The 70730-nt window shown below is 33.3% G+C and overlaps 8 protein-coding genes and 1 long non-coding RNA gene across 9 annotated transcripts in view; 3 read left to right on the top strand and 6 right to left on the bottom strand.

Annotated features, from left to right (window-relative positions):
• Nucleotides 1-6278, top strand: part of LOC114721263 (KH domain-containing protein At1g09660/At1g09670) — a 7675-nt gene extending 1397 nt beyond the window's left edge. Inside the window, exons 3-8 of the mRNA XM_028907099.1 lie at nucleotides 299-384; nucleotides 1329-1468; nucleotides 4776-4910; nucleotides 4997-5113; nucleotides 5357-5500; nucleotides 5587-6278. Coding sequence (XP_028762932.1) covers nucleotides 299-384; nucleotides 1329-1468; nucleotides 4776-4910; nucleotides 4997-5113; nucleotides 5357-5500; nucleotides 5587-5745 — 781 coding nt within the window. The 3' untranslated portion in view covers nucleotides 5746-6278. The remainder of the gene's footprint in view (nucleotides 1-298; nucleotides 385-1328; nucleotides 1469-4775; nucleotides 4911-4996; nucleotides 5114-5356; nucleotides 5501-5586) is intronic.
• Nucleotides 6279-10217: 3939 nt separating this feature from the next.
• On the bottom strand, nucleotides 10218-11281 carry LOC114721265 (uncharacterized). Its single transcript, XR_003738049.1, has 2 exons — nucleotides 11132-11281; nucleotides 10218-10254 (listed from the first exon to the last, which is right to left on the bottom strand). It is a non-coding gene; the product is annotated as an uncharacterized LOC114721265 (long non-coding RNA).
• Nucleotides 11282-12691: 1410 nt separating this feature from the next.
• On the bottom strand, nucleotides 12692-16122 carry LOC114721221 (elongation factor 1-gamma-like). Its single transcript, XM_028907047.1, has 8 exons — nucleotides 16019-16122; nucleotides 15728-15778; nucleotides 14909-15061; nucleotides 14759-14819; nucleotides 14612-14664; nucleotides 14350-14451; nucleotides 13423-13936; nucleotides 12692-13281 (listed from the first exon to the last, which is right to left on the bottom strand). Exons 2-8 carry the CDS (start codon nucleotides 15734-15736, stop codon nucleotides 12902-12904), a joined length of 1272 nt encoding a protein of 423 aa, XP_028762880.1. The 5' UTR covers nucleotides 15737-15778; nucleotides 16019-16122; the 3' UTR covers nucleotides 12692-12901.
• Nucleotides 16123-19395: 3273 nt separating this feature from the next.
• On the top strand, nucleotides 19396-21669 carry LOC114721223 (ras-related protein RABA2a). Its single transcript, XM_028907048.1, has 3 exons — nucleotides 19396-19468; nucleotides 19563-19738; nucleotides 21012-21669. The coding sequence occupies exons 2-3, from the start codon at nucleotides 19574-19576 to the stop codon at nucleotides 21489-21491; spliced, it is 645 nt and encodes a 214-aa protein (XP_028762881.1). The 5' UTR covers nucleotides 19396-19468; nucleotides 19563-19573; the 3' UTR covers nucleotides 21492-21669.
• Nucleotides 21670-23324: 1655 nt separating this feature from the next.
• LOC114721224 (ras-related protein RABD1) lies at nucleotides 23325-26629 on the bottom strand. Its single transcript, XM_028907049.1, has 8 exons — nucleotides 26543-26629; nucleotides 26358-26430; nucleotides 26176-26223; nucleotides 26008-26055; nucleotides 25370-25441; nucleotides 25102-25257; nucleotides 24566-24669; nucleotides 23325-23615 (listed from the first exon to the last, which is right to left on the bottom strand). The coding sequence occupies exons 1-8, from the start codon at nucleotides 26554-26556 to the stop codon at nucleotides 23522-23524; spliced, it is 609 nt and encodes a 202-aa protein (XP_028762882.1). The 5' UTR covers nucleotides 26557-26629; the 3' UTR covers nucleotides 23325-23521.
• A 1452-nt stretch (nucleotides 26630-28081) lies between these two features.
• LOC114721255 (glucuronoxylan 4-O-methyltransferase 1-like) lies at nucleotides 28082-29428 on the bottom strand. The gene has a single exon (XM_028907088.1). It carries the CDS (start codon nucleotides 29252-29254, stop codon nucleotides 28358-28360), a length of 897 nt encoding a protein of 298 aa, XP_028762921.1. The 5' UTR covers nucleotides 29255-29428; the 3' UTR covers nucleotides 28082-28357.
• A 2750-nt stretch (nucleotides 29429-32178) lies between these two features.
• On the bottom strand, nucleotides 32179-38795 carry LOC114721180 (probable serine/threonine-protein kinase At1g09600). The gene is made up of 11 exons (XM_028907000.1): nucleotides 38708-38795; nucleotides 38373-38543; nucleotides 36652-36697; nucleotides 35643-36024; nucleotides 35270-35554; nucleotides 34469-34777; nucleotides 34078-34305; nucleotides 33677-33777; nucleotides 33025-33136; nucleotides 32432-32848; nucleotides 32179-32328 (listed from the first exon to the last, which is right to left on the bottom strand). Exons 1-11 carry the CDS (start codon nucleotides 38793-38795, stop codon nucleotides 32179-32181), a joined length of 2289 nt encoding a protein of 762 aa, XP_028762833.1.
• Nucleotides 38605-41423, top strand: LOC114721268 (uncharacterized). The gene is made up of 2 exons (XM_028907101.1): nucleotides 38605-38753; nucleotides 39748-41423. The coding sequence occupies exon 2, from the start codon at nucleotides 40008-40010 to the stop codon at nucleotides 41205-41207; it is 1200 nt and encodes a 399-aa protein (XP_028762934.1). The 5' UTR covers nucleotides 38605-38753; nucleotides 39748-40007; the 3' UTR covers nucleotides 41208-41423.
• Nucleotides 41424-44309: 2886 nt separating this feature from the next.
• On the bottom strand, nucleotides 44310-49376 carry LOC114721254 (ABC transporter F family member 4). The gene is made up of 3 exons (XM_028907087.1): nucleotides 49159-49376; nucleotides 45128-46733; nucleotides 44310-45096 (listed from the first exon to the last, which is right to left on the bottom strand). The coding sequence occupies exons 2-3, from the start codon at nucleotides 46722-46724 to the stop codon at nucleotides 44540-44542; spliced, it is 2154 nt and encodes a 717-aa protein (XP_028762920.1). The 5' UTR covers nucleotides 46725-46733; nucleotides 49159-49376; the 3' UTR covers nucleotides 44310-44539.
• Between the last annotated feature and the right edge of the window lie 21354 nt (nucleotides 49377-70730).

The raw sequence follows: 70730 nt of genomic DNA, 5'->3' as shown, positions 1-70730 counted from the left end.
TTTGGAAGGATTCTATGGTGTGTATCTAGAACTTGACTGTCAGTTTTATGGTCCTTAGGTTTATTTTTGACAATGAGGCTTACGTAGTTATGTTAATTGAAAGAAGGCCAGCAGCAATTATCACTTCGTTGCGAATGTCTCTAATACATTTAAGACTGATAAGTTAAGTGTAGCAGCACTAATTCATCTTGCTGATGCTATTGCTGAAAGATTCTATTTTTTGTCAAGTATAATGCTACTTTCCTGCTGGTGCATGCTGCCAGTTCTGGTGTGTAAATTGACTGTTGATAACTTGCAGATATCTTACTGAACTACTGGCAGAGAGGCAAAAATTAGGACCATTTGTGCAAGTCCTGCCACAATGTACCCGGCTTTTAAATCAAGGTTTAAAAATATTCCATTTATTGTAATAGCATAAATATCTTTGATATTTTAATCATAATTTTGCTGTTATTTTGATCTTATATTGCTCTTTTCCTTGTTTATGAATATCACAACTCTTAATAGATTTTTAATTTTTGGAAACAAAGAAGACTATCTTAATGGATAGAAACTTTCAATTTATTGGTACTTACTAGTTAAGATTGCCGGGGACAACCTTTCTGGTTGATGTTTAATGCAAATATCATAACTATTCCCACATGATATTTTGGTATCTGACATTATTAGTAACATTTAATAATTAATACTCCTTTCGTCCTTTTTTATAGAAAACAACTACTATTTCTACCTTGCCCCTATATATGAGAAACATTTACATGATATCTCAAATTTTCTTGACTATTTTCCTATTTTTCCCTCATTAATTACTTATTTTGATACTTAATATATTTATTATCTTATTTTTCAAAGCATCATTCATTCATCTCTTTCCATCACCCATTCTACTTCTTCCATAATTTTTTTATTTTAATAATCTCGTTATTCTCTCACTTATACTCTCTCCCCCTAAGTGGGGGTATTTTTAAGAAAAAACTTACCATTTCTACATATTTATTATCTTTAACCAAATTTAACGAACTTTTTGGTCTACATGATTTGGTCAAATGTTTCTTATAAGAAGGGATGGAGGGAGTAATGAGCAATTAGTGAAATATTTTCTATCAAGAAGATACTAAACGCAGGTGTTGATTATAACTTAGCATTCTGTACTGCCACTGCCCCCCCCCCCTTCTTTTCTTCTGTTTTTTTTTTCCCCCTTCCTGGCCTTTCTTTCTGTAGCCTGGATAACTTCTGTAAGAAGGAGCTGCATCTGCCATGTTTATTTTCTGAAAGTTTTATAGTTCTCTTGGTACACTTTTCTGATTCGTGATTTGAGGTAATGGCAGAAATCAGACGAGTGTCAGGCTTCAATCAAGGTTTTACAGATCATGAGCGTCTTGAGCCAGACAGTCCATTTAGGTCCTTAGGTCAGCATCCCAATGGCAGACCAATGGATTTGGAGGGATGGCCGGCTGTACCAGTAGAGGTAATGATACATCGTATCTGTGAGTGTTTGGTAATTCTTATCCAATGAGTCATGGATTTTTTTTTTTTTTGGTAATAAATTGATATCTGGTGCTCATTGTAAATAGATTTCTCTTTGATCTCTGTTGACTTTTTTCATATTCGTTTGATATGATATCTTCACTTATGGTTAGACATTGATTTGCATGTTGTAAAGAAGCCTCCAGAATATTGAACTGGTTTTATTTCACTGAAGTGAACTCATAGCACGATGGTACCTCTGAAATATGATGTACATGTCACTAACTATGGGCTAGGGCCTAGGTCCGCTAACCTAACGCATATCTTATATTCTAACACACGCAATCGTCTTGGAAAAATTTGGCTGTCATTCAACCATAGTACACTGCAACCTTGGTGGTAGTTGAATTGAAGTCCCTCAGGTCTTAAAGAAGAGCATGTACTTCAAGTGGTGGGGCACATAAGACTTTAAATTCTATTATCATGTAATTGAAGGAAGGTTTTTCTTTTCTTTAGTTTTTAATTATTGTTTCCGATATGACGTGAATGGTGTCTTTTTCTGTCTTCTTTTTACCTGACTCCTGTACCTGTTTTAACGTAGTATATTTTAGCCATCATTAGTTAGTACATGAAATGAAGTTTGCACTCCTTAATCTTCAACCGTGAGCTGATGGGCTATGACTCAGCCTGTTTCCAAATTTCATCTGAAACATCATTTTATTGATTTTGGTTATTATTCAGTTAGCCTTCCACAGAAAGCAATTTCAAAACTTGTTACTGATATCTCATTTGCCCGCTAAATATTTACACCCAAGCATCCTTAGTGAACATTGCTCCAGCCAAGAATGCTGGATGGCTGCAGTTTTTATGCGAATATTAACGGCAAAAATATCTGTGGTGGACTGGCAGCAGCGAATTAACCTTAACAGCATATTGATTACCATGATAGAACTTTCATGTGGGAAATAAATCTAGCCTAAAATTGGATGAGACCATACAGGTGATTGTTGTTTTGGCTCATTCATTCTTGGATATTTACAAATAGCTCTCATTCTTCTTTCATGGAACTTACGAAATATGGCCAGTGGAGACAGCTTGGTTCCAGATTTCAATCCTGCCATCAGTGATGAAGGTTTTCAATTAGTTTGATCTTGTACAAAATTTTCAACAGTCATCATTGCATAGCAGATGTGATGTCACTTATATAGGATTCACCAAATTTACAGAAGGCCATATCTCCCGGGTAACTTTGTATTTCCGAATATTTACAGAAGGCTTTCCAATGAGAATTTTACTGTGAGTATTGAGGCAGAGTTTCTATCATATTTTAAATGAGCAACATCTTGCGTGCATTTAAGTGCACTCATGCAACTTGATTTTGAGAACATATCGTTTAGTTGCTTTACTTTTTTAATGGGGGTTTGTTGCCTAACCCATGGGACTACGAAGTATATTCAAGTGACTCAATTATGTGGCTCACGGTTCTTTTTATAGTTCCAATCCAAAATCTCGAGGGTTAAGTGTTCTGTTTTAAAAGCTTTTATGTCAGTTGCAAGGCAGCAAAAATTAGACAGTTGTGTGGTGGGCAACCAAGTGGTTCATGAGATGAGATGAACGTAGTTTATCTAGTCGTTCATTCTGCTAATTGATGAGGCTGAGACACAGGAACTTGCATATGAAGTTTTATTGGATATATTGATTTCTACTTCTATGATGGTTATATTTTGTTATCATGGGTAAGAGTTTTACTTTTAGTTTGTTTTGTTCTGCTTCCAAGGATCTTGTAATCAAAATTTTCAGTGCTGTACACGGACTTGTTTGAAACCAGAGACCTTGAAAGATGCATGTTGAATTGTTGAATGCTTTGGTGCTAATAATTGAGTTGTGTACTGTGGTGGGTAGTTCAAGTAGTGGAGACATGTTGGGAGAACGTTGAGGCAAATACTCATGGGAAGTACATTGAAAACCTTTTTCTAAAATAAAAAGGTTTTCTTCCACTGATTTTGGGGAGATTCTTTGTTCAACTTTTCCTCAATTTCTCCTTTTCATTGGAAGAAGAGGGAACTATTGGAAGTGTGGTCATGATTAGTGTGAATTGTGGAGATCAAAAGTTCTGAGTTGTGCCTTTATTTGTGCATTCGTTTACTTGCCCTGACGGGGCATTGTCTTCACCATTGTTGACCTTTGTTGGACTGCCGTACTAAGGAGGTTCTACCTCCATCAGAACAAGTTGATGCTGCTGTTGTTGTAAGTTGGCATCCTGCATATTGAAGGCTTGAGAAATATGGAGGGAAAAGGCAGGATTGTGAGAGAGAAGAGGGTTGTGGGGGTTGATGGTAGCCAGAGACAACTTATGAGAGGATGTGATGAAGAGGCAACCAGGGTCTCCTAAATGATAGATATGCTGAAATAATACATACGCACACATACACAATTTTATAAACATATAAAATATAAAATTATATTAAAAAATACTCCTCTAGTCCTTAGTGTAAGACTTATTTAACTAAGTTGATTAGATTAAGGAAGTTAAATAAGTTAGCTAATTATAAAAAATATGACATGTTTTTCTAAAATACCATAGTCATCTTCCTTAATATCTTTCCCTTCTCTTCTACTTGATTATAGTTGAAGGAGTATTTATAGGGATAATCTAGGGAAAATTGATGAATATGAGAAATAAGTCTTATATTTAGAACTGAAATCAACTCAACAATTAGGTCCTATATTAAGGACCAGAGGAGTACTAATAATATTAATTTCACACAGGTCTTGCTTAAAATCCAAAGCAGGCTTGATCATGTCTGCTTTTATCTGTTTTATTGGGGCTAGGCTGACTGGATCAAGCAAGTGTTTTGGCCCTTGATCAGGTCTGCTGAGGAAGATGTTAAGGTGGTTTAGTTTATGTTTTTGACTCAATGTTGTATGTTTTCTTCAAAAAGGATATTGACTTAAGAAACTGTAGGATTTGTATTTGTAAGCTCAAGAGCAAATGGCATGATTTTTAGGAATTTCATAGTCTTTTGCTTTTAGTGCAATGTGTACACCCCTAATAAAGGGTCAATAACTTCTGTGGTCATGGCATAGATGTTAGCTGAGGTAGGGGCTGAAGGTGAATATTGTACATGCCATATTTCCTCTATGCTGTTGCTCTCCGTAGTTTTGCAACAATGCTTATAACTTAGTCATGGACGTAATGAAAATTTTAGTTAAATTGAGGAAACTTGGTGTAATAAGAGTTTCAGATGTGCACACTATTTGTGGCTGTATAAAGGGCATTCTCATTAATGCCAAATGTCGTCATGTAGGACAATGGACATTTCCAAAGAATGGCATCTTTTCAAGCACCCCCAGTGGGTTGGCCTCCTTCTCAAGGGATTCCAACTACCCCTGCAGTGAAAAGAGTCATCCGACTTGATGTACCTGTTGACAAATATCCAAATGTAAGTAAAACTTCTTGCTCTTGGACTGCAGTTGATGTCAAGTTTTCTATTTCAATGTACTGTGGTTTTGACTCAAACCTTGGCAGTATAATTTTGTTGGCCGAATTCTGGGACCTCGTGGGAACTCATTGAAAAGGGTTGAAGCCATGACTGAATGTAGGGTTTACATCAGAGGTTGTGGCTCCGTGAAGGACTCTATCAAGGTGAATAATTATGCAGTATAGACTCCCTGAAGAATTGTGTTCTGACTTGATATATCTTTTTCAATTATGACTTTTTGATTTTAACACTTCCTAATTGTGGTGCTGGTTGAAATGGACTGGTTTATCTCACGGACACGAAAAACAAATCCCCCCCCCCCCCCAAAAAAAAAAAGCCTGAACAAATATGATTTTTTTTTTTTAAATTTCCTAGACTCTCTTATGGAGCTTGAGTTTTCATTGTAGGAAGAGAAGCTTAAGGATAAACCTGGATATGAGCACCTTAAAGAGCCATTGCATGTGTTGGTGGAGGCAGAGTTTCCAGAAGACATTATCAATTCACGATTGGAACATGCCGTGGCAATACTTGAAAATCTTTTGAAGCCTGTGGTATTGATATATCATTTTTCATTTTAGTTTCACATCAATTGGGCATCTTTTTCTGTTCAAGTCATTAGTTTTTGTTAACATGCCAGGATGAATCTCTTGATCACTATAAGAAGCAGCAATTAAGGGAGTTAGCTATGCTGAATGGTACTTTGAGGGAAGAAAGCCCAAGCATGAGCCCAAGTATGAGTCCAAGCATGTCACCCTTTAACAGTACAGGAATGAAACGAGCCAAGACAGGAAGATGACCCTGATACGTTGACAGTGGTTCATATCTATATTAATAGATATATAATTATTCTCAAGCTAAGTTATCTACCTCTGGTCTGTTTAAAAGGCATCATGGCCTTTTCACTGATATAGCTGACCTGAGTCACCGGGGGGCAGAATCTTCACAAGCAGCTAGTTGGGATGCCACGGTTTTGGCACTGATTTGTTCGACATGTCTGATCGGGATGGGTTATTTACTTCATTCATTCTGTCTAGTAGGCTTTGAATGATGTCTATTCTTTGGTGTGTTGGTGACCCCTGGAACATTGACTGTCAGTTCACTTGTTATAGCAGTAACTAGAATTCAGGTGCTACAGAGTAGCATTACTCCTAATGTAATAGAAGATTCTTTACACTTGTCAGAACATTAGATTACATGCATATGTATAGATATGCGTGGTATTGAGCCTAAAATAAATTGAGTAGAATGCTCTTGATTGTAATGTTGCGTGAACATTTTGACAACATTGTTGTTATTTCAAGTTAGCAAGTGGATTTGGTGAGTTCTGTATCTTGGGATTTCAAGTGGAACTATAAAGACAATAAGCCATCAATTGTCAGATGTTTGCCATGCCATAGCTTGTGGTGGTATGAACTGTAAATATCGCATTTATTTTTTGGTGTGCTGGTTTTGTTCGAAGTTTGCAGGTTATCATACTTGTCACTACACTTTCTGAATTGGTGTGGTTGAAAGACGCTTACTTTTAAGCCTTTTTGGCATGCTACTGTAAATTGATGCGGTTCTGTTCTAATACTTGTAATGAATAGATGATTGTGTAGTTGGCTGGAAAAAGGTTTTTAGAGTTGTACCATGTTTATTTTAATTTAGTATTGGTCTGGTAGTGAACATGAGCATGTAAATTTTACGGTGGTAAGTAAAGTTTATTCTAAATGTGATGATTAGCATATATAATAAATCATCAATAAATCCTGTGTAATGAGTCTGTAGAAATCTGTCCACAACTAGTTTCATCTCTGTTTTAACGTTTCTTATAACTATTTCAATTAGGAGGGAACAAACACTGGTAATTAATTAATCAATTCAAATTGCAAAATGATTTTTTTTTTTTTTTGGGTTGCCTTCAGCCAAAATTACGAAGGAGTTGAATAACCCCCGGAAGAAAAAATTTATGTGAATTGTGTCATACATGACATTTAATCGTATTATACATGAATATTTTTGAAAACAGAATGTATTTATTTCTGCGTCCCTGCGTGCATTTGAAGGCAGATCGCTTGTGCATTGCATACCCTTTCGCGTTATCATACGGAGTATCATTTTCAGTTGGCCAAGAAGAACACGAAAAGGGTCGTTGGCAAAAAGAAAAGATAAGATAAGAAAAGGGTCATTGGCCCAAAAAAAAAAAAAAAGAGGAGGAAAAGAAAAGGGTCATTTCCATCCGAGTCACTTCTATGATTAAATTTGCAATCTCACATGTCCATGCATTGAAAAGGAAAGAAACAAAGAAAAATACAAAAGAGGAAGATGTTTGTGGAAGATCTTATAATGAAAACTAGATAAATTGCTTTGCATATTTAAGTATGTTATATTACACTGTAAAAATATTTATTCTATTATGATCTCATTAAGAAGTTTACGTCTCATCAATGAAGCTGGAAGTCTCACAAGAGCTTGCACAGCTTTTTTTCCTGAAATAATAATAATAATAATAATAATAAAGAATTGTGAACATATCAAAATACTAATCAATATTCGCAATGTTAGAAAGCTATCCTACCTATTCGCACGTGGTGAACGTAATTTACTTTGAGTTTCACAAACTGTGTCGTGACCAGCAGTGTGGTGACCGGCAATGGTGGTGATAGGTGGCGGCGATGACACAGGAGAGGAAACGCATTTTCCAGATAGGGGTAAAAAAGTAATTTCACTTTTATTCATAATTATTTCAAGGGAAAATTCCATAAAAAGAACCTAAAATTAGTGTTTTTCAATTTAACACCTAACATTTCAAAATGACAAAAAAAGAAGTAAACCTAAATTAGAATTTTGAAATTCAAGAGAAATAACAAAAATGCCTCTTTTTTAATCCTATTGAAAAAATGTGTTATTAATCCCAAATCAAAACATGTTTTATAATCAGAACTTGTTATTTTCAAATGAATTTTCATTTTTAATTGACTCACATGTTATTTCACATGTTTGCATAGAAAAAAAATGCAATGTTAATCCCAAATCGAGACTTGTAATTTCACAATCTGAACATGTTATTTTTAAATAAATTATTATCATTTTTAATTGATTTATATGTTATTTCACGTTATGTACAAAAAAAAATATGTTATTAATTTCAAATCAAAACTTATTATTTTAAAATTAAAACTTGTTATTTCTAAATAAATTGTCATTCACAAATAATATTTTTGTCACTTCTCTCAAATTTTAAAATTTTAATTTAGATCTACTTCTTTCTCAGTTATTTTGAAGGGTTAAATGCTTAAATCAGAATATCATAATTTCAGTTTTTTTTGGTTGAAATTTTTCCTTATTTTTTCAAATTTTTCAATGAAGTTATTTTTTTTTAAATTTTAAATATCATGCCAAACTGATTCATGACGAGATGATTATTATCACTTTGTTACATTCCATTCAATCCCCTTTCATTTTTTGTGAACCAAAGCAGCCCTTCATCATTACTACGTGGTCATTTGCACAGTAGCGTGTGGAGTAAACATGAATTCTGTCTTCTACTTTTTTTCCAAATGGGAATAATACAATACTGTCTCCATAACCTTCACATACGGGTAGCTGTGAGAGTCGCGATGAAATAATTAAAGGAACAGGAATGGATGATTAAGTGTCAAGTTTCCTTATTGTAAAATCGTTTTTTCTTTGGGCATAGCTTCCAAATTAGATTAGCTTAAAATATAAAGAAACAAGGACGGTGGCAGGCTAGTTTTAAAAATTCTTGGTGCCTCTGTTTAACAAGTCCAAAACAAGCAGGATTTTCAATGAAACATCTCCATTCCCATCCATTATTTCCAGGCAAACATACCCTTAAGTTGGAACTTTTTAAGTGCTATTCAGTGATTGGAAACACAGATGCTGCGCCCACTTTATGAAGATCCTCTTCATTCACTTCACCCAGAATGATAAAGGCTAAAAGGGCTACGGTTGCCCCTAAAATATAACAAATGACAAGATGACATTCATAGAAATCATATACTACTTCTAATCCTAATTATAAGAGTCAGTTGACTAATTTGAGAAGATTAAGAAAGTAAGTTGAGTTAGTTATTTATCATAAATAGGTGTTGTCTTTTCTAAAATATCCTTACTAATCAATTATATTGACTAGAACTCTTATTATTCGAAGGGCTACTTAGAAAAAAAAATATAAAGATGAGACACAAAGTGGATTGGGTCTTATATTTAGAACCAAAATAAAAATCAAACGGGGTTTTATATTAAGGATCGGAGGTAGTATTGCTTTTCAACATGTCAAGACTGAATTTCAATTTAACACATGAACATACCTGAGATGTATCACAAACTCCGAGTAACCATTTCCAATTACGTCTTACAATGTTGGGCTTCCTTACCAAACCGTATAAGAAATTAAATAACATATATCTATCTATGAAAAAATCATTGAATATCATTACAAACTTTTCAAATCCTAACCTCATCATGGAACACACTATCCATCTTGACTACGCAAGAAGCAAAATTTTCAAATGAGCACAACCACCAACACCTGCACGTAAAGAAAATGGAAATTGATATGGCATAATTATCAAATGGATACATCATCCAAAAGAACCCAAAAATTAAAAAAAATCATGATTCAAGTGTTAGCAGATATTGCATCTTTGCGGACTTTATCCTGATTAGAGAATTCAGTGTCAACATGAAGTAAAAGGAGAACATTAATATCATGAAAAGGTAACTTTGTACAGTAGAGGCAATTGATGTTCATTAGTGAAAAGGTTTGTCGGCTGCATAGATTGGTTATGGATAGCAAAAAGCTTGATGTAGGTTCAGAATTTTTTTCTTACGGTCCAACGATGTAATTTTAGAGGTTAGTTAGTTCATCAAATACCAAAGGAAGAATTCCAGGTTTGCATTTTTTTATTTTTTATTTTTAATGATTGGAAGATTTTTCTATCGGTTCGCCAATGGCTAGCCAAGCAATGAAACTAAAGAAAGTACGCATGGTCTTCATGTTCCAGTCAGCAGGGAAAACAAAAAGTTAAACTATGAATGAAGACCAACCTCAAATACAATCATCGCAAGATTTTGAACTTCAGAGGTCACTCCCTGATGCCAAGCTCAAGCTCTAACTCATCATCCTCTTCAAACAATTTCAAAAGGCGAGCATATTGCTCTTCTCTTTTCTTCTTCTGCCACAACTTAAACAGGCAAAAAAAGAACAGCAAAACTACCACAAGTGCGATCACTATAATGGCAACCGTAGAACCCTTTCTTTTAGGCTTATCATTGGCACCAGATGAATCATCAGAAACGCCTGAAGAAAAAAATACCCTAGAAATCAGATGGTGCGGATCTGCACAAGTCTGAGAGAAAGAAAAAGCGCAAAGGATTTGACTGAAGAGCATAACCATAGTTCTCACACCAACTAACGTGAAGGAAAATACAAACTGAAATTTAACATAATCAGTGCAATCTGAAAGTAGTACAAGTTTTCAACCCATGTAGTGGAACATGATCAAGAAATAATAATCACGTCCGCAAATAAGGTCCACCACTGAAGTTATAATCGGGAAAGAGTCAATGTCCTAAAATTATGCCGGGGTGCTTATTGCTAAAGCCTAAAATAATACACATATCAAGCATATCAAGTAGGAGTTCGAGCTTCAGCAGTCATAGAATGATTTAAAGCTTCAAAATTTTGCCTTTTAAGAAGCATGTACTTTGATTACATCGAATACTAAGAAAAACAATTCGTCCAAATAACAGATAAACACAAGACAAACCAAATTCATCCATCAAAATTTTGTACACGGCCAATCAAGTAGCCTATTTTGCACAACCAGAGGTGGGTTATAGATGCCATCATCCAAAAGCACGAAATCACTGTCGACAGTCATCGGCATCATAGTTTCATTTATACATTTCCAGTCTTTCTTAGATATAAGAAAACGGCCAGAAAATTTCTCAAAAAGCAACTGAAAATATTGGCACAGCTTATGCATCTATTAAAAGGAAATTAACTAGCCCTAAGAACTACAGTGAATATGAATTTTGATCAATAAACACGGACATAAAACAGAGAAGCAACATGCCAACCCAAATAAAGCTACAAATCAAATGAATATCGAGTCAAATCAAACGAAAAGCTCAAGAATTGCGATAAAAAAACGAGCAGAGATGGGGGGGCAAACCTAGGATGAATTGTAAGGAGCACGAAAGGAAAAATATGAAGAAATTGAGCGATCTGCTTCGGGAAATTGCACTCATTTCTGCGCGTCTGGAGAGATCGCGGACTTTGAGCAACGCGTCAATGGATTTCTCAAAGCTCTCTCAAATTCGATAAAAATTTATTTTGACAATTTGTTTACTCGTTTTTGATGTTTGGCTCGGTGGACCCCATTCTCTTGTTTTTTGTTTTTGTTTTTTGACCGGAAGACCCCCATTCTCTTGTTTACTAGTCTGGAAAGAAACGCAGAAAAACTTTTACGAGAATTATATTTTATTTTATATCATTCTGTGAGAATTAATTACATAAACTGAAATAGGGTAGAAAATAAATAATTTACATAAAAAAGTATTTTAAAATTATTAGATAAAATTAATACGAAATATTATTATGTATTTTACATTTTAGCTTTTATTTTTTATTTTTTATTAAATCTCTCGGTGGAAAGTCATTAGATCATAAGTATTCAGGTAAAAAAACAATATCCCAATATCAATATCATTAAATACAATTATTAAAAATTGTAAGAAATCCTAACATAAATAAATATTTTTTAAAAAGAAATCGATGCAAATGATTAAATAAACCCGCCAAATCTAGTCTGATTAACTCTTTCTGATCATCAAACTTTTGATATCTTTAGCTTGTTTAACTTTTATTATGTTAAAAACTTATAATCATGTATAATTCTTCCGGGTTGAACAAAAAATAACACTACAAAAACTAATTGTATCCGATTATGAGATTTTAAACTTTTATTAATAAAATTAAATTAAATTTCAGAAACCAAATCCATAAGTAAGGTGGATGGACTAAAATTTATTATTCTTTTTATACCACAAGTTTCATTGTATTCCTTTTTTTGAAAAAAAATTACAAGACAAGCTGATTTAAATATCTTGTTAACGAAACAAAATAAATAGCTTGTCTTAAATATCCTGTTAACAAAACGTCTCAAACTCTATTTTCAAACCGCCAAAAAAGGATTATAATATCATGCGTTACGCAAAATCCCTAAAATAAATCACTATAAATTATAATTATAAATAATGCAATTATTTGCTCGTTTGTGTTTATTGATTGATATGTAATTGCTTTAAAAGCCGTATGTTTGAATAACCATGTAAATAATTTTAAAACTGGCTACAAACGTCCAATCCATGTCATAATAAATTATAAACCTCCCTAAATCTAGTTTTTTTTCATTGAAAAAAAAAACCTTTTTTTTTCGTATCCTTTTATTTTTCTCAATAAAAATGAACCTTTCGATATTATTTAGACGAATTACGAGTCCGTAAAACACGCCACGGTGAACACTAAAAGACGTCGTCGATTTATTTATTTTGGTAACAAATAGGGTGAGAGATGCAATGTGCAAAGCCGCCATGCAGAAGATTCTGCCAGCATGAGCCACTTCCCGAAATTTTCAGGATAGTGACAATAGGTTTTGTACAGCAAAGGCTTTTCTTTTACTTTCCTTTTATAAAAGGGGGAAATTATCTTTACTAACTACAGTGGATTCAGATTTATATTTAGAATTTATAAGTTCTTGTTAACCTCATTGTATCCCTGCAGTCAAAATTGTAGTAATTGCAATATCAAGCAGTTGAATAACACTGTTTCTCAAGCTAAGTACAGCCAAGGATTCGCTTTTAACTGGAAAACGAAATAATTAATTCTACCAAAGTCAAGGAAACATGACAAAAACATACCCTTTCAACAAGGGATTGGTGGTTCACTTGAAGCATTTGGCATCCAGAAGAGGCTGTCCCTCAAAAGGCTCATAATCTTCAATCATCTGATTGACACGCTCCTTTTGAGCTTCATCTGATATGTCAACCTTAGTCCATTCGTAGAGCTCCATGTCATAGCACTCATCAATCACAAATTGGGGGATTTCTTGCCCACGGAATAGCCATAATCCCTTCACCTTGAATGGTGGTTCTGAACCGATCACAAGCATCTTCCCAAATGCATACTTGCGGGCCAGATCCATCCTCTGAAGAAATCCACCAACCTTGTTCATGGTCACAAAGGAAACAGTATTCTCATTGTTGTATTTGTAATCACAGAACCAAAGAGAGTATCCCTCAGGATCATACATGTCCCAAAATCCTGCAACAAGGATAACATTAGATCTTACAAATAATATTGCACCTTAGTGTCTCTAGAACTAGGCAGCTTATATTAGAAATTTTGAAACATAGCTAAACTTGTATGTTTAATAGCATTAAATTTGTTAAATAGAGTTCATACCTTTGATTGCAACCTCACGGAAGTTGGTTTTAGTGTTTGAGTAGAGTCTTTTCCACTCATCCAATATCATCTTACTTGGAGGAAGGAGGTCAAGGGGATTCTTGGGTTTGGGCTTTGGCGCCTCCTCTTCTGCATCTGCAGGTTTTTCTGCTTTTGGAGCCTCTTTCTTGGTCTCTTTCTTTGGTTCATCCTTTCCCTTCTGTTTAGCCGATTCTTTGGTCTGAGAAGGCTTCTTTGCAGATTGAATAGGAGGAACAGCTTCAGTCTGCTTGACCTCGCCTAAAATTTTTTTGAATTTTGGCTGGTTGACCAAGGTCCAGAAGTATCTCTCAACATGAGGAAACTCTGAGGTGAAGCTCTTGGTCATGAGACAATTGAAACCAAAAAACAAATTGCATGTCATGATGATGTCAGCCAGGGTCACAGAATGACCAACCAGGTAAGTATTTGAGGCAAGGTGAGTGTTCAAAGCACCCAATGCTCTTTTCAATGCAGAAATTGCAGCCTCCTCAACCTTCATCCAGAAACGTTAAGAGATTAGGCAAATAAAATACCTGGGCAGCACAAAATTAAAGGAGATAACCCAAAAAGGGGGGGGGGCTTGAAAACACAAACCACCATTTTCATGTCAACAATAAGAATGAACATGAGAATTCATCATTTAGCTGTAACATTTCTACAGCACAGCTAACTATCCCTATAATTTCAACAGCACACTTAACTACACTTGTGTATTCAGTGCTGAGCTGAAGTTCGTTGGTGAATAAATTTTACAAGGATTTTCCACAGGATAACAGGAACTGTTGAAAAGTATAATGACACGTGGATTATATAATGGAATTAAAACCAATTCCTAAGAATACAGACTTCATAACATATTCTGAGGCAAATAAACAGAGCGAAACTATTAACAGTAACACAACCTACCGGGGCAAGGTATGGAGTATATCCCATTCTTGGTATGAACCAAATTCGAAGATTAGCATCAATCTCCAATGAAGAAAAATCAATCCATTGTTCGATGTGACCCTGATTCATTAAGATAAATGATCAGATATAAGCAAAAATGCACTTAGTGATGCATGCAACATCATTCTAGAACTAGAGGTCTTCTGCACACTTCATAAGAGGGTGGGATACAACAGAGACCCCAACAAGTGAATGATGGAAAAGAATTAGAGAAGCTTACATAATCAATGGGAGAGCATCCGAATAGAGGACTGTCAGCCTTCAAGCGAGCAACTGCAGCAAAAAAAAATATATATATATATATATATATAGACATAAACTAACACTATTAAAAAGTTGAAAGAATGTACAGTGAATGAAATCATACCATAGCGTGCAATTGCATTGCTCTCAAATATCGGACCATCTGGGGTTTCCAAAACAGGAACCTGTAAAGATAATGCATCTCAAATTCTCAAATAAGTTCAAGCTAAAGTAAAAAATTTCTTTATTGCAGAGAGAAATACAAGTAGCATGCCTTGCCAATAGGGTTCATCTTCAGAAACTCAGGAGTTTTATTAGAGACACCCATCTCAAAATCTTCGGACACTTTAAGTTGCACACCCACATACTCTGCTGCAATAAGTGCCTTATAACCATTTTTGCTTGTGTTCCTCCCAGGGTACAGGATCTGGGCATAAACAACAAAATAAACAACAGGCAGAGATTCATTAAAAAGTTTAGCCATCAAAGTTCCAAAACAAGCCAATATTAGTTTGCAACGAAGAAAAGTGATACTATGCAACTCCTACAAGAAATTGGTGGCAAAATTATTAAGCATGTGAAGATGAGTAATTCCTCGATTGTTGGATGGAAATGAAGAGTAAGAAATGCAAAAACACCTTATTTACCTCTATCCCCTTTCTTTTATTGTAAATATATTCATGTAGGTGGAGCCAAAAAGGGTCATTTGATAGCTTATCCACATATGAATGCTTACTCTTCTTTGATGAAACTAAGTATTGGAAGGAAAACGCATCCTTTACATTGCGTGACACCAACACGTGAAGGTGTATTGTTTACTTTCCATTATTTTTCCAAACGTTCCCGAGAGATAGAGAACCAAATCAGCGTTAATTCCATAACAGATTGAAATTACAATGCATCACGGTTCACCCGGCTTTAAACAACATAGTAAAGTATATCCCAGAGCACGAATATACAAGCATGCTGATGCACTTATACAAGCATGCAAGAAACCCTCCATATTCCCGACAGAGTTCAATTGATGTAATTTCCCCATGATCATCTCATTGTTTGTGTCCCAGAGAAATTATTAGAATTGAATGAAATTTACCAGCGCCATGGCTTCACGGGAAAACGTACCGCTCCTCCTCTAATTCAAGATCTGATCACCAAAGCCACGAGGAAAAAAAAAAAAAAAAAAACCGATCAATCTACAAAAGCAACTTGGCAACAGAAAAATGACTTTTTTTTTCCAGTCTCATTCAGAAAATAAGCGAAAAGAACAAAATTCAACTCGTATATAGACCTTATTCTTTTTCAATGAAAACGAACACAGTATACACAGCAAGCCAGTCATCAGAAATGAACAGATAGTAAGATTAGGAAACTAGAGAGATCTTACAATGCGAACGTTCTCCTGAAGCACAAGCGCAGCAACTGTGTGAAGGAAGCAAGAGCAAGACAACGCAAGTATAATACGGCAAGCTAGGGTTTTTGATCGTAAAGGGAGTGGGAGAAGGCAGAACGGTGGCCTCACGTGGTTTTATTCCGTTGCTTAGTGGGCGAGTGGGGGAGAAATGATTTTTTACGTTTAAAAACGAAAGCGAAAAAATGGATGTTGAAATTAGAACAAAGAAATTTAATATAGTTTTATTTTACTATTTGTCACAATATGTCTGAAATATTATTTCAGCCAATTTCTATATTTGAAGTTAAAAAAAATATTAAACAAATAAATGTATATAATTTAAAATTCTAAAAATATGACTAGAAATGTTAAAATTTTAACAAACCAAATTTACATTAAATACGGATTGTTTTGTTCCAAACTTCTGACGTAATGATGGTTGGGTCAAAGGAATGAAAGAAAGTTTGTTTTCCGTAATTGTGATTTTAAGGTAAAGGTTAAAAAAAAATATTGATCTTATGAGATTTGTGTGGATTTTAAAAATAGAAAAGAGATTTTTCATAATTAAGTTAAATTGGAGGTGAGATCAGTGCATTTTACTCATTTTAAATTAATAATAAAAAGTATAATACTTAAATTCCTTATATTAATTACGTCAAGTTATTTAATTACACGTAACTGTGAACCTTATTTTTAAAATGTTAGTATTTAATAATATTTAATTATAAATTCACATCAATAAAAAAACACATAGTCATACATAATTGAAGAACATGACATAATGCGTATAAAAAAATTTAATGTAAGTTTTTTCCTAATGAAAATGTCAAATATTACGCAAATTTGCCCAAAAAAAAAACCACATCACATCCAAATAATTCTACTTTCGAAATAATTCCAGTCTTATTTGAATAGAAGGGATCAAGTGATTTTATGATACCAAATGGAAGGTTTGGTTAGAGTGGAAAAAACAATTCGATTTCTTGTCACGAGAGCTTGATTGGCTTTTGTAACCCCAAAATCACATCAAGAGGCAATTTGAGTCCAAAAATTCTGATTGGATAGGCATTAAAGCCAAAAGATTTAGATGGATAATCAAACTAGCTTTTTATAAGAACATGTACAAACATAAATATAGTTGACATAAAAACCACATTTACAAAGGTTTAATCCATGCCAGTGGTTAGCTTTTCTTTGCTGTCTTCATTGAAACTTTGAATTATTTAGATAGCTTTTAATGAGACAAAATAATTTTCATTTTTTAAAAATTATTGAATTTGAATAATCAAGGTGGATCCAATAATTTACAATTGTTGTGGTTTCTCCATTAAATGGGGAAAAGCCATTAAAAAAAGCGAGTTTACATAGGAGTTACGTATTATGATTACACTATTATTTTTTCAAGGTTTAATATAGTTTATGGTACTATAAATTTATCTTCATTTTGATTTTGATTCTTCAAGTTTCAAACTATACGTTTTGGTCCCTCAAGAACAAAATGGTTTAAATTTTTATTAAACTATAGGGATCATGTTTGCAATAGTAAAAAGCTTGATAAACAAAAACCTATTATTTAAAACTTGAAATACTAAAACTAAAATGAGAGTAAATTTAAGGGACCAAAAATTGTATTAACTATTTTTTAATCATATACTACACCTTTTTTTTTCCGCATACTGTTGGCTGGATTTTTAATATCTCTTCAAATGTATAATTACATATGGTGAAATCAAGATTGGCGAAAAAAAAAATGGTGAAATTAAGAGGTGTTTGGTTGGGTTGGATGATTTATAATATGAAACCAAACATGCCAACTTAAAATAGCAAGGGTATGTGTCTTCGCTGGCTTGGGGCGTCAGATGGTTGCTTGATCTTCCTAGGGACGCAATCACTCATACTCCCGTCGAGGGGTCAACTATCCCTTTTTACCGCAATACAAAAGCAAGCATGAGCTTGATTCTTCAAGAAAGAAAAATGAAAACAAAAACCTGGAAATTATGAAATTCTAATTCAGGTAATTAACAATTCAAAACTCAGAGGAGGAAGTGAGGCCTGATCTGATATTTTGAAAATAAAGTTAAATAACTAAAATACTCTTGTTTCAAACTTGTCACTATTAATAAATTTCTTGTCATTTTTTATTCAATATTTGTTATTGTTAATTCACAATTTGTTAGTAAATAACTTGTCATTGTAAGTAAATTTCTTATCATTTATTGTTGAACACTTGTTATTACCAGTTCACTAAACTTTTTTGAAAAAGGACATTTTAATTATTTAACTATATCTGCAAGATACCAAATCAAGTATAACTTCCTCTCCTAATATTTGAAGTGCTAGGTACTTGAATTGGAATTTCAAAATTTCTAGATTCTTTTTTTGTCATTTTCTAAAGAAAAACACTAAGAGAAAGTAAATCATATTTAAAAGACTTCCCCCAATCCTAATTCAAGTTAAGTTAATATTACCTCCGATCCTAATTATAAGAGTTAATTGAATAATTTGACGAAATTAAGAAAAGAAGTTAGTTATTTATAATAAATATATGTTATCTTTCCGAAAATATCTTTGCTAATTAAGTGCATTAATTATAACTATCATTGTTAAAAGGATTATTTTGAAAAAAAATGCATAAATATGAGAGATAAAGGATTGGATCTTATATTTAGAATCAAAATAAATGTTAAATAAGGGTTTATATTAAGGACCGGAGGTAGTATAATTTCTAGTCCCTCAAATTTTAAACTCTAGGTTTTGGTCTCTCAAGTTTCTTTTCATTTAAATCATTAGTTCATATAATTTAATAAAAATCAAAACTTATTGTTTGAAATTTAAAATACTAAAATCAAAATAAGAATAAATTTAAGAAATTAAAAATTAAATTAACCCTTCAAGATACAAATTTTGGGATAAGGGCAAGCAATTGTTTTTATAAGTTAATAAAAAAATTAGGGGTAAAATTATACCATTAAAAAATAAGATCAAAGTAAAATTGTATTTTTACCCAATAAATAAATTTTTTTTTGAAAAATAATTTTTGTTACATATTTATTATCTATATTTAATTAATGTTCGTATTTCCAAGCTAACAACTACAAGACGTTTTTTCACCTACTCGAGTCTTTAATTTTGACCTGGTTTATTAAGATATTCATGTCTGACAAAATTTGTCTTTGCTTGATTCTTGCTTTCGTCGGAGATTTCGACGTGGAAAACAGAATTAGTTAAAATTTTTCTATAAGGGTAATTGCGATTTGCGATTTGCGATGCCAGATCCGTGAAAACTAGAAGGGCATTTTAGTCATAATGCTGCTGTAATACTCTCACTTCCACTCACACTACTCAGGCCAACATTGCATAAATCCAGAGGTTCGTTTTCAATTTCATTGATTTTTCTCTGACTCGCATCTTCTTTCTTCTTCCTCTCGCGTCCGATTTCCCAGGGTACGAGCGCTTTAAGTTTTTATTTTTTTTTCCTTCCATTTTTGTTCGCTTAATTTTCTGAATTTGCTATAAAAAGGCGATTTTTTCCTTATAGGGAGACAGAAAATGGCGAGGAGACCCGACGAAGAATACGATTATTTGTTCAAGGTGGTCTTAATCGGTGATTCGGGTGTTGGGAAGTCCAATCTCCTTTCGCGATTCACCCGCAATGAATTTTGCTTGGAGTCCAAGTCCACCATTGGTGTTGAATTCGCCACTCGTACCCTAGAGGTCTTTCTCTCTGTTCTCTCCTTCTCTATCTCATTCAGGGTGATAGTTATGGCAGTACTAACGGCGACTCTATTTTCCATCTGATCTGTGCTTAAGAATTCAGCATGGAAATGAATGGTTTAAACAGACTGTCTGTGTGTGTTTGATCTCATGCCTGTCAAGTTTTGGCTCTATTCGGAATCGTATCGGATCTAAGTCTGATTTTTTTTTTTTTTAAATAAACTGGGTTTGTCCCAGATCTGTTTTCTTACTTTAACTGTTCGCTTCTTGGATTGTCAATACGAGTGTAACATTTGATTTGGGTCCTGGGAACTGGGTTATGTTCTGAATTTAAAGTGAATGCTTTTCAAATTTTGCTTTGCTACCCGGAGTGATGCTTTTGAATATCATATTTTTCACTGATATCTTGATCGGTCCTTTTCTAATTTTCACTCTTATTGCATCATCTAATACTTGAACCATGAAGTGCTAATTGTTTGTCACTGATAATCGATAAATTCATTTTGCTTCTATAGAAGTTGCAGTGAGATTGGGGCCACCACGTGATACTCATTTCTTATTCTTTGAAATCTTAGTTTATTCCAACAGCCCGTAGGTTAAGGGGCATTGAGGTTTGATGCCCGAGTTTTCATTTTCCTGATGCTTCTCAATATCCACCCCCCCCCCCCCAACCCAAAAAAGAAAGAAAGAAAGAAAGAAAGAAAGAAAAATCTCCGGTCTAAATTTAATCCTTACTTAATTGCCATAGTGTCTTGGTATGGTTTTAACGGATCATACTTGGTCAGTGAAAGAGTAATTCCTATCAAGCTATAGCACATCAATGGCCTGCAGTCAGTTGTGTTTATATTTTATTCCCCAATTTTCTGGAACTATGATTATGATTGTGAGAAATGTATTTACATTTTTGTTTGATGATTGCATTCAACTTGTCTTGGTAGGTGTATTATTGTAGAATAATGAATGAGAATGCATTAATATTTAATACACTCATTATTCATTGAAACAAGATAGCTGAGTAATCTGTTAGAGATGATGCCTTGATGCCAATAGAGGCATCCAGAGAGGAACTGTGGGTAGTCACCAAGTTTTGTGTCTCTTGATTGTAAAAGTCTGCACTTTTGGTTTTCTATTTTTTAATGCCCTTTTAGTCTGATTGCTGGCTACAAAATTGTCTTGAGTGATTTATAGTGAAAGTTTTGTAGAATCAGTTTGTGATATCTTCGTAATTTCTAAAATTTTCCGTGCACTGAAAAGTGCTGACATGGATGTCCAGGTTGAGGGAAGAACCATCAAAGCTCAAATATGGGATACTGCGGGACAGGAACGATACAGAGCAATAACCAGTGCCTACTATCGTGGTGCTCTTGGAGCTCTTCTGGTCTATGACGTAACAAAACCTACAACATTCGAGAACGTTAGCCGTTGGCTAAAGGAGCTTAGGGACCATGCTGATGCTAACATTGTGATCATGTTGATTGGGAACAAGACAGATCTGAAGCATCTTCGAGCTGTTGCCACGGAAGATGCCCAGAGTTACGCCGAGAAAGAAGGCCTTTCGTTCATCGAGACGTCTGCTCTTGAAGCTACCAATGTTGAGAAGGCTTTTCAGACGATTCTTGCAGAGATATACCGCATCATCAGCAAGAAGTCACTGTCTTCTGGTGAGCCTGCGCCTTCTTCTGTTAAAGAAGGGAAGACTATAACAGTTGGGGGAGCTGAGCCAGCAAAGAAGCCTTGCTGTACATCTTCTTGAAGTAATTGTAACTTGCATTAGTTTTCCCTACACCTTTCTCGGTTTTCCAGTATCATACTATCATTATATCACATGTGGGTTGTTAAATTTGCTTGTTTTGTTTATCATTCTTTTGGAACAATATTTTGTTGTTACAAAGTTTTATAATGATTTCTTACGGTTGTTTTGCGCATTGCGATTTGTCTCTGTCTCAAGGACGCGGAATTTAGGTGCAGCTATTTGAACCTGGAGTTTACTTGGACAACATAAAAGAAAAAGGACAAAAGTTTAATACTCCTTTGGTCGTAAGAATCAATTAATTTGACTTGATTAAGAAAGTTCGATAAATTAATTAATTATAACAAATGTGATTTGATTTTTTAAACTACTTTTGTGTCACATTATATTATATATTAATTTATAAGTTATATAAATTGGTTTAGAAGAAAATGATAAATGTGATAAATAAACAAAATGAACAGAGACTTCGTATTTATGATTAAACTATGATTAAAATTAACCATAAACTAGCCTTTGTATCTATTTAGGATAGAAGTGTTATTTTTAAATGTTTGGTACTAGCCAGTCCATAAGAATATAATAAATGGGTTCGTTAAACACCTAACTAAAATTACATTATTAGATTTTTATTACATCTGTTTGTGTAAGAGAATAAGCAAGAGATCTGTTATGACGGGGATGGAAAGAATTAATGAATCAACATATGCAGACCTACACACGTACAGGTATCTATATATTGTATCGTTTGGAGTGGGTTGGCAAATTATTTCTTGGAGAATTAAGGGCGCACTGATATCTTAAATCATATATTTTCTAAGATATTGGATGGTCATGATGATTGCAAATTTCTAAGAAATTATTTCATCATAACGTCAAAATTTCAGAAATATTACATAAAATGGCGTCGCCGTATAAACTATGAATTTGACATTAGATATTTTGAATTTTGGGTACCAAATTATACTCATAACTTTTTTCTCGTATGTTTAGGTTCTCCAAAAATTCATCAACTAAATGACTCATGCAAAGGTCAACGTTACATTTCACCGAAAAAAGAAAGGTCAATGTTATAAAGAATCAGGATTTCAGCTAATTTTAATTTAAAGTTCAAATCACCAGGCATAAAAAATTAAGAAAATATAGTCCATATTCTACTGAGGAGAATTACATTTTTTTATCTTGGTGATCACGCTTTGAGAGATGAAACTCTTGCTTGTTCATTGTCCCATTCACTTTTTGAAGGTGTATACCACTATTTTTTTAACGATATCTAATCGTTACCTTTAATTATATTAATTTCATAATTAAAGATATAGTATTATTTTAAATAACCAGAAGCAAGGACTACCTCGCATTGCTTGGTTAATTCATGGGGGCCAATGGCTCAAACAGACTGTAAAGCAGCAATGCAGATTGTTCATTGTCATGAAAGTTATAACATATAATACATTTTTAAAAATATATATAAAAAGCAAAAAAAAAATTTGGGGAAAAATTTCTCCCATAAAAAAATTGTATTGGTGAAAATGAACTAAGTTAAAGTATTGGTACTCCGTATGTACAACTTTTGCAGAATACTAGTACTTCCTTTAGATAAAAACTTACTAGATTTTTCTCATAAATAAAATTTCAATTGGGACCTTCCCCCAATTTCCCAAAAAAAAAAAACAAAGAAAGAAAGACAGCTGCAGAAGTGAACCCATACGCAACACAATAAGCCTTTTGTGTCAATTTTTTTTTTTTTTGCCCCTTTGGAACGTATAAGGGCATGCTTGTATAAAATATTAAATTCAGTAAAAGATGCCAGTAGATGCAAAGTTAGGTACCAAAAACAAAAGACGCCTGCAGGAAATTGCTGAGATTTAATTCTAAATTTTCAAGGGTTCATCAGAACTACGTTTAAAAGACTATTAAAACAGACCATGGTTCAACGGTTACAGAGAAAATGATCCATATCAAGAGAGCCAACAGGTTATATTATATTAACATAATATGAAAGGAAAGTAGAAAATACACAGATGTTTTGTGATTTAACCACAGCAGTTGCTCTTCTGCTGGATTGGCTGTCCCTTCATCTCAACAGTTCCTGTTGACTTGCCACCTGTTGTTGGTTGGCTTCCCATCCTGCAATCACAAAAAGTACACTAAAGTGGTGTTTGGGTGGAAACCAAACCATAATTTTAAAAATGACTTTACGATATATAAAGTATGTGATAGGAGTCCTGTCTCAACTAACGTTAAAGCACTTTATTAAGTCATGAAAGGACAAAAATTTATGTACATGTTTGATGTCAATCTCTAACAAAAACATGTCGGATTCTTTTCCAATTCAGATCTTTTACATTCACAAAATAAACAAAGCCCATCCAGAGAGATAAAGAAAAAGAGAGTAGATGAGTGTAATAATATAATGTGAAGTCCAAACATAATCCCATTCTCTTGTATTGGTCTCTCTCCAAATGCATAAATTCATGAATGTGGAGGATTCAATTTGGATACTTCTTATGGTTTAAGATTATTACAGAATTGTCACTTGCAAAAAATTTCATCCACTGATTATATATTTATTGAAGAACTTGTTGACCAACTCATCAGACAAAAGGGTACACGAGATAGTTAATTGCTTTTGAAGTAATGAAGTGATCAGAATATAATCACTCTGTACCTAATATGCAGCCAATAAATAAAATCTAGAAACAGCAAGGAGTTATATAAAAAAGTAAACACTTGACTTCAAACATCACAATTACATCATTCAATTTTTCCTCAGTTACATTATATATTACAAAGTGAATTTAATGATTCTAACAACAATAAACTCCCATCACACAGGCAACATGTGAGAATGGCTGCAACATGGGAATGCAGAAATTAAAATTGTCATAAAAAGTAAGGGCTTACACTTGTTATATTATTAAACTTTTCAATTGGAGATAATCTTTAACTTCAACCAAGAGGAAAAGGGCAGGAGGGCAAAACAAATCAAACAAAAACCTAAATCATAGTATTCATTATCTGTGAATTGATCAATATCTAAATCATTGAGAAACAAGGGAAGTGGGAAGAAAAAATACTTCTTCTTAATCTCAGCCGTCATGGTTAAGAAGGCCTGCTCCACATTGATTGAGTCTTTAGCACTTGTCTCGAGGAAAGGGATACCAAGTTCATCAGCAAATGCCTGTAATTAAACCCATAGATATGAAGAAATCATGTTAGATAAGCAACACCTTAATTAATTTCTTTCTCTTTTGGTACGTTCAAAACTAACAAAATTTTATTTGTTGCCTGAGTTTCCACTGCTAATCGCATTTGATCCCTACCATCAAGCAAAAATCAGACAATTTCACTCTATGCCTCGTGTTAGGTAGCCATCAAACTAACCCATTTGCATATATAAACAAATATTACCAAGTTTGAACTTATACATCGCATTGTCAAGATGTTACAATTTATAACAAGATCAACAGGAAACGGCTAGAACAGACAGAAACAGAAAACTAATATAAAACAATGAAAATATAGAAAGCAAACATGTATGAGCAGATGCCTGACGTTAGGTTGAATTTGACATAAAAAAATTGTGAAATTACAATCCAACAGTCACATTTACCTTAGCTGTCTGCGTGTCAACAACCTTGTTATCAACTAGGTCGCATTTGTTACCAACAAGAAGCTTGCAGACACTGTCATTAGCATATCTATCAATTTCATTCAACCACTGCTTGACATTGTTGAAGCTCTCCATCTCAGTAACATCATAGACAATCTGTTGCAATCTCAAACCATATATAATTCAAAAGTTTGATAGATTTTGCTGCTGAGACAAAGTCTTTATTATATTCCTCACAGTTTAATGACGATAGAACAGAGCCACTTACAATTATTCCATGAGCTCCCCTATAATAACTACTTGTTATGGTTCTGAATCTCTCTTGTCCGGCAGTATCCCACTAAAAACGAAAAGGACAGAGTGTCAGATTCATCACTTCTAATTAAAAATTTACTAGATTAGGCTTTGGAATATATTAGGAAGCAAATTAGAAGCCTGTTTTAATAAGGTTACACCAAATGCTTAAACTGAATTACACAACCAAGTTGCTTCTGTGAAACCATGACAATGAAGAGAAAAATGCAGTTGGACAAACCATGAATGGAAAATTATCTCCAGATCCCCTCTGCATATTCTATCAAAATCAGATGATATGGGTGTATATTAAATGAAATTTGCAGCTTTAAATGCAGTATTTTGGGAAATCATAGCCCTAATTTGCATGGTTTTGAAGCATAAATGTTCTAAACAGTGAAGTAAAATACACGCTACTTTTCATATTTTATTAGACAGGATTAAAAGTTACATCACTTCCTTAAACTTGGTACAACGAATATGATCCTATGGCTACACAACATCATATAGGATGAGACATGCCTAGATATCATATAAGCCACATAGTTAGTCATAATACAAAATCTTATTAAATGAAGAGCACGTATGATAAAGGCCACAGTTTCTACTCACAATCTGCAGCTTGACTGTTTTCCCTTCCAGCTCCACAGTTCTGATTTTCTGAAAAGAAAAAAGGAAGTTGCTGCTTTTCAACCATGAAAATATCTGAATATAAATTAAGAAAAAGAAAAAGAAAAAATTATCAGAAATGTAATTAATAAAGCAGAGAATGATACTTACGAAATCAACCCCAATGGTGCTTATGTAGCTGTCCACATACGAGTCATCCTGAAAATTATAGTGAGCAATGAAATAAAATTAACCAACCATTAACTTGAAACAATGTCTCGCTCCGCAGAATAACCCAAATTAAGCAAAATGGGTGACAGTATAACAAAAATGCACCAACAAAGTCAACTCACAGCAAATCTGAGAAGCAAGCAAGATTTTCCAACCGAGGAGTCCCCGATTAGCAGAAGCTTGAACAGGTAATCGCTGAAATCAAGCCAAAAACGCAAAAAAAAAAAAAAAGAAATTTCACACAAACAATTCCAGAGAAAATAAACAGGAAAAGAAAAAGTCTTTGGAGGGAAAGGGGCTAACTTACTATTCGTTGCTCATTGGGGTTGTTTATGATCGAAATAAGTGACGTCTCCTGTGTTTACTTCCTCCTTGGGCTTTCTCTCCGCGACCTCTAAAGGAAGAAGAAACGAAAGAAGAAAGAAAAGCGACGAAATGGTGCTGTCCCTCACCTCATCATCAGTCAAATACAATGATTCTACCTTGAAAGAATTTATCTCAATTAAATAATTTCTTTTATTTTCGCAGTGCAATTACAGTTAAGGCCATTCCCGCTCTTGAATATATCTTGGCGGTTCACGCGCGGGCAACATGCGTGTTGTCTTGTTCATTTGCAGAGGGGGTGAAAACTGGAAACCAGTGATTTTACCATGCATAAAATAAATATATAAAAATATTTTTTTTAGAGTAATTTTGAAACATTCTAACACCCCCTGGTAGGCTGTGGCTCGCTTACTTTTTTTGAAACTAGTTTTTTTTTTACACCAATTGAAAATAAATTATATGTTGCTTCATATTTTTATTTGACATCTTTTGGTATGAAAAGAGGGATTCAAGTCAACAGAAGTATAGCTAAAGCTTCTTGGTATGAACAGTAACGTAACAAAATTAGCGATTAAATAATCATCTGCACATCTTAGTCATTTAAATTCACTTAATTTTGAAATGAGTTAATATAATTTTTTGGTCCTTCAAGTTTACTCTAATTTTGATTTTAGTTTCTCAAATTTCAAATTATAGGTTTTGGTCTTTCAAATTTCTTTTTATTTAAAATATTAGTTTCTATAATTCAATAAAAATATAGACTATTTTGTTCTTAGAGAGACTAAAATCTATAATTTAAAATTTGAGAAATTAAAATAAAAATGAGGACAAATTTAAAGGATTAAAAATTATATTAACGCTTTTGAAATAAACGTTTTAGGTAAGGGTAAATTTGGTAGTTTGTTAAAGATATCCCCTTCCGGGCCCCGGCCCCAATCAATCTAGAGGCGAAATGCCGAAAAGCTTATGGATGACATCACCAAATTATAATTTCGGTGCAATTACTAATTACACGACAAATTAAAAGGTGGGCATCAAATACGTTGATATGCTAAATGATTTTGATCTCGTCCTTTTTATTAAAAACAAAAAAAAACAGCAAAAATCCCCTAACAATTTTTTTTTTTCATACTTGTCTCATATTTTATAAATTATTATTGAAAAACAGCTTATAAGCTGTCTAAACGAGTCTTTAAAGGATAGCCCTCCCAACAACAAATATGCTTCTCATATTAGTCTCAAATTCAATATGAGTACTATTATTTTATTTTAAAAAATTAATTTAAAACAATAACTATGGAAGATGAAAAAAAAAGAAGCAGAAATGTAACTTTTGTTTAAATTAGAAAAATCTATATTTATGGAGAATGAGTACACTGAATGATAAATAATGGGGACAAGAAAAAAAAATGAAATTACAAATTTCAGATAGAATATTATCTCTCTTACAAATAGGAGCGGGTTGTCCCTAAAAAAAACTCCTTATATATAAAACCGAAGGTAATATATAAAAAGGATCATTAAAAAGTTCAGCAGCTTATATATTCTTATTAATCCATGAATCCACAACAAAACTTACAAAATCAAAGGAATCAGAATCACCAAAAGGATCTCTTTATTTATATATTTGGCTATAATGAATATATGTAAACTATATATGCAAAACATGAGGCTCAAAATCTCTCCACTTCCCTTCAAGTTCACTAAAACTCACTAAAGCACAAGAGACAATGACCAGGAGAGAATATTATTCCAAAGACATGAGAGTTTTAAAAGAAAGAAATGAAACTAATGAATTTTAATCCTGAGGACAAAATGGCTTATCCAGGTCATCCCTGTGACTAGGAATTCTGAAGTGCCTTAACCTTCCTTCTTGTTTCTTCATATACTTGTCACACAAGAAAGCCCTAGAAAACTTATCTTCAACTTCTCTATTCACATCATGAACAAACACATCAGTTTCTCCACTTTCTCTGTTCCTAGCCATCATTCCAGCAGTATATATAGCAGTCATCCTCCCAGGAGCTTCCTCATAATACCCAGTTGGTGCATCCACCATTATCAAATCCCATTTTATCTCATAGATCTCACTGGGCAATCCCTTCAATGCAAGTTGGCACATGGAGTACCTAGTATCTCCCACTGCTGTACATTCTGGTCCTTTTCCTACTTCCATCAGGTTGTCAGCTTCATTCACCTTGCTGTCATAGGTGACATGGTAGGACTCGAGGCCGGGGAACCTGCGCCGGATTTGCTCGATCCACGCGTCGTCTTCCTCAAGGAAAACAGTCCGGCCACCGTGGTTGAGGGAGCTCCACATGAGGCTGTCATGGCCCAGGCCAAAGACTAAGAAGTTGCAGGGTGATTTCTTTTCTAGAACTCTTTCTGTCACTGAGATTTCTTTGGATGTTTGTTGTGGGGTTATGGTTGAGGTTGAGTAATGGATGAGAGCTTTGGCTAAGGAAGGAGGGATCTTGTTGCAAGAAAGGGAACAATCTTCTTTTGTGCTGCCATTGTCATGATTTGAAGTTTCAAGGGTTAGAAAAGATGATGACGCCTTTGATGAACTTGGAGACATGGCTTGTTGGTTGGAAGGAGAGTAGTTTGGCCATAAAACTAAGATGAAGAAAAATGCTACCAAAAGCCCTAGAACCAGAAGCTTGACGTTGAGGGTTTGATGGGATTTAGGCCTCATACTTCAATACTACCTAATTACAGATTCCCAGAACTGGGTAAGAAATCTCAAGAGAAAGCAAGAATGAAGAAGAAGTTGAATGAGTTTTGGTATGGATGTGGAATGGGATTGATTTTGCAGAGAGGTCAAGTTATAAGGTAAAGGTTGGAGGAGAAGAAGAGGATGAGAGAGTGATTGATTAATTTCTGATGCTTGGACATGAAGAGAAGGAAAAATCATGCAGAGAGGATAATATATTTGACGCAGACAAAGGAGCTACCAGAATTTCTGATGAAGCAAAACGGTTGAGGTTGTTGGATCTGCAAGTTTGGTGAAGCTTCCATTTTATACTATGTCTGTAGTTTTGAGTTCTCACGTTAAAGTATTTATTTGTTGATCTGTGTTTTCCTTTGGCGTGGCTTACAAACAAAATCTAACTTGGGCTGAGATGAATGGGCGCAACAAGTCAAATTAAAATAATTAATAAACTTTGAACTTAAGCATTAAAAAAATTAACTTAATTGTGATTAATGAATAATGTTTGAATTTATATGGTGACAGTTGAAGAGTAGTTTTATTCATATTTCCTAAAAATTAATTGTAATAACTAAAATCTAAATTTTTGACATTCTCACGAATGGTATTAATACTACTCGCACTTGTGTTATTGGATCCTTCTTTTCCCACCATATATGTGTATGAAGATATTCTATATATTCATAAATTTATATAAATGATTCATTATGATTATAATAAAAGAAGTTTGGTATTCTTTAATGAGAATTTGCGTTGAATTCTAAATTAAGATTTTGATCTTCAGTCTTTTGGTTTTTAATTTAATCCTTACTTTACATTGTTTAAAAATTTTATTAAAAATTGAAAATTTAATGATGATTATATGTGGCTGTATATTTTTTTTATATTAATGAAATGGAATTTATCCTGAGAAAAAAAAATCTCATCAGATTAAAAGAAATACTTAGTTTGATCTAAACCAAATATTTAAATATCCCTTCGCACGGTGACTAACGAACAAAATATAAATTACAATATAAGATAAAACACATGCTCTGCCTCAGTTAAAATAATTTCTAATTTAATCTTGTGCAGTAAAACCCTTTCAGGAAGTTTACGGTGTGAGTGAATTAGTCACCGCAGTGAATAATGTGGACTTAACCAAAAAAAAAAAAGAATTTCCAATCCACTTTGTTTTTTGTTAATAGTAAGTTCACTTCTTTTAATTACATGAAGAATGTTCAAAATCATTACACAGTCCATCCCTTTTACCATGAATTTAGCCTTTCATGTGGCTTTCTGCTGTGTTATGTGTACATTTGACTTTTTAACAAGGAAAAATGACATTCGAGGACACTTATTTTTCACTCATAAACAGAAAAAGAACATTTATATTCGTGAAAGAAATGTCAGCTGATTGAGCCCATTCTTTGGCACTCAGATAATCAAATGTTAATAATATTGAATTAAATTAAAGTATTAAATAATATTAATAAATATTATATCAATAATAATGTTACTCATTCATCAATTTTTATTCTGGAACACATGCATATTATCACAGCATACAAATGAAATTGCGGGATTGACGAGACGCATACACAGTACAGTACACATTGTCAAATTTGAATAACCAGGTTGAAGAAAAAAAAATGAAGGGAAAAAAGTAGAGTAATTAATATGGAAATGAAACAAGGCAAATCACTATGAGATATCAAAGAAACTAGAAATTTCTTCCATGCACGAGCTTGATTAAATTTTAAATTTTAATAAACTGTATCACCTAAAGTAGTTTAAGATTCACTTTTTATAGAAGTGTGATTTTTTTTATTCATTTAAATAAGATTTGAATTAGAGATTGAGAAATTAGAAGAATCATATGAGAATTTAAATTTATTTATTTATTTCTCCATTTAAACCCCTAAGGCCGTAATTGACATACTATTTTAATTATGATGCTTCCCATTTAATATATTCAAATTCTAATTAAGATATTATTCAAATTTAAAATTAATTATTAATTTCTTCATTTGAGATTTCAATTGAAATCTCATTTAATAATGATGCCTCTCATTTAATTCAATATACCCAAATTTTAATTAAAATATTATTCAAATCTTATTAATTGAATATAGTCGGATATCATAATATTATATTCGACCCGTTTTCAAGAATATAGTTGATAATATAATATTCCTCCGATCCTTAATATAGGATCCAATTATTAAGTTAGTTTTGGTCCTAAATATAAAACACATTTCTTATATTTATTAATTTTTTCCAAATTACCCCTATGATACTCTCCCAACTATAATCAAGTAAAAGAGGAAATGGGGTATTAAGAAACATGATTATGGTATTTTAGAAAAAACGTGTCACATTTCTTATACTTAACTGACTTATCTAACTTCCTTAATCTAATCAAATTAGTTAAATGAGTTTTATATTAAGAATCGGGAGGAGTAACTAAAAATCCTAATTAATAACAAGTGGGTAGCATGAATCTTCTTGTCATTTTCTATACCAGAAATTGTCCTTTGTTTATTATGAGATTTTTTAGTAATTAAATTCTTTTTTTTAAGACCCATAGTAATTTTCCCATGAAACAATTGGTCCAAACGTGTCAATGGTAACTTTGAACTACAGGAACAACTATCATATATGGTGAACAGCGACCTTACAAATCATTAAATCTAAGAAAAGACACTACTCATCTTCCTAAAAGCATCATAACTTTGTACATCTATAATGGTAGATTTCAACCCATAAACATTTACAATTAATTGAGTGAGGGATCTAGCCAGAAGGACACAAGTACATATAAGTAATGCTATGGACCCAATAAATCATATCAGAGTCCAACAAGGTTGGAATAAATTTTACTATACATTTATATAGTAATCATGCATGGAGTTAAGTTATTCTAATTACTAAGTCTTGACCTTTTTATGATCCAAACCACCTTTACGTAAGACTTTTTGGATTTGTTGTTCATGTTGCTTCAACATCTCTTCCAGGTTCTCTGTTGCAGACACCAACGGTCCTGAATATTGCGTCTTCCCATTCTTCCCTCCATAATCCTACATGTCTCATCATAAACCCCAAAACCTTCTTATTTATTTATTCTCTAAATCATAGTACTTCCATATAGACATTTATGATCCCATGTTATAAATTACGCACCTTGGTCAGAGGTTTGTTGAGACCAGACTTGTTGGATGCAGGCAGCAAGAGGTCGGATTCTCCGGCGGCCGCATGTCGATACCTCTCGCCGAACCCGTTGTCTCCCCACACGGAGGAGTTTGCTCCGCCGGCGATCACGTCGAGCCGTGAGCCGCCGTCGGCGGCCACGGAGTTAGAGAACTTGGAGAGACGTGCGGCATTGGCGGCGTTCCAGTAGGTTCTCTGCTTTGATCTCCTGGTTCCAACAAACACCTCGTGCTCTCCGCCGGCGGCTTCATGCTTCATGACTTTCATGTACGCACTCTGCACCGTGGATTGGCCGGAATGACACAGTACTCTGGGTCCTCTCGTGCTTGCAGGTTCAATGAGCAGCCCATTCTTCTCCAGCCTGCGCTTTGGCCTTGGCCCCGCTCGATTCTACCCATTAACAAAAACTTAAATGTCATGTGCAAGGAAACTTTATATATATATATATATAAAAGGAGTAATATATGTGTATATACATTGTTGTTATTATTCTCATTTATAGGGATCTATATATGAAAAGCATGCGTTCACTAAAATGTGTTTGTTAAAGAAGGAGAAGAAGATACCTCAGTGGCTGCTGAAAGGTGGCACTTTGTTTCGGGTGGTGGGGCAGCTTTAGGGTTGGCAGAGCTCTTCACGGGTTCTTGTTCATTTCCTTTCCTCGTTGCCCCTTTCCTTCTGTTGCAAATCATACCAAATTCGTAAAATGTAATTACATTCATCCAAAAATATATTCATTTGGGAGAAAAAAATGTTAGGCTCAAAAGCAACATTTTCTAAAATCTTAAAACGCTTAATAATTATATAATATTTTTTCACATAATATCAAGTCAAAAATTAATTTAAAATTTTGAATAGAACTGAAAATTGAAATCTTAAAATGTCTGCATAATATTTAAAAAGTTTAACTTATTACATGAGGTATATTATGGAAAATAATCTTATAAAATCAAACATTTATAAAAAAAAAATTAGGGGAGAAAACAAAAAGAATCATATAATAAGGCTCCATGAACAACACATTGTTGGCGACCATGCTTTCATATCTTATATTCTAATGCAAGCTACAATATTTGAGAATGATTAATTTGATCAGCTCCATTATTGGAATGTAAGTTTACCAAAAATTCCCCATTTGTGAAAATGTAAAGTGAATATGATAAGAAGTAAGAACGCAAGGTAAATGATTTCGAGATGGAATGACATTGGCATATGTACCTTCGGGCTTCCTCTTCTCGAAGCTTCACATTAAACTCCTTACTTGGTGGATACCTCGGCAAACTCGATGGCTCACAAGGAAGTGGCTTTGTCGTGAAGAACTACACAAGAGAATAGAACCCTCAGTCACCCAGCCAAAAGGAAACTATAACCAAATCTGGATTCGGCCTGAGAAATTTGTCAACTTCATTGTAACATGAACTTGGTACTAGCACTAGAACTCTATGAACTGAACAAAATTTATGTCCAAGGCACAAAGTATTAGTAGCACTGGGACTTTATGAACTCCAGAAGTTGAAACTTGAGAGGATCCGGCTTGTGTTGTAACCAACTACAATCATTTGATTGAAAGAGAAGTTATATATATATATATATATATATATATATATATAGATAATTACCTCGCTCTGAAGTGCTGAGGAAGCAGTTCCTCGATCGTCAGGTTCTATAGCAAGAAGAACGTCGAGAAGTTTGAGGGCAGAGGGTGGGAAATCCTTGAACGTCTCTGCAACAACGCGCTGGTAAGGTTGTTGAGGTTTGAAAATGGTGGCATGTGGCAGCTTCGACTTCTTCCAGTATTTCTCAGACGGTGATCCACAAAGTTTAAATATCTTATGAAGTTGCTCTACCTGTATATTAAGCAACATTATTCACAATTTCTGAACTAACACTAGCCAAAAAAAGTTCTTTTAGACTGGTTCTCGAATCAATTTAGATAGGATCGGTTTGAAAAGTCAGCTACCTTTTAGACCAGTTTATAGTCATTTCTTAGTAAAAGATGTGATTGTGTACCTCGGTACGACCGGGCATGATGGGCTTGCCCGCGAAGAGCTCTGCAAGAATGCAACCAGCGCTCCACAGGTCAACAGCAACGCCGTAATTGGTGGCTCCTAGTAATAGTTCAGGAGATCTGTACCACAAGGTTACGACTCTGCTCGTCAATGCTTGGCCTTCCAACAGGGTGGCTAGCCCAAAATCTGCAATTTTCAAATTGCCCTTGTAGTCTATTAGCAAATTTGCTCCTTTTATGTCTCTGTGTAGCACCCCCTTCTTGTGACAATGCTCTAACCCTCTCAATAGTTGCTGCATGTAGCACTTTATCTGCACCACCACCACATAACGCCAAACATCACTCTTTTCAACTCAGTCTATTGTTATGTGGGTATATAATAAAGATATTTACGGCCTCGAGCCAGACTGGGAATTTATTTTATTCTTAAATATAAGACTTTAATTTACTTTGTCTTACAAATTTGTAATTTTTTTCTTAAAAATATGTTTATAGATTGCACATGTTAAGAGATTCCATCAAAGATAGGTCCCAGTGCGCATGATTAGTAGTGGCATTTTAAGGAAGCCAACATATATTTATAATAAATAACTAACTTAACTAAATTTTTTTTAATATCTGTAAATTACTTATTTAACTCTTATATTAAAAATCAAAAGTGGTACTACATTACACTATTCATGAGTCATAAGTCTCATGCAACATGAACTTGCTCAAAACATGTTGCAGGCAACTTGGACTTGGTTGGATGCGTTTGACTGAGAGCGTCGGTTTACACAGCATTGAATTAGGAAATGAAGTACCTGCTCCTCTGAAAACTTGATACCAGGAAGAGCTGAGAGGCCTGTGAGATCATGTTCCATATATTCAAAAATAAGGTACAAGCTGCCAGAAACCCTTGAGGTAATCATTCCTTCAAGCTTCATCACATTTGGATGATCAAGCCTTCGCAGTATAATGATTTCTCTGGCCATGAAACGAACACTTTCTGGGTCCATATTTGCAAATCGAACCTTCTTTAATGCAACTGTCTTATTTGTTTCCAAATCTCTAGCTCTGTAAACGCTGCTATATGTCCCTTGTCCAATCTGCCATTACATTTACAACATCAATCTTAATCAACTCGAAGGATTAAGAATGTAATACTGATGCGTCAGAGGAATGAAATTACTTTACCTTCTCTAACTTCTCAAAGGATTCTGATCTACGTGGAATCCAACCACTAATGGCTTCTCCTGCAACAGCAGATAGCCATGAAGGCCACCCAGCGAGAACTTGGGCTCCTCTCTCTCCTCTTTTTATACTACCTATCCTATTTAACATCATCATCCTACTTGGTCCTTCTTCCACACTTCTACTTTGCGAATTCCCAGGTTTCCCTGTTGTCCCAACATTCTTCTCCCTCTCATCTGATGATATCAACCTTGTATTAACATCGTTTGATCCACTACATTCCTGTTGCATTGCAAGCTTTTGATCCCTCCTTGACGTACCCTTTGAGGATTTCTTTGTTTTCTGCACATGATTCTCTGCGACATAATCGTGTGAATGTGTCCCTCTAGAACATAAGCAGCCCATAATAATTATTCCAATTTATGGTAACTTAAGAGTTCCTCGAAGTGTTCTCGGTCAACCTTATTTCTTGTAATTCAGGGAAACGAGAGAATGCCCAAATCCCCAAATCAAAGAAAAGGTCAAATCGATTAATGGGGTTGACAAGCGAAACTTTCACATGTCGATATCATTACGAACAAGCCAATGTTTAATGAGGAAGAAGAATATGTCCAAATCAAAAGGGGAAAAACAACCGCCAATTTTGAGATATTCGGATTAAAAAAAATGACAGAAAGGGGAAAAAAACAAAACAGAAATCTGACAATCGCGAATCCACGAGCACCCGATAACCAACGAGAAAATTAAAATTAGGGCAATGAATGGAAGTGTGGATGAAGAAGAATGAAGAACGTTATCAAATCAGAAGCAAGAGATTCAGATCAAATAACGAAGGAAAAAAAATCTGGGAATCACAAATCTGACGAGGATGAGTGAGTTGGGTTCGATATTTTCTGCCAGGAAAGCAAATTTTGAAAGAGAAAATAGTTGAGAAGAAGTAACAACTAACTATATTCTATAAAAAAGAGAAGTTGTCAAAAGGAATAGAGAGAGATTTTCGGATCTGAATGACCTCACAAAACTGAAGAGGCCGAGAATCTCTGGTTTGGGAAACCGTTCTGAAACAGGGGAACACAGAAACAGAGTAGGCGGGAAATATTTTGTTGGCGGGTACATTCCCACTCTCTCCCCCTTTATATAGTACTCTTTTTGTCCTTAATATAAGACCTATTTAACTAATTTGATTAGATTAAGGAAATTAGGTAAGTTAGCTAATTATAAGAAAAGTGACACATTGTCCCTAAAATACTATAATCATCTTTCTTAATACATATTCATCTTTCTTAATACTCCTTACCCTTCTTCTACTTGATTATAGTTGAGGGAGTATCCATAGGGGTAATTTAGAGAAAATTGATAAATATGATAAATGGGTCTTATATTTAGGACCAAAATCAACTCAAGAATTGGGTCCTATATTAAGGACCGGAGGAGTATTATTTATTTACTTCTGAATTTTATTGTATATATAATTTTTTTATAGAAAATTATATTTTTATTTTGTTCAGCGGGAAGGTTATTATCTAGCCTTACTGTTGATGATCATATGACTTTTAATTGGCCTAGAAAAATTCCTAAGAAAATTCAAGTTTTAAATTTATAATATGAATTAACCTTAAAAAAAGACAATTAGTGAAAAAACTTAAATTATGAATAAGTAATATATTTATGGTGACAAGTAAAATTTGTTGTATGTAGATATACTGGTTATATACTCGTTATGTTTTAATGAAAATAAAATACTTTCAATGTTCTAATTGAATAATATAATAAAGAATTGAAAATATCTATCTAAAATAATATATGTTTCAAAAAATATTATCTCATTATTTTTCAAAATATTCAATTTTTGGGCTAAAAAAATTTCCAATTTTGAAGGAAAAAGCGAGGAAGTCACATAGTTTGCCAATGTTAAGGGACTGAAGAACCAGTTTTATCAGTTTGAGGAAAAAAAGGGGGGCTTAGGTACTTATTAACTTGACTCATCGAGTTATATAATTATAATCGGAATAAAAAAGTTATAGACGTCTCTAAATTTTTTAATAAGTTATTTTTATATTAATTTCCAAATCAGTGTAAAAAGTTACATGTAACTATTGAAAATTTTCTACCAAATAGTTCAGCAATGGATTATTTGAACCCCAGATTGGGTGTGAGCTGTTTCTAGTTATTTTATTTCCTAGCGTGTATCGAGTTTTCTTCTTTTTTCTGATAATTTTGCTTTGACAAATGACAAGTCTTAATAATGTTTGAGCCATTTTTGCCTAGGAGCACTTGATGGTAGATTCTAAGTATATTAGATTTGTTTAGAGGGTTAAGTTTAGAAGTTGTTTTCTCACAATAAAATAAATTAATATTCAAATTTTTATTTAGAAAGATATTTATAGAAAAAATAACAAAAAAAGACCGCCAAAATAAAAAAAAATTACACATAAAGACCGATTTGTAAATGTTAAAACCTATATTATTATTGTCAAAATCTATACTAATATTGTTTTGGGTTCTTATTTTTTCTATTTTGATTATTTTTTTCATTTTTTTTATTAATATTTAGTGGCTGATACTGTTTCAAGCAGAATTACCTTCTAGCAAAAAAAAAATGATTTATTTCTTGAGAGTTAACTCGCACCGGAACTCCAGGTGGTGGGCCATCAGCTACTATTGCGGGATGTTTAAGAGACATTTAAAAAAAATAAAATAAAATCAAGCTCTGCAAAAAAAAAAACAAAAGACCAGGCCGCGCCCGCGCCCGCATGTGCCGGCCAGACACATGAATGGTAAAAGAAACGAAGGAAGAAACTACTGTGAACGCCGCCCCGCCATTGACACGTCGGATCAAGGAAACCCGAACCTGATGCGTTGATCTACGAACCGGCAGCTTCGGACGACACAGCTGGTGACAGCCTGTCACCAACAAAGTCCCACTCACCTATTCCCCTAACTACGTTCTCTCTGTCCCTCTGTCTCTCCTAGCTGCTCTCTCTCTCTCACACACCTTCCTCTCGCTGTCTGGTTCTGTGAGCAAATTAGGGTTTGTGTTCCTTCACCTTCTGATCTCATTCAGCGACCTTTGGATTCTTCCTTCGATTTCACCAGATCAAGATTCTCTGCACTGTAGGCTTCCTTTTGATCTTCTCCTAGTTCTGTTTCCTTCATGTCTTCACTTGCTTTTAGCCATTCGAATTGCCTTAAAATGGTTTTTCTTTTCTATATTCCTCGCATTCGCTTCTTTTCCTGTATATTTTGCTGTTGGTTTTGTCATTTTTGTTGAATGCATATATATTAATGTTCAGATTATGCACTTATTTGCTGTTTTAACTTATTAGACTTAAGTTTGGATTAAAATACGATCTAAGAGTTTGGCTTATACTTGTTTATGGAGAAAGCCCTGGTGAAGAAAAGAAGTCAAATTTGTAACTTTTTTCACCAAGCTTCAAAACTTTGAAGGACTCATTTTATTTGTCTTATCTCACTTTTTTCTAGCTGGTTTCGTACTGACCAAGGGTATTTATCATGGTTTGTTTGGGACGTTTCAACTAGTTGGCCGTTCATTTTTACTGAGTATAAAGTTCATGTTAAGTGAAAGAACCATGGAAAATGCCCGGTTTGAGCAGTAAAAGCTTGTCATGTTTGTATCCCTTTACTGGATAGCAGACACAGACCACCTTTTCGTTTTGAGTTTTTGGTTTTTAGAGTGGATATTTGACTGTTCTAGGATTAGGCTAAATTACGAAGAGCATTTTGAACTTTCAGTCATCTATGGGTGATTTTTTTTTTTTTTAACCTTCAAGGCGTGAACATGAACTTTCACACGTGTAATAACCCATGTTTTTTTCCAGTCGATTAAATTTGCAGTTATTTGTGGATAATTCTCAGGAGGTTATCTATAGAAAAATTCAAAGTTTATGCGAGTCTAGTGATAAATTTTGAAGATCAAGGGGTTATGTGCTCATGACCTAAAGTTTAGAAAGATTATATAGTATTTTGTCTTATGGTTAAGTTGACTAAGCTCTGAATTAGACGAGAGACTGAATCAATTTTTATCCTCAGCTTTCCATTGAAGTATTTGACTTCCATTGTTACTTATTATTTTCCCCCTGCTTTTTAGGTTCTCGGAGTGGATGGTCAATCCTTGAGACATTTTTGAGGTCGATGTTTTTCCCTCAGAGTCTCATGGCCTTGATGTGTGTCTGGAAGGATGCTACCTGATTGAGCAGGAATGTTTTATGGTCATCATTGTTGTGGAGTTATTGTTGTTATTTAATTTCAATTCAGCTACCACATGCAATTGGATAGAAGCCACAGCTACCTGAGGATTTCTTGAATCCATGCTGTCAGAGAGCATGCGTGGAATCTGTACTTTGGGTAATGCCCCTGACGAGATTAGCTGCCGATGCATTCGGTGTGGTGACCATTTGTCTCGTAGCCATCTTGACTCTTCTTGGTTTTCTATGCATTGTGTACTCAGTTTACTTTCGCTCTCGAATTTATCATCAAGGTTTTGCTCAACTCAATTATTTTAGTGGTCCTTGGATAATCAGAGTTGCATTCATCCTATTTGCAATTTGGTGGGGTGTTGGTGAGATTATTCGGCTAACTTATTTAAGACGCATCCTTCACCTAAAATGGCACGAAACTGTTTGCAAATGTTACATTATATCAAATCTGGGGTTTGCAGAACCATGCCTCTTCCTTACCCTTGTGTTTCTCCTCCGTGCACCTTTGCAGAAGTTGGAGACTGGGATTATGAGCCGAAAATGGAATTGGAATACAGCGGGATGTATTCTTCTTTACTGCCTCCCGGTGTTTATTCTTCAGCTCGTTGTTGTTTTAGTTGGACCTCAGTTAGACAAGAATAAGGGTTCTGGACAAACGTTGCCTCATATTTTTACTAGTACAGCTGCTAGATCTTCAGTGACATGGGATCAAGATATTGCCCTCTGTACTTACCCTTTACTCAGTACCATTCTTCTTGGCCTTTTTGCCATTATCCTGACTTCCTACCTTTTTTGGCTTGGAAGAAGGATTTTGAGACGAGTTATTAATAAGGGTTTGCAGAAGAGGGTTTATACATTAATATTCTCAGTTTCAGGCTTCCTTCCATTAAGGGTTCTTTTCCTTGGTTTATCTGTTTTATCTGGACCTGAGCAATTTACTTTTGAAGTTCTTGCTTTCTTGGCTTTTCTTGCCCTTGTATGTTGTGCTGGGGTTTGTATATGCATGCTTGTATATCGTCCAGTTGCAGATTGTTTAGCACTTGGGAATCTACAAGATCTAGAGGCTAGGAGGTTTATTGATGATCATAATGATTTTATGTCTCTCATTGCTAACCAGAGTCATCTGGAAGATTATGTGCAAGAAAATGTTGGTTCTAGTCCTGCTAGAGATTCTGATGCTTCAACAAAGCGGGGGTCCATTTCCTTCCGCACAGTGGAAAATGCTGGGTCATCAACAGGGCCATTTGTTGAGCTGAGCCTTTTCTCTCCCAGCAGAAATGCACATGGTCCAGGATCTCCATCGCTTCGAGGTTGGCCTATGCGACCCTCAACTCATGTTATTGGACCGTGAGCAGGCTAGAAACTGATTTACTGAGTGAATGCCTTCAATTTTGTGGAAAAGTAAAACATTGTAAAGGCTTTAGCTTCAATAAGGCTTTTTATTCTTGTTTTGTCTCCTAATTTTAGCTCATAATTTTTTTTTCCCCTGGAGTTTATTGTGAGTACTCCTTTTAATCCCTCTTGTGCCATCTATAATCTTTTATTTTGGCTCTCAAGTTTTTATTTACAATGTTTGAATGCTTTTTTTTTTTTTCCTGTAGCAGTAGCGGTGTATTCACCTGAGTTGGAATCTGTTGGGTGTCTATACTCGATAAATCTGGATAGAATTTATGTGTTGGACGAGGAATGTTCATTGTGATGGTATGCTGAGACTGAGCATTTTGTTGGATTCATTGTTATCAAAGTCAGGATTATTAAGTGCAGATATAGAAGAAACTTGTGTCATTTTACGTTTTCGCTGACTAGGCTTATCAGACCTAAATTTCTTGTGATTTCGGACGCTTGAAGGAGACTTGAATATTTATTTTGTGCGCTTGGCCTAGCCACCTTGAACTTCTGGATTCTAGGTGAAGGAGCGCTTTTTGGAATAACAGAATTGGAAGGGCGGACTTGATTTAAAAAATCGCAGAAGCAGGGTGAAAATTTTTTAATTAATTTTTCTTGCTCCCCCCCCCCCCAAAAAAAAAAAATCTCATATCTTCTGCTTCTATTATGAAGTTTTGTGATGCCTGATTAAGGCAAAACGGGTTGGGCGGGTTAGTAGGACTATTCATGCTATAATGGGCTTTTATGGATTATCATAATCGTGGCTGTCTGGCTCCTACGTACTCTCCTAGTGGATTCTCAGTCCTCCCCCCGTCGTCTATGGCTCTCCAAGGTACTACTGCCATTTTCGTGATGCATGAATCTTCCAGCATCGTCTCTCGTACCCCCCTCGGGAAGCGATTCTTCTGGTACTACCCTTGTCGATGCATGTGGGTTTTCACCTCCATTCTAGTCTTGTCGCCTAACATCATCTGCCTTTCCTGTGTTGTGAAACATTTTATATAGGACTCCTATTTTTACCATGCTCAGAGCCTTCAAGCTGCACCCTACCCCTAAATGTGGTTAGATTCATGTGTGCTCCTGGATTGACCGATCTTGATATTTTCAAATTTGCGTTGTATATGATGAATATTCTCATTTTTGTCGCTTTAAATTTGAGATTCTTATATGAAAATTATTATCCCCAAATCTCTACCATAGTTTTGGGTCGTTCCTTTAAGGTTTCTAAATCATATTGCAATTTCTTAAATTGAGTATTACATCACCTGCTACAATTTCTAGATAGATATTTCCCCATTTTTGGTTTTTTTTTTCATTGATTTTTCCCCATGTTAGTTAATCATTTTTTGTTTCATATACATTATACATATATTTTTAAATATTATGCAAGATATTCATATAATATATATATACACTTTGAATTATATGTAAACAATTTGGCCAAACAAATTAGATGTAAAATATAATTTACATATTTTATGTATTTTGCATTTATATGTATGTCCATGATGGTTATTTGTGTCTCTGTTATATTATATATATATTTGATCCGTATAAAATTTCACATGTATTTTGTAAGAAACATAAACTATAATGTATGTTTTTCCTCTGTGTTAAGTTTTTTAAAATTTAGCTTTTTTATACTGCATGGAATGAATCTGTCAAAAACCATCCTCCCATTCAAAATAATCAGACGACAATTCTTGTTTATCGTCTTTTTTGCGATGACCATCAACAAGAGTCAAGGCCAGTCATCAACCAACGTCAGTTTGTACCTGCCCAGTCGGTGTTCACACATGGACAGTTGTTTGTCTCATTGTCAAGGGTCAAGAATATGGACGATCTCAAATATTAATCCTCGATTCTAACAGCAAACTCACAAACATTACTTGAAAGGTGGTCTATGGGAAGTCTTCCAGAATGTGAATTTAGAATGACCTCATTCTTACCATCATGGCCGGCTGTTGTCTTCACACTATTAGTATGAGAACTTTCTTTGTTAAAATTACATAATACTATCTTGTGATGCATTGTAATAGAATGAGAATTATTTATATTTAAGCATCTCACATGATAGTTTTTCCTCTTCACCTCCCCTATTACGCTTGAATTAATCAAATAGAATAATGCATACTTAACAAAGAGCCTCCATAAACAATAATTGCACGGGGAAAAGATCCTATCGGACGGTCTTCCCCCAACATTACTCGTAGTGTGGTATATTGGGAGGTCTTCCAAAATGTCCGTTCAGAGTGACTACATCATTCAATTCATGAGATGCCTTTCAACTTCATATTATCAACATGACAGCTACCATAATTACATTACATTTAGAACTCTGACTCTAGGATTAACTTACATTTATGCATTTCAGGCAACTAGATAACCATCTTCACCTCTTATATAACTTACACCTAAACAAGCACAATAATACATAACCTGCGAAAAAATTACATGCACCACAATGATCCATGCAACGCACGGGTAGAAGATCCTAGTTTTTTATCAAAATTTTATAACTCATTTTTTTAATTTTTTAAATTGACTTGTTAAAATTTTTTTTAAAACCAAACGAAGGCATGTAATAATTTTTTCAAATAAAGTCATGTAACGGTTGTGGCTAATGGCATGGGGTTGGTAGAGAGATGATAGCATCTGCCTAGAGGATTGCGGTGGGAGATTACAAAATCTGATACAATCAAACTTAGTGTGGAACTTACCTCATAAAAATGTAATGAAATATGCAGAGGCGAGTGAATTTTTCAAATAGATTACCCTATGATGAATACGATCAAATGGACTGAGTTTTTGGCGATATGCTTTCCCGCTACTGGGAAAATTTTATTATTTTGAAACACTTCCAAGACCTATTCATAATTATGCGGGGGAATAAATCCGAATATATAGTTTCTATGGGCTTCTACATAATTCAAATAGCATAAGAACAATATTACGTTACTCGTGCCCTAAAATTTAGCAATGGAAAAAAACAGGAACAGATATTCAAAATGTACCCCCCTTGAACATTTTAAATTGGAGTCAATCAGTTGCCCAAGAACTCAACGGCTGAAAAGAAAAATTGCTCCAAAGCAAAAAAATTTATAGCTTCTCTCGCAACATAGTGATCACACTCATTGTATAAATAGGCCAGAGCAAAAGAGGTGGTAAAGTGCAGGACCAAAATCTGGCATCTGTATGATGCAGGTAACTTTTATTGTACAAATACATAACCAACTGTAAAACAAGATATATATGTGGATGAACTGATGCCATAAATTAACTGTTGTCAAAGCAAGCTCAATCATCGACTTCAGCTTTAATTTCTCTCAGCAATTCGTCCTTGTAATCCTCAAAAGTTCCATCAAAGAATTTGACGGTACCATCCTCAACTACCCATATTTGACTCCTCTCTTCATCATCACATACACGCGATATCAATCTAGAATCATGACTAACAAGAACAACTCCACCAGTGAATTCATCCAATGCATCAGCTAACGCATCAATACTTTGCATGTCTAGATGATTAGTAGGTTCATCCAACAGCAAAATGTGGGGCTTTGACATGGATATTGAGGTGAATACCACCCGAGCTTTCTGCCCTCCTGATAGTTTGACAATAGGGGTAAGATGATTATGACTAGGCAATCCAAACTTGCCAAGTTTTGCTCGAACAGCCTCCTGCTTACTGAGTCCTTCCTGATCTGGATGAAGACGAAGAAGATACTGGACAGGTGTTTCATCCATTGTTAGGAGGTCCACAAAGTGCTGGGAATATCTTCCGATCCTCAATTTCTGACTTCTTCGAACTTCACCCTCAGTTGGAGACAAGTCACCCGCAAGAAGATTCAGCAGTCACCCGCAAGAAGATTCAGCAGTGTCGATTTCCCGCTCCATTAGGCCCAACAATGGCGACACGAGTCCCCATATCAATGCCAACATCAACATTTGAGAGTCTGAAATCTGGCCGCTTTGGATAGCTGAAGCTCACTTCAATGAGCTGCAGCAAAGGAGGTGTTAGTTCAGTAGGTTCAGGGAAGTGAAACTCAACACTGTAATCCCTCCACTTTTGTGGAACATCTGCTGGGGTATCATCCTCATCAACCTTGCCCTTGCCTTTACCCTTGCTTTTTGCTGCTTCCTTAGCAGCTGCAAACTTAGCTCGATCCTTCACCTTTTCCTGCTGAACCCGATTTCCACTTCTTTTGGCTGCTTTCATTTGCTTATCATAAATCTCAAACTTCTTATTCATCTCTTTGCGGCGCTGCTCATAACCACTTTCAAAATCATCAAAATTTCCACGGTAGATATAAAGTTTCAGATCATGCAGATGAATAATCTCATTACAAACTGTATTTAGGAAATCCCTATCATGTGAAACGACCACCAAAGTCTTCTTCCAACGGCACAAGTACTCCTCCAACCAGAGAACAGCTCTCAGGTCAAGATGATTTGTTGGTTCATCAAGCAATAATAGAGTTGGCTGAACAAAAAGCGCTCTGGCTAAAGAAATTCTCATCCTCCAACCCCCACTAAATGATTTTGTAGCGCGGGCCTGCATATCCTTTGTAAAACCTAATCCTGCTAGAATCTTTGATGCCTGAGCTTCAGCTGCATCAGATCCCATCAACTGTAACTTCTCATACAGCTCAGCAAGCTTCTCTCCTGCATCATCTTCATAACCATCATCCTTGTCTCCACTTTCATCAACAGAACTTGCATTTTGAAGAAGAGCCACTTCTTGTCGGGTTTTAACAAGTTCTTCATTAGCTGAAACAACAGCTTCAAGCGCCGTTTTATCATCACCAACAACCTCCTGCTCAACCAGAAGCACATCAATATTCTTTGGCACTGGTATCTTCCTCCAGGCAAGGAGCTTCAACAGTGTGGACTTACCCTTTCCATTGGGCCCAACTAAACCATACCTCTTCCCATGAGATATCTTCACTGATGCATTCTTAAGGAGTTCTTTACCCCGAGCTGACACAGAAAAGTTCTCTATTGTCACATCCTTCACATTGGCATCAGTGTCATTTTCTCCATCAAGCACTGAAGTCCGGCTTCCAATGACCACAGTAAAAGCATCACGGTCATCCCTAAGTGCTTCCTGTTTCGCCAACTCTGCAGCATGAGCAGCTAGAAGATCCTTCTTTTCCCGCTTTTTTACCTCTTTGTCAGTGACAGACACCTCAAGAGGCTTTAAGTCAGGCCTTTGCTGCTGAGTGGACCGCTTAGGTGCACTATCTTGTTCTTCCTCCTCTTCCATGACATCATCTTCTTCATCATCAGAGGGAGGAAGATCAATACCATCGGTGTATGTAGAAACTTTTGGAGCAGATTTTGCCTTGGGCTTACTGGATGAAGATGCTTTCTTGGGTTTATCAGGTTTTTCATCCATACTAGCAAGCATGGCAGAGACAGAGAACTTTTCTTTCTTAGCCTTTGCAGCAGCGCCGGCTTCCTCTGTCTTTTTCCTTCCCATTGCAAAAATCTGATACAAGGAAGCAGAATCCACATAAGTTTATTTTAAAATTGTTAACTACACTACTGCCAAAGAAGAAGAAAATAGGAATTCACAATCACATTAAGGTTCCAAAACATTCAAACCCCATGGAAAGATCACAGCAGAAAATAGCTAAAGATCATTTTACCCTTCCATTAAAAGGTACATGCACCATATATACGTCAAAAAGGATAGATATGATCATGATATCAAGAAGCTGAACTGATCAAATAGGAATTAATATTAAAATGAAAGTTCAACTAAAATGGATATTACTAACAGGGTCAGCATATTCACAAAGCATCATATGAAAAATGCCTCTTAAAGAATCAACAGACTACAGTAACATTGTCGTTCTTCAATAATTTTTCCAAATCAATAACATGATCCATTCAACCTAGAATATACTTCTCATATTTGGCCATCCATTGACCACATGCTCCGTCAAAGGAACCATGCAGTAGTACTAATTTCACTCTATCATAGTTTACCAAAATAAAACAGGATCATGAACATAATATGCAGGTAAATGAAAGAAACAATATTAATTGGGAGTCAAACATGCATCACAAATAATCACAATAAATTAGAATCTTCAAAGTGTTGATTTTAAAATACAGATTCTAGCGAAGTTGAAAAATTACAAACCCACCTGACGGAAATAACAAAGAAGAGACTGCAACATGAAAAATGCAGAGAGGCATGATGAAAATCATGACTATAATAAAATGAAACCCCAAGGCTACATATGGGGAAAAAAAAAGTCACTGCCACAGTTAATTTTTTAATAGTTTGCACTGGAATTATAGTAGTTGTTTCACCATAATTAATGAGACATATAAAATAGGCAGATTGAGAGACAGCTAAGTTGAAAAAATAATTAGATACCCAGAATCAAAAAGTACATTAGATGGAAACTTCAAAATAAAATGACATAAAAGAAACCATAAATCTGAACCACCATGAATAATGAATTATAAAACCACAGTTCATAGACTATGAAATTGACACGATGCAACTTCTAATGTTTCATTATCAACTATCAAAATAAAAGCAAAACCACAGCATGCTAGCCAACCTTCACAGATCACAGAGTGTCACCGTAGTCAGAAAAGCAAAGAGAGCAACAGATGGAAGAAAATAGAGACCAAAAGGTATGATAGAGAAGTCGCTAGAGATGCATAAGAAAAAAATATCACAGGTGGTTGAACTAGATTACAAGCTGACCTCGGTAACAGACCCTAGATCAGAAAACAAAACTAACTTCACGCTGATTTACAAGCACAAAAAGGAGAGGTAAATCAGACATTGATTTCTCTCTTAACTTGATAAGAGTACAAGCACCACCATAATTAAGAGATAAAATTAAGAGAACTAAAACACTTCAAGGGTGAAGCCAAAGTTGAGTGCCCAATACTCGGTTTAAGCTCCAGTGTGGTCAACAGAAAACAACCAGTCAACAATGAAAACAAGTAATCAACGATCAGACACAAAATATTATCAAATATAAGTGTTAACAGACTTAGAGATAGTTTGCTTTCGTAAAAATCACCCTCCCACGGAACAGTTGAAGAGCCCTGAACTAGAGCACGCTTACCTACAGTCAAACCTGATCCCATCTTTGCAGTGTGGATAATAATCGATCAAAACAATAAAAGGCCTAATATCTGGCCAACTACTAACCTCGTATAAACAATAGATTCACGGCCTCAAGCTGGAAAAATCTTAAGGTTTTGACATGCTATCCCAACCTTGGTGGACCAAAATTAATTAGGGAAAATAACAAGCAGCTCGACTAGAGATTCAACAAGAACAGCCCAAGAGATCAACGAAACATCTCATGCGCATCTTCACAAGTAACAAACATCTCATATGCGTCTTCAAATTTATTCACAAACAATCACTATAACCACAATTTAGTGTAAAATTACAGAACTTCCAAGTTTTATCGTTATCCAAGATTTGCATCATAATCATACGGAACAGGATTTCAATTCTTCTTCACCATCAAGATAGTTTAGAAATATACTTTCAATTAAGTCTCTTCTCTACCAAACGTTCCATCAAACACCTAGTGGGCACACAAGATTGTCTCAAATCCCTAACTGGGATTATGATACTTCAATCCTCTCTAGCTGTTCATTTTAACTCAATTCCACTAATAAACATTTTACCAGACAAAGACCATACATACAAATGAAATTAGCAAAACAAGTCTCTCTCTGTGTTTCTTTCAATCCTCTGACTTATTTTGAATTCTAGTCTCCTTCCTAGATTCACCCACAGCAGCCACCAAAGCTACAATTGCAGCAACGAAGGGAAGAAGAAAAGATTTGTTACAGAACACCCATACTCAATGAACAGATTGGATGAAGACCGAATCAAAGGGACACATTCAAGGAAATAAGCTTACAATCACCACAACGTCGGTTGAGGAGAAGAGAGGATCACGCCGGACAGAGGAGGAAAACAAGCAGCAACCCGAGAACCTGAGCAGAGGAGAAAGGTGACGGCGGTGGCCCCTGGCAGACGCACCGGCGATGGCAAGGAGACCAGCAAACGACGGAGAGGAGCGTTGGAGCTGTTGAAGAAAGCGCTAGGGATTTCTGATCCCCGAGCTAGTTAGCAACTGACCCGAACCCCTGCGCGCCGCCCAAGCCTGGGTTATTTTATTTAGTTAGAAGGGCTTTAAGGTAATTTCAGATTATCAGCAAAATTTTAAAAGGAAATATCCATTTCCACCCAAAGGATTTCCGCCTTCCGTTGTGAAAGGGCTAGTTGTGTGAGGGCCTGATTAAGCAGAGAGAGGGATAAAATAGGAATATTACAAAACTCTAGTGGACATTTTAATAAAAAAGGTTCAAGGCGTTTCCTCTTGTTTTATTTTCTTCCAAGCTTTGGCAACCAAATAGTGTCAGAAAATTTATATTTAAATAAATTTAAATTTAATTGAAGTTATTTAAATTTTAATCTAACCTAAACTAACAAAAATATATACTCTTATGAAGCTGTGAAACCAAAAAACTATAATCTGAAATTTTTATTATAAAATAAAAATAAATTCTTTCACATGGTGAAAAAAATAGCCTGAGTTAGATATATTTTCCCTTTTTAAAAATTTCGTATTTGTAGATCGGTTTTCTTGAGACATGAGCTATATGTGTGTGTGTGTCTCCTCATATTTTAACTTCTGTTCTAAGGCCTATTAGGTGCCGGGTAATATTATAAACATATTTTTGTTAAACACGCAATGTCTGTTATATGTGTGTCCATGCGAAAATCTCTGTTTCCTTTGTTACCTCTACCTCGCGTATTTTCAAGATGATATATCCGATCCAGTTATTCACATTGTCCCTATCAAATGTAACATTTTGATCATTAGAATACAATCACTTATTGATTACTGTTAAATAAATCTTACCCAATTTTTATATTAAAAAAATGAGAGAATGATAAAAAAAGAAACCTGAAATTACAAAACACAACTTTATTTGATATTGAAAAGTCTGAATTTGCAAATGACAGCAAATTTTTGTTGACATTCTTTATTTGGCATATGCAAAATTCCAGCTTCTTTTTTTGTCATTATCCCTAAAAATATTTAGCTTTCATATAAGGTTATGTTTGACATGCAGATTTAAATTTTAATGGATTGGGATGGGATTGACATTAGGGTTGGGAATAAAGCTTTAAAATTATGTTTGTTGTGAAGTAATATTTCTGGGCACTGATTTTATTAATTTTGTTTTATAAATAATTATTAATACAGTACCCTACTCTCTTTTAACTCCAAACTTCAAAACCATCCATGATGTTCTAAACTTCACCTCCCTTCACCCTTCTCTTTCACAGATACAATCTTTTGAAGCATCACCCACCTTTGCCCTCCATTTTCACAAATCCTAAGAACTTCGCCTTTAATTGAGGATGGTGATTTCTCTTGACTTGGTTATGGCAATCCGTGAAGACGACCCATCTTCGATTTGACTGCTTCAAGCTCATGATTTTATGCAAATATGGGTCTACGATTCCTATTTTTGTTTCCTATTTCTTGTTGGTTTCTAATTTCTAGTTCTATATTCTCCTTTTTCATTTTTCTTGTTGGTGTTGCTTCCTCTTTGCTTCTGTCTCACTAAAGGGAAGACCCTTTTTTGTCTGCTACCATTGCTTCAAAGACATCACCACTTGCCAGATCTGATTCAAAGGTTGAAGATGAGGAGGTCGGAGGAAGGACGTCGCATATCGGTGGAAGACATCATTGATAAGGGAGGACGGAGATAAGAGTGATGGCAAGGAAAGGGCATGGAGTGAGGGGCAATTTTGTCTGCAAAATATCAATCCTAGGACTGATTTCCAATACCAAGGGGTTGGGCGGTATTGAGCAGTCGCATGAAAGGTCGGATTGTGCAACCCCATGATTACTAGTATCCTTCTACCAAACATAGTAAAATAAGCAATCCCACTAAGGTTCTATGCTAAAATCCTTTCGGTATAGGAGTTTATCTGTAAGGTTTTATATTTAATCTTTTTTTTTAAAGAAATTTTCAGTGATGGCTTCAAAATAATAATATTGCAAGGTCTCAAAATATATCCATTGCCATTTGGAAAGAAAGCATTATTCTGTTGAATCCTAGACGCAGCAAAGAATTAGGCTTTCAATTCTAAATCAGATAATTCTGAGGAAAAGAGAATAATACAAGAATCTGTTAGATGTGGCATGACAATAACTTAGACAGTATGTATATTGAACTTTGACAGCATCAGTACAGGCATTAATATTTGTTATATATGCAGCTCCAAGATCAGGTAATTCTGCAAAATTCTCCTAACTTTCTCAAAACGCGGGGTTTGGTTTGTGGGTTGCATTGTACACTTTCTTGGTATGAACGTATGATGCTTGCAACAAAGTCGATTTGTGGTATTAGTTATGATCTGGTATAATATTTAAGACAAAAATTGGTCTCGGGAGTTTTTTTTTTCCAAGTCATAAGTTAAGAGGAAAATTACAACGAGGTCCTAATGAAAGAAAAGTCTAAATAATGAGTGAGTATTTGTTATTTACTACCCTAAAACTTGTTATTGCAGAGTGTTTTGTTATCATTAGAACTTTTCAATAATTATGTTAATTAATATGTCATGTCAACTTTTAAGATGAAAGTAAATGACAAAGTGAGCTCTTAAAAATGTATTCAAAAAGACATCTTCAAAACTTATTGATTTTATTTGAAAAATTTATGTGAGGAATGCAAAACTATACATATGTTGATCCTTAATATAAGAGCTGTTTCAATAATTTAAGTAAGTTAAAGAAGTTAGATAAATTATTTGGTTATAACAAATATGACTTGATAAATTACTTGATTATAACATATATGACTTAATTGCCCTAGAATACCTATGCATAACATTAAATTACATATAACTTTTAAAGTTAAGTAAATTAGCTTTAAAAAATCATAAATATTAAAATAAAATGGATAGAAGTCATATATTCATATACCAACCTCCTAAATCTTAACTAGTTCTTATAATTAAGATCAGAGAAATATACTTTCATGGCCAAGAGTAGAAAAAAATATATTCATGTAATACATGAGCATCAGTTTGGGTATAATCTTATAAGCAATAGAAATAAATTTTAGTGTCAAAGAGAAGGAATACAATGTCGCTTGAATCACTTTCTTCACTTAAAAATTCCTCCTTTCCCGTAAATGACTCAACATATCAAGCTCTAGGTCGATTTGAAAAAAATCAATATAAATAATAAATAAAAATCACTTATAAGTCGAGCCATATTTTCATTTTCAACAACTCTTCAATGAAATTACTGTACTATGAACAGTGATGGCTAACTGAATAGTGTCAGTTCATTCTCTGGGCCACGTGCATTTTTTGTAAGTGTAACAGAGTAGAGTAGATAGACCCTTTCATTTGTCATATTTTTCAACTTCCATAAGCAAGAGTGTGTCAGTTATTTTCCACCTACTACACTTATTTGAAAATTTTTTCTATTCAAATTCAAAATTTAAACTTGATTTTCTTCTTTCTCCCTCATTTTATTCTTTAGTTTACCAAACGTGACGGAGAGGGTCTGGAAATTTTATGGAAGCTTCATTCATACAACAACCATAAGAGAAGCTTTTGAAGGGCTGGGTGTGTCATGAAATTGGACTGGAGGAGAAGAAAATAACCAGGCAATGAGGAAGAAGGGAGAGGCTGATGGTGTAGTGTTGATCGAAGAAGATGGAAGGTGTCGTTGGTGATTGATCAAAAGAGTGGAATAAGAGGTTTCTAGTTTTGGCTGAGGGGAAGTTGTGAGATCTGGTTTTAGGTGCGTGTGTTGCCGGCCTGTTTTTCTGGTTCAAAGTCGCCATGTTTGAAAGTGGAAGAGGGAATGGTCATCAATGAAAATGATGTTGAGGAGGTGAGTCGTGGTCTGAGGTATGGAGGTTGTAGTTTGGTGTTCTCCTCCCCTCTTTTTGGCTAAACCCTAAACCCATAAACTAAATCTTAGAACATATAAATTGTAGGAGTTAAACTCAATGCATAAATTCTAATTAAAATTGTTGTGCATAGATTTTCCCCCTCAAATTGACTTAATTACTTCAAAATATATTATTACTTTCATTTCTAAATATAAGATTTACTTTTAAGGAGGTAGTATTGATAGGTAGAGGTTTTGTTGATGATTTTAAGAAAGAAATCATAAAGTTATTGAGTTGGTAAATTAAAATTTAAGGAAATTAATGCATCCCTTGCATTGCGCGGGGAAATACTTAGCCCAACCAAGCTCTACGACTAAAGAGAGAGGAAAAATGTCACCTAAACCGTAATATGTATTGAAAGATATTAGCTCATATGCAACCAACTAAGTGAGAATTTTAAGGTTCTCATCAATTAGAGGAAAGATTTTGTTAAATTTATAAAGCGCAACTTCTTATCCCCACTTTGATTTACTCCATTGAAGCTATTTTCATTTTTTTTCTCCTCTTATCACATTTAGCTTTTTGTTATTATTAAATAATTATCGAGTAATGATATTATTAAATAATTATTTTAAAATATAAAAAATTATATTTTTAAAGAATGATAGTTGAGAGATTATTTTTATTTTTTATCCTACACCTATTAAAATAATTATTTTCAAAAAATAAAAATAAATAAAAATAAATCTGGACTATCCAGATCAAATCTGGACGGTTCAGATCTGATGAGCATTGGGTGCTCATCAAAACTTATGAGCATTGGGTGCTCATCAAAACTGATGAGCACCCAATGTAAATCCTTATTAACTATGCTTCTCAAATTTTACATGTAGAATATAATGAAGAATTGCGTATGAAAAAATTCATTCAAGTATAATTTTCTTCTATATTCATTCATATCTATAATATTCTGTATTTCATTACATTGTACCAAAATGCATAATTGTAGTTTCTTCAACTTCTTCAACCTTAACGGTCCAAGAAAAATGCTGATGTAGCATACAAGCATATTCTTGAGTTGGTATCAGACACGGGCTCCTATTCTCTATTGACTTTGGGTGATATTTGGTCAAATCTAATCTAAACCCCCATATTTGAGATGTATCATTCCTTCTCTCTTGAAAGAGTTTTGTCCTCAAAGTTGTTTTTTTTAATAGAAATTGGACATAAACTTGTTCAAGCTATGATACCAAACTTTAGGAACAAAATACTAACCATTATGTCAAAAATTTAAGTTGATAGCAAATAACATTTTAATTCCTGTAACTTACATCAGAAAAGGATCCAATAGTCTCTACCAATTTTGGGTGCTATTTGGCTGAATCAAATCTATACCCCTAAACCTGGTACGTATCATTCCTTCCTCTTCAAAAGATGTTCATCATCAAACATATTATTTGACAAAAGTTAAATTCAACTTCGTGCAAGTTCTGATACCAAACATTAATAACAAAATGCTAACCATCATCCTAAAAACCTTAGTTAATAGTAGAGACACACCTTAATTTCTTTAACCCAAATTAGACATGACTCCTCAATCTCTACCAATTTTGGATGTCACCTGACCAAACTTGATCTACACTCCAAACCCAAGATGTATTATTTGCTAAATGAGATAAAAATATTGAGAGCAATTTTATAAGCTTATCTCTGTCTTTTTATAATGATGATTCTAGTTTTGCGTTGATTCTCTTTGGTATTCTATCCTAACTCACTCATTTAAAAATTTACATCAGTAAAGAGAGTTGTTTTCATTTTAATTTTTTTAATTTACATTATTAAAACTATAAAAGTATTAAAATATTAAAATGAGAGGATGCTTTGTCAGCTTTTAGCTACACAATCATCATTTAAATTTGATGAGTCAATATTTTTTTGTTAAGTTAAACTAATGGTGTTAAAAATGAAGGAATGAAGTTGTACTTTATCAACTAAAAGAACTAAAATAAAAATTGATGCAAGCATAATTTTTTTTTAGTTTATTATTATCAATATTATTTTCCTATGTTATTATTATTAGAAAATCCTATTAGATATAAATCTACTCTCAAGATAACTAAAAAAATTTGAGATATTTTAATATTTAATCAGATTTTTCTGATTATATTCTTGATATTTTATTATCTTTTTATTTTTTAAAAAAATATACATATAAATTGTGTGTGAGTTTTGGTTATCTTCTACTCCTCTAGTCTTATTTACAAGTCATTTATAACATGTTTCACACATATTAAGAAAAACATTATCTTCATTAACTCTTATTTAAAATTTAACTTTTTAACTTTATCCTTATTTAATATACATTATATTTCATGTAAACAAAGTCAACACAATAATAAACGAAGGATGAAATTATACATCCATATAAAAAAATTTCTCAGTGCCTTAAATACGACCAAAAAAAGTCTTCTCTCTCTGTTACACAAATAATATTGTGATTTTTTAATGTTAATTAAATTTTAAAATTCTCAGGTTTATTTATTTATTTGTTTTATATAAGACCAAGCAGGTAATTTAATTTCTCCTTATTCAATCTTTTATCCTATTCTTTTGGAAATATTGCTTAATCCTATGTCCTTCTTAAGGACACTATTTTCAGTTAAGTCCCTAGTAAAAATTGGGACGTTACATAGTCAACTTATAATAATTAAATTTTAAAGATTAATAAAGTGTTATTAACAAGAATTAGTTACAAGACAAATCATAGATTAAAAAAAACGCACATGTTAATTTGATTAAACAAGGGCATTAATTAGGATTAAACTAAAGCTTGTAAACTTTTTTGGATAATCTTATCTTTCCTTAAGCTGGAGCCTTTTGACGACGAAATGAAGATATTTTGAGAGACTTTTTTTTTTTTTGAAACAAAAGAAGAAGCAGAATAGACCTGTTATCAAGGAAACAAACTGAAAATCCACAAAAACAAAGTCACCCTTGTTTATCTTATGTTTTTAGAAAGGGAAGCACATGATGACTTTTTCTCCTTCCTTTTTGCTTTCTGGGGCAAAAAAACAATTAAATTTTTTTTTGTTAGATCAATTCTTCAAATTTTGCTAATAATTTGTAAGGTAAAAAAGTTCTTGGAGTTCTTAAAAATTCACTTTTAAATTTTGAAAAAGGCTTGTGAACAATATTTAGGATAAATTATGAAGCCCATTAACAAGTTTGTGGAATATATGGAAAAAGCTCAACAATTCAAAGTGAATATGAAATAATAATCCTTGTTTTGTTATTACTCAACAATTCACAAATGAAGAGCAAACATAAAAATTTTAATTTACAGGTCAAAGGTTAAGGTCTGTTTCATTGCGATGAAGCTATATAACTATCCCCAGCGGAGTTTTGAAGGAATAAGAGTTGAGAAGTAAGCACCCTTGTTTCTTCCTTCGTCCTACCAGCCCATGTTCGATATCAGCAGGTTTCGTACCCAATAGAGAATAGACAGGTGTTAAGTCAAATCGCAAAACTCGATAATTTTTGTCTGAAAATTATTATAAACAGCATTTTTTGTAATTTTTCAGATTTTTCAATGCCATTGGGGTGGGTTACCGGTTTGCCTCTAGGTCGGTCTGGGTCACACCAGGTCAGTTTCCTCCAAGTTTTCATTCTCAACTGGACTGGTTTTGGGTCTAAACCGGCCGATCCGGTTCGAGTTTCAATACCATGGTTTTATTCTCACTTTGTTTGATTTGATTAAAAAGGAAGGAAGGGAGGAATATTTAATGATCCTTTGTTTGGTTTAAGAAGAGGAGAGAAGGGATAGTAATAATCAATTTACCATTTTACCCTTATATATTATTTTATATTTTTTATTGATATATTATACAAATTAATTTACATCTTAGTTTAAATTATATAATTTAATTAAAATTCAGTCTCATCATGTTAATATGTGCATTAAAAAATTGGTACAGTAATTTTTTTAATTCTAATAAATATAATAATATATTTGAAATAATCAAATTAACAAATTTTATATGCTCTAAAAAAATTGAAATTTTATTCTGTTTAGGCTATGGTTTTTTTCAGCTTTAAAATATATTTAATAAATAATATATTTATAAAAATTATCTTTAAATAATATTTTTTCATTTTAATTAATTTTTATTATAATATATTTTAAATTATAATAATTTATATTTTTTACTTAGAATAATATTTTTTTATTTAAAATAAATATGATAATAGTATATTTTATAGATAGTAGTGAAATATCAAAAAAAAAACCATAAGGATATGATAGTCCAAAAATTTAACTTCTCTCTAAAAACCCTCAATTTTGGGACTAAAATGGGAGTAGGGGAGGGGCTCATCTCCCCCCCCCCCAACCCAAAAACAAAAACCAAACAAACCTTCAAGGAGAGGAGAGGTTTTTTATTAAGACAAAACAAAGGGATGATTAGCTGGCCAAAAAAACAAAAGGATAATTAAGATATTTTACTCTATAAAACTTTAGCTTTAGAAAAAATCCATATTGGACGCGAGGCCTTATGATTAAAGCAAAAACGCAGAAAAATGAATTTTAATGCTCAACAAAATGTTAATAACAGTTACAAGATAAATCATAATCATAAATTTAATTCGATTAAAACAAGGACATTAAGCATATAAGCCAAGCTTTCTAATTTTTTTGAATAATCCTATTTTTTTAAGCTGGACCCGTTTGACGAAGAAATGAAATACACTTTGAGAGATTCTTTTTTTTTTTTTAAGAAGAAAAAAGAAAAATAGACCTATTATTGAAGAAACAAATTGAATATCTACGGAAACATATCCAGACTTATTTATTTTGTTCAATAGGGAAAGCACAGGATGCTTTTCTCCTTTCTTTCTAATATTTTAAAACATGAAAATTACTTTTATTTAATGAAATTAAATTGCTAATAGAAAAATATTTTTATATATTTATACCACATATAGTATGCGATGCAGGTATATGCGTATCATCAATTTTAAGGATGGGTTTAGTATGATTAAAGGAAAGAAGGGGATGGAGGTAAGGCGTCATCTTTCTTCAAATTGCATAATTTATTAAAATTTATTCTCATCCCAAAATTTTTTTTATGTGCGTATTAAAAGCTGATACAGTTGTACTCTTTATTTCTAATTAATATAATAAGATATTTTGAAAATAGAATATCACAAAAATTATGAGGACAAAATAGTCAAAAAAATTGCTGTTATGTTAAGTTAATTTATCCTTCGTGTCTAAAACGAGTAAGGAGCTTACCTTTTTCATGAACATTACTGAAATAGTACAAAAATTATGAAGACGACATAGTAAAAAAAAAATATTTTTATTTTAAATTAATCTGCTCCCTGCGTTTAGAATGAGTGATCAGTTTCTTTTATTTTTTTTCACAAGTATTAATAAAAGGAAAAATTCCTTAAAAAGACACTCAAATAACCCTAATCCTTATGGCTTATTGAATTTGTAAAAGCTCTTATCAAGCTATGAAATGACTATAATTTTCTAGAAACTTAAAGAGATTAGAATTTTCTATTATTCACGCATTGTGTAAAAGCTCTAAATAAGGAAAAGTTGGTCTCTACTATTACAAAGTTAGAAAATTGATCAATGAGGCAATTGTGAATTAGTTTCTATATTAAATCTTCTTCTCCTAATCCTAATCGTTACTTAGATTTGAAACTTGTTAACTGCGAAATAAAATATATTAATTTTTAAGGTTGTATTGTGATAAAATACTTATTACAAACATGTTATGTAGATAAAAAGTTGTTAAGTGAGGACTGAAACGCGTTTAACTATGCAATGAAATATGTTAATTTTCAAGCTTGTATGGTGATTAAGTTTTATTTAAAAGCTTTATTGCAAGTGTGTTATATGGAGACGAAAAGTTGTGAATTTAGAATTGAAGCGTATTAACTGTGAAATGGAATATGTTAACTGTTAAAGTTATATTGTGATCAAATTTCATTTAAAGACTTATTGCAATTATATTTTGACGACATAAAGCTGTTAGTTTAGAACTAAAACCTATTGGTTACGTAATTAAACTGGTTAATTTTTAAGGTTTTAATGTGATTAAATTTTATTCAAAGATTTATGCAAATATGATATGAAGATAGAAAGTTGTTAATTTAGAATTGAAATGTATTAAGTAAAAAATTAAATATGTCAATTTCGAATTCTTCTCTTTTAATTTCCAATGAAAAGAATTAGAATCATTTTATAAAATTTTAAAATTCTTCTTTGGATCATGTGACATAATTAGAAATTTAACAAATTTAATTACTCAAATGAGCATTTAAGTTATTTAATTGTATTTTTAAAAGATTTTCCTTAATGAAATATCCAAAGGTTATAAAAACTAAAATAGCAAAAGAAAAAACTTAACTCCCACCAAAAACCCCCCCAAAATTGAACGGGAGACAAAAAGAAGAAAGATTTTAAGCATATTCTCTTTTTAAATTTCTAACCAAATGAAAGGAGGAGAGTATTACCTTCCCTCCCCTTGCCCCAAAAAAACACCTATCCGAACAATTCAAATTTTATATTGTTAGATCAATTCTTCAATAGTACTTTCTCTCTCCGGCGATTAATTCCTTCCCTTCCCGGCTTCCCCCATTTTCACTCTCAATTATGCCCCTTCTCATCATCCATCGAAGTACGACAAGTTTTTTCTACGTAAAAGCTCTATGGTTAATTTTGAGGCACCGTAGAATTGCGGGTTTCTTATTATATTATTACATCTATTAATTTTGTTTTCCTTTATTAATTATATCAATTGAAATAAATAATATATGCATGCTATCTACTGTAACTGAATTCAAGTCATGTTCATTAGTTTAATTACATTTATCAAAATTTTTAAATTTGCGTGGATCAATAATTATATATATATGTATTAACTTTTCTATTATTTTGTGAGTTAAAGTGTATTTAATTTCTTGAAATATTTTTTTGACCATATCTAGTATTTAAATTATTTTTTAATATATTGATATCTTAAATTGCGTTGAAAAATACTTTGGGATACTAAGAAATATTTTGAATTGCATTAAATTCAACTTTTTTATCACTTTGAATTGCACCAATTTTCTTATAATTGCATGAAATTAGATGCAACTAAAAATATATTTTAGGATGTTAGATGTGTTATGAAATATTTTAAAATACTGACTATGTTTAAAAAAGTATTTTAATGTGCTGGTTGTACTTTCACATTCATTTTATTTATAAAAACACTAAATTTAGGTCCATACTTACATTCATTAGATATATTTTTCTAATAAAATTCTAATGCTTGGGCTTTCTAATAATAAAAATTGACATGAATGAAATATTAAAATTCTGTTAAACTATTATTGATGATAAAATTTAGGGAAAATCCCAAAAAAGTCCTTGAAATATGGGAAATGCCAGATTGAGTCCTTAAATTTCGAAAATGACAGAATGGGTCAATGACCCAATTTGTCATTTGTGAAATTCAGACGAATTGACAATTTTGCCCTCATTTATTCATTCACTACAATGATTCAAGGAATCACTATAAGAGTTTAGGTGTTACCTAAATTCGTGTAGCGAATAACTATTCACTTTTTCATAGTCAGGTGTCTTGTTATTAACTACAACTAATTCTGTAATCACTAGAACAATGTAAGCATTACCTAGATTTGTATAAAAAATAACTACTCATTTTTTCATAATCAGGTATCTTATTAATGTCAGGTACCTTATTATTAACTACAACGAATCTTGTAATCACTAGAACAGTGTAAGCGTTACCTAGATTTGTTTAGAGAATAACTACTCACTTTTGCTTAGGGGCAAAAATGTCAATTCGCCTGAATTTCACAAATGACAGATTGGATCAATGATCCATTCTGTCATTTTCGAAATTTAAGGACCCAATCTGAGATTTAGTATATTCCAAGGGCTTTTTCTGGGATTTTCCCTAAAATTTACCTGACACTACCGTGCTTCGATGGGACAGCGCCCTCCAGTGATCTTTACCTTTTAAGCAAGGAAGCACCGTCTTCTATGGGAAAGGATAAAAAGGTATTGTAATCCTTTGTTGCGAGTGAAAATGGGATGAAGAGAGAAAAATTAAGTAATTAACCGACGGAGAGAGAAATTGTTAAGTATAAAAATTTTATGGGACCCACCGATTTATTATTTTTCTGACCCTGATGTCGTGTAAAATGGTGTTAGGTACGGGAAACGGAGGGAAGAGAAATTTTAGTAGGTTGGTTTTGAAAAATTGAAATCGGGTTAAAAGGTTGCAACTAGTTTTTCTTCCCCTCTTATTTTTCTATTTTTATTAAAATTTCACAATCCTATTTTTTCAAATTTTCAAATCAAACCTATTAAAATTTTTCTTCTCTTGCTTTTTTTTTATTACCCTCATATCAAATATACAGGGTAAGGATGAATTCATGTGAGCTGATTCCATTTAATTGGGTAAATCACAAATAAAGCGGTGAGCTGCGGTGATACAAGAATTTCTCTTATTTTGTATCTTTTAACTTATATTTTGAACTAACTTTCTTTTTAAATAATTTTTCAATTCTAAATATAGGAGTCAATTAAAAAATAAACTTTAATAATAAATCTAAAACTTTAATCAATTCTATATCTTATATTTATAAAAAAATTTCAAAATTAATTTATTTAATTTATAAACTTGATATATAATTTGATATTATATGATACTACTTTTGATTCTAAATATTTAAAAATACTTATTGAGGTGAAAGTGCTTTTTATAAGCGAGATGTCGTAAATTTAATCATACTTATAATTTTACTCCAACATGCTAATACTATTTTAATTTTTGAAATGTTTTGATCCTTTTTATAAGATTTGATTTGGAATTTTTTACATGTTAAATATATATATTTTTTATCAATTTTATCCTTAATTAATTATATCCTCTCCTATTGTTATTTGCCTATATATTCTATTTCATGACATTTTTTTTCCCACTATTTCTCTGTCACTTATCCTCTTATAAATAAGGTACATTAAAAAAAATTATAATTCTTGCGTTTTCATTATTTTTGACTAATTTTAGCAAATTTTTTAAACTAAACAATTTTGATTATTAGGATGCTATGAAAAATGAGAGGGAGTATGTTGTGAGTATTTTTTTTCTCTCATTTAAATTAGTTCTACAATTTTTTGAACTTCTATAGGCTCAATTGGAATGATTGATGAGTAGTTTTTTAATTATGATTTACAAAATATGAGATAAGTATATGAAAATTTTTTTATTTCAATTTAAGTAAAACATGTTTATAGATAATTTCAAATGTAATGACAAATGCGGTCGGCTATACTTACTTAGTGTGACTTTATTGTACAAGAGCCTTTTAAAAGAAAAAGCTTTATCAATTTCATAACAAATCAATTCCCTGAGCATGGGTTATGTATAAACTTATTAGTGAGCAGTAATTTATATAAGTATTCATGCAGATGGCCAAAAAGTTAAGCACTAATGACTAGATGGAACTTAATTTGTGGGTTAGCCTGCGAGAAAACAAAATTAAATTAAAAAATGACATAAAAATAATATTTAAATTTAGAAATGTCAAAATAATTATTTGAATTTGTAAAATCCTGATTTAGTCATAAAATGACTAATTTAGTATTTATAAATTTACTGAAATGACTATATTATCTTTTATTTTATTTATTTTTTTTAAAAACCAACTGTCTTTACTGACCGGTTGCCAGAGCTCCAAGGAAAAATTAAATGCTTGCTAGACCCCTAGGGAAGGAAAAAAAATCATGAAGCTTTGAACGACCAATGCCAATATTGAAAAGTTTGACCTCTCACTCTGTAATGCTCTTCATCTTCTCAGAAGACTGTTTGCTCTGAAGCTGCTTCATGCATATACCTTCACCAAAAATTAAAATCTTTCATCGGGATCAAGGCTCAGAGGCCCCCTCCAGGGGAGAAGAGAAAAGAAAAGAAAAGCAAGCTAGCTCCTCTTCTGCTCATGATCTGGGTAAGCACAAGTCATCACTACATTTTTCGATTTTTAATTAATTTCTCTTCTGAGTCGTGGTAATTATTTGACGTTACATTGACACGGCTTTATATTCTGATTCTTACGGTCAAGCAATGGTTTTTGCAAACGAATAGGCCAAGTTCATGACTTTACTCACTAGATTTTTACTTCGATGCTTCTGCTTATCAAGAAGAAAGTAAAATGATGAACAACAACTGAACAATAAAAATTAACCAGACTCGTGCGCATGTATTTTTGTATATGGTTTCTGTCAAGTTCATGACTTTAAATCAGGGGATTCGAAGTACCAGAAGCCGCTTCGTGAAATAATGGAGATGCTTGATTGCTGTAAGTGATTTTGGCTTCTTGATATAACACAAATGGCAGAAAATGAGCTGATGATTCCATTATTCTCAGTCATAAGTACTTGCATCCATGGTTTATCATATTTATCAATTTTCTGTAAATTACCTCTATGGATACTTCTTCAACCATAATCAAGTAGAAGAGGGAGATGTGATATTAAGAAAGATGATTATAGTGTTTTAGGAAAAATGTGTCCCTTTTCTTTTAATTAACTAATTTACCTAACTTCTTTAATCTAATCAAATTAGTTAAATGAGTCTTATATTAAGGATCGGATGAGTATATTATTAGTACTACTTTTTTTTTTTGAATTATTAGTACAATACTATTATGCTGGAAAAATTGTCAGGTATATATATCAGCCTTCGTCCCACTTCACTTGTGGACACGTGGCACTATTGTATGTTACTCCTCCGGTCTTTAATGTAAGACCTATTTAACTAATTTGATTAGATTAAGGAAGTTAGGTAAGTTAGTTAATTATAAGAAATGTGACACATTTTTCCTAAAACACCATAATCATCTTTCTTAATACTCCCTCTTCCTCTTCTACTTGATTATGGTTGAGGAGTATCCATAGGGGTAATTTAGAGAAAATTGATAAATATAAGAAATGGGTCTTATATTTAGGATTAAAAACAACTCAACAATTGAATCCTATATTAAAGATCGGAGGAGTATTATGTAATACTACACACACACCCACACACACAATGCAGTTAACGGCCTCGTTTCAAGGCAGCGAACAGCAGCTGATACAAAAAACAGAGGGATACAAAAAACAGAGGAGAGAAGCCGAACCCGTATGAGCTCTAATTCTCTAATTAAATATTGTCATATATGATTCTTTACAACTAATGATGATATATTAAAATCTTGAAATTTTATCTGCATAAATTTTTATCTTAAAAAAGTTATGTGCTAAGATTATATTGAAAAATTGTACTTCTATTGTTTTGCCAATATTATGTTACCTTAAACATATAAGCCGGGATTCTCTTCTGGCCATGTTTTGAGTATACAAGCATGAGCCGTCACTTCTTTTAACATCATTTCTCTTGTGAGTTGTTATAATATTCGATATTGAAGTAGCTAGCTTAATCATGTGTATGTGTTTCTATGCATGATTCTGTAGCTTGCACTCAATCAAAGTACTGGCTGATGCAAAAAATGTCAAGTTCATGACTTTAACTCGGAAGACTCTAAGCACCTGAAGCCGCTTCGTAACTGGTGAAGAAAAGAAGACTAAAATGATGGAAGTGCAGTTGATTACTGGTAAGTGATTTTGGCTTCTTATTTGGAGTCAAAAGTACTCATACACGTTATTTATGATTAACTGCCTCCTAATTATGTCCAACTGAAAATATACAAGCGGTTACTAATGTCAACTATACAGCACCTAAGATAAGGTAGAAACATCTAAGTAATAACTATGTTACTTCTAATTAACTTCATAGTCTAAAGAAGGACGTACATTCAAACTTAACCCCCACAACAACTCTTTTCAACTCTAATGACCTTTGGAAGTGACCATGACGACCACGATATTATTATCGAATAAATTCAAAGTAGGAAATTAAAGGTGAAAGAAAAATAGGAGGAGGGCTACCTGAAATTGTTTTCTATTTTCATTTAGTATGTTAATGTAAAAATAAAATTCTCATATTGTAGGAAATTAGGTGCTCACATTTTGATTTTACTAGGTGAATAGATGCTCGTCGTTAGTTTTTTTGAGTGAAAGATTGAATACCATTAAATCAGAAAGTCGTAAGTCATCACTCTTTTCATTTAATTACTCCTGTGAATTGTGATAGATATGGTGTTGAAAGGGCTTCACACACACACACACACACACACACACACACACACACACACACACAGGTGGGGGTCGGGGTAGATCAGAAGGCGGCTAAGTTACGTTTGCAGGGAAAAAAAAATGTCAAGTTGATGTTTTTACTCAGGGGATTATTACTCGATCGATGTTAATTAGCTGCGTAGTATTTATCCATATCGAAACGCTTGATAACTAGTAAGTGATCCATATTTTACTTAATTTAACATGTCATATTTTCTCTTCTATAACTTCTTCTTTTGCCTTTTAATCCGATGTGCTGCATTGCATCACGCAATGCATGAATTAACCAAAAATAATAGCCATAAACTGCACTTATATGTATTAAAAATGATTGTTTCAAGAAAATTTTTGGCAAAGCAAGGGCATCTTCGACAAACACATCTAAATAGTTGAAGATATGAATATCGTGGCTGCGATTTCGATCAAAACCACGGCTAAATAAATATTTTATTCAAACACAAATTTTTATTTTTTATTTCATAATAAGAAAAGAATAAAATTACATAATAGGACCAAAAATAAGTCAAGAACATAGAAATATATAATGAAAATTTTACTTTTTTAAAAAATTCGTGAAATATATTTTCTAAATAATTAATACGTCTATTTATAAAATTTATTGAAAGCCACCCGATAAGCCAAGCCACCCTACATGCCGCCAAGCCACAAGGGTATTGTTGACGTGTTGTAGAGGATTTTACTCGGTAAAGAGGGCCGGGAATTCTTTTTTCTTTGCAAATGCCTTTTTTTTTTGGTCGAAACCGGTAGGTATCCCCTAGCCGATAGCCAGAGACTAATCCTCCCGAGGCGGTTGAGATCACCGAAGTGGGTATGCCTCTCCCAACAAAGCCTTTTCCATGCACACGGCTTGGTTCGAACCCAGGACATCATGTTTAAGGGACCCAGCCATCTACCAACTGTGTCGGGCTTTGTTGGTTTTGTAAATGTATTTTGATAACTCTACATCAAAACTTATTTTTAATTAGATCTAGTTGAAATTGATGAGTATATTTTCATGATTTACTATGATAGTTTGGGACTTTTGGTAAGGAAAATATTGTTATGTGCGATTTGAGTAGAGCCGGAAAAACAGACTGAGGCCATTTAGACCCAAAAATTATGAGGGCTGGGTTTGAAATTTTTTTTCCTCAAATGAAAAATAGGCCTTGTAAGGCCGAGAGCTTAAACAAGCCTACCCATTTAGGCTTTTTTATAATTTGTTTTTTTTTAATTTTTTATATAATTCTAATATTATTAATTTTTTACATTGTTAATGATATTTCAAATATTTAGTTATTATTATTATTTTAAAATTAAATTTCACATAATGGTTTGATTTATTTAGTTTTAGACAATAATTTGTCCAATTAAATTTTAAAAAAATGGGTTAATTTGGACCTTAATAATGATTTGATGTATATTATATGCGTTGATATTTTTAAAAAATAGATATTTGATAAGAGAGTATTTTTATATTTATATAACTTGTGATTCTGTAATTTGAATTAGAAATTTATGAGTTTCAACAACAATGTTTCTCAAACTAAAGTAAAATAATAGCTAGATTGCAAAATTTAAAAGTAAAATTCCTATAAAAAAGGAAAACTTGATATTTTTGTTACGAAAGAAAAGCATATTTATGAATAAGAGTAATTAATTATAGTGATGATGAAGTTTCAAAAGATTAATGATAGTGTTTGTTTATTACACATTTGCACTACAGATGAAACTTTTGGATGTTATCTTGTTAATGAATGTTTTAGGTGTTCTTGGATGTTGATGGATATTTATATATGGTGATATTTTGTATTTTTGACTTAATTTTATTCATATTTATGTCTTTTATTAATAATTTTATTGGTTTATTTTTATTTTTTTGATAAAAAATGAGAAATATAAAAAATAATATTTTTTTCCTTAAACAGGCTAAAAGCCCGCGGGTCGACTTTGAGCCCATTAGCTTAAGGATGGAGATAGAGTGGGTGTGAAAATAGCAGGCTCTCAATGGATTTTTCTTCTCCCATTGTAGTCATGTGCTAGGCTTTTACGGTGAAGAACCAGAAAGAAAGCGGTTGACTTTCTGAGACGGGTTTTTTCTCGAATCCAAATCAAGCAACTAGCATCTTCAATTATCTGAAATGGGTTTCTTATTGAATTCGAACCCAACCTAGCAGTGGCTCTGATACCATGTGAAATATAGGTCAGATGATTAAACTAGACCCATCATTACACCATATGAGAGAGAAACTCAAAAATCTTTATTGGATCATCACTGTCAAAATTACATTGTCTCATTAGGCCTAACTTAAGCACATAATTTATACACAAATCAATGTAACCAAAACGACAAGCGTCCTAACTAAACTCAAGATTCCTAAAAAGAAAACACCCCATATCTAATATACAAAACGATAATTTATATTCTATTTTCTATTTCTTTAAACTACAAGACAAAGATAATGAAGTTTCGAGCAACATATAGAAAGATACGTCTAGTGTTTACCAACACTGGACAAAGCGTGTATCAGATGCTCGGGATGATGTGACTTCCTTGAATAAAGAATATGAAGAAGTGAGGAGAAAGAAGCTGCAATTTTGGAGAAGTCAACATCTCAAGGAGAAGATCAAAATGGCACTCAAAGAAGTAATCGGAATTCTTGAAAAATGTCTGAAGGAGATTATAGTTAAGCTGCCAGAGCGGGTCATTGAGGAGCCTGGTATTCCATCAATTACGGAGTATCCGGCTCTTCAGAATGCCTTTCAAGACATTCTGACTCTGCTACAAGATAATAGAGTAAGATGCGTGGCACTTCATGAAAAAAAGGAGTGGGGAAAACAACAATCATGCAAAACTTAAGGGCTTGTTTGGTTTCTTGTTTTGGAAACAGTTTTTAGTTTTTTAAAACAGAAAAATAAAAAAACTTGTTTGGTAGGTTGTTTTTAGTTTATTGTTTTAAAAACAAAAAACAGTAACAAGTTTTTAAAAACTAAAAACCAAAACAATTTTTATATGTTTTTTTTGTTTCTGTTTTTATGTTTTTTATTTTTTGTTTTGAAAAATTTTGAGAAATCTTATTTTTTTCTCACCTAGTATCCATTACTTATTATTATCAATCACAACTATCATTTAGCAAGTATGGCTTTTTATGAGTTTTTTTTTTCAAACATGATTTTTAAAAATTATTATCCAAACAAATTCTTTTGTTTTTTGTTTTCAAAACTTGTTCTAAAAACAATTTTATAAAATTGTTTTGAAAACAAGAAAATAAAGAACAAAAACAAACAAGCCCTAAATAACCACTTCTATAACAGAGTTGACTAGTTGTTTGATATGATGATTTTCATCAAATTGCTAGCCGATGAGCAGACTGAAGACATTCGCATTCTGCAGAAAATTGCAGATCGAACAAAGGTGGATAGAGAAGGTGATGATGCATGTGAAGTTACCTGGAAGATACAGCAAGTGCTTGTGGACAAAAAATATTTGCTGATTTTAGATGGCGTAAGGAGCACACCCAATGGGATTTGGGAAAGATTAGATATTTCAAAACACAAAAAAGATAGTAAGATGGTAATAACCACTCACTATCCTCTTGCTTCGAGGTCAAAATATGTTGACAGGAAAGTCGAGCTCAACACTGCCCAGTGAAAAAGCACAGGCTATGTTTCAAAACATTTTAGGTGAGGCTTTACCCCTAGAGGCTGAATAGGTATGTCATAGGTTCTGCTGTTGTCTTCCCCTCCTCATAGCTCCTATAGCAAAGTCTTTTGTATATCAAAAGTCTGCCCCAGATTGGGAGCGAGTTCTGAAAGAACGCATGCCTTGGCCTCAATTCGAAGTTGATGGTATAGAAGAGCTATTCTCACTCTTGAAAATTTGTTGTTAGACATTGGGCCCAAATCCGCTCTTGATGGGCCGAACTGCCTGATTCAAAAGAAAAGAATTTCTTGGATCAAGAAAATCAATCACAAATCAGAAGCAATTATGTTCCCCTCCATGTAAATTATGTTGCAAGGTCATTTAAACATGAAGAGTCCTCCCACTAATTGGGAGAGGGCTTTGAATGAATGGAAGTGCTCCAAGTAATTTGATGACCCTATCTTTTCGATTTTTGAAATATTAATTCTTTTAGTATTGTATGATGGGATTTCAAATTTATATATATGATGATAGGCGTCAAAAAATTAAGTACCTAAAATATCTGATTTCTTTTTAACGCATTATGCTTTTGAAGGCCTTGCCACTAGAATGCGGGGAGAGTTCGTCATCTGCAAACCGGTGAGTAACTATTCAAAAAAGACAGCCTTTTCTTGTTGTCCGCGTCTAATATCTTCTTGTTGGGGTTATAGAGTATTTCATATTTACGTGTGTGTGTGTAGCAGTCATTAATTAATCTTGTTATTCATTTTAATTCCAGAACATTTAGACCCGGCCCTGGTTGCTTTTTTATTTTAAGAATAGAATTTTTTTTGGGAAATAAAAAAATGTTTGAAAATGTGTTTTCAGTTATGTGTTTGGAAAGAAAAAAGTCAAAATTTATCTTAAAAAAAAATAGAACATCTTTTTCATATTGCATAACTTTTTGTTCTGAAAAATTAGGGAAGAGGTAGATTACATTGTATTTTCATGAATAACTTTTAGTATTTTTGTGAATGCTTTTTTGGTGAGTTTTCGCGTCTTGGAATATTGCGTTAATATTTGTTTTTTCGGTTTTTTTTTCTTCGGCTATCGGTGTGCATAAATTATATTTTTTTTTGTATTAATAAAATGGACTATATTTGTGTCAACAGAAAACAAAAATGGTGCTGATAATGCACACTATTGTTTCACTCCTCATCTTACCATTTGGATATGTTTTTCAAATTGATAATTCAAACAATTTTTAAAAAATTTTTTTTGCTGCCAAGACTTGTTCTAAAAGTTATTAGTCTACAATTATCTTGTTATTTTGGCGTTTGTTTATCTCATTGGTACTATTGCTCATTTTGGTTCTGTTGTTTTCACCTTAGCTAAGCTGAAGGTTTTGGAGGCCACAAGCATGTTCGTTTGCTATGAAGTTTGACAAAGAGTTGGATCTTGTAGGGCAGGTGGATTCGTTAAAACTCCACTATTCCCTTGACTTTTGGAGGTAATGCTAAGGCATGAACAATTACTGTTGTTGATTGGCAAATGTTATGTTGCTGGTTAGGTTTGGAGTGCTTTATTTTCTTTTAATTTGTTTCATTGATACTTGCTTTTAAAGAGGTTGTATTTGTAGTAGAATTTGAGTGTGTTTTTCTTTATTGAATTTCCATTTTTAA

Source organism: Neltuma alba, unplaced genomic scaffold, assembly GCF_004799145.2.
Source record: "Neltuma alba isolate B1F8T4 unplaced genomic scaffold, ASM479914v2 tig00012014_pilon, whole genome shotgun sequence".
NCBI lineage: Eukaryota > Viridiplantae > Streptophyta > Magnoliopsida > Fabales > Fabaceae > Neltuma > Neltuma alba.
This window is presented reverse-complemented; position numbering and strand designations above follow the sequence as displayed.

What these genes read in the sequence shown, in the direction of transcription:
- LOC114721221 (XM_028907047.1), bottom strand. An exon ending in GATGCTCTCCCATTGATTAT is followed by an intron (nt 14,452 to 14,611) that starts GTAAGCTTCTCT and finishes TTAATGAATCAG; the next exon opens with GGTCACATCGAACAATGGAT. An exon ending in ATACTCCATACCTTGCCCCG is followed by an intron (nt 13,937 to 14,349) that starts GTAGGTTGTGTT and finishes TTCTGGATGAAG; the next exon opens with GTTGAGGAGGCTGCAATTTC.
- LOC114721268 (XM_028907101.1), top strand. Translation starts at nt 40,008, where the DNA reads ATGCCCCTGACGAGATTAGCTGCCGATGCATTCGGTGTGGTGACCATT.
- LOC114721254 (XM_028907087.1), bottom strand. Translation starts at nt 46,724, where the DNA reads ATGGGAAGGAAAAAGACAGAGGAAGCCGGCGCTGCTGCAAAGGCTAAG. An exon ending in TGGGCCTAATGGAGCGGGAA is followed by an intron (nt 45,097 to 45,127) that starts ATCGACACTGCT and finishes CTTGCGGGTGAC; the next exon opens with TGCTGAATCTTCTTGCGGGT.
- LOC114721224 (XM_028907049.1), bottom strand. An exon ending in GGGGAGCTCATGGAATAATT is followed by an intron (nt 25,258 to 25,369) that starts GTAAGTGGCTCT and finishes AGATTGCAACAG; the next exon opens with ATTGTCTATGATGTTACTGA. An exon ending in TTGACACGCAGACAGCTAAG is followed by an intron (nt 24,670 to 25,101) that starts GTAAATGTGACT and finishes GTTTAATTACAG; the next exon opens with GCATTTGCTGATGAACTTGG.
- LOC114721255 (XM_028907088.1), bottom strand. Translation starts at nt 29,254, where the DNA reads ATGAGGCCTAAATCCCATCAAACCCTCAACGTCAAGCTTCTGGTTCTA.
- LOC114721223 (XM_028907048.1), top strand. Translation starts at nt 19,574, where the DNA reads ATGGCGAGGAGACCCGACGAAGAATACGATTATTTGTTCAAGGTGGTC. An exon ending in TCGCCACTCGTACCCTAGAG is followed by an intron (nt 19,739 to 21,011) that starts GTCTTTCTCTCT and finishes ATGGATGTCCAG; the next exon opens with GTTGAGGGAAGAACCATCAA.
- LOC114721180 (XM_028907000.1), bottom strand. Translation starts at nt 38,795, where the DNA reads ATGAAGGAAACAGAACTAGGAGAAGATCAAAAGGAAGCCTACAGTGCA. An exon ending in ACCTTTCAGCAGCCACTGAG is followed by an intron (nt 32,849 to 33,024) that starts GTATCTTCTTCT and finishes GTTAATGGGTAG; the next exon opens with AATCGAGCGGGGCCAAGGCC. An exon ending in TCAACAAACCTCTGACCAAG is followed by an intron (nt 32,329 to 32,431) that starts GTGCGTAATTTA and finishes TGAGACATGTAG; the next exon opens with GATTATGGAGGGAAGAATGG.